The sequence below is a fragment of the Mesoplodon bidens genome, assembly GCF_964165515.1.
Source record: "Mesoplodon bidens genome assembly, chromosome: 18".
NCBI classification, from domain to species: Eukaryota; Metazoa; Chordata; class Mammalia; order Artiodactyla; family Ziphiidae; genus Mesoplodon; species Mesoplodon bidens.
The window spans coordinates 49313480-49381855 of NC_138175.1; the positions used below are offsets into that span (position 1 = coordinate 49313480).

The window sequence follows — 68376 nt, forward strand, 5'->3', positions numbered from 1 at the left end:
CACTCACACACACACACACACACACACACACACACTCACACACGAACTCTTTCCCAGCGCGCTTTGGGGCTACTGTCCTTCCGGGTATGAATGGATAACTGGGGCGATATAATGCGTGCACAAAACCCAAGGCTACTCCTAGCAGCCGGCTTCCTTCTTTTGGGCCTTTCAGGATCCTGTGATTTAGGAAGCGTGAGGATGCAAAAAGCTTAATGGGGGTCCAAGAAAAATTCTGTTTTCGTTACTTTCAAACTTCGGCTCAGCCTGCTGGTGCAACCTACATTGCTAGAAAAAGCTAGACAGTATCCGAAGACTGTATTGTCCTGAGAAACCACCGGAAACTTTGTTTCCTAAATCGTTTGCGGGGAGGGTTTTCCTTCCGGATTTGTGGAAACTTGGAACTTGGAGTGTTTGCACTCCATTTTCCAGCAGCCCCTGATAGACTTCGGCTGTTTCTTGGGACCTGGCGGCGGGGCAGGAGGCGTTGAAACTTTCTTCAGTCTCCCCTAGGCTACTACTGTCGTTCACCTTTCGCCCACGCTCTCCTAAAGGTACCTATTAGACTACACTTCCCGGCAAGACTCTGCAGTCTCGTCTCACAAAGGGTCGGGATCCGGTCTGGACCATTCCCCAGCATGCTTCAGGATCATGGTAGATCCCTCCCCTTCAGTCAGTGGGAAGGCTGCCTTGAACTCCATTTCCCAGAAGACACAAGGGCTCGCTGTAGCAACTGCTCTGAAGCCTCGGTGTTGACTACATTTTCCAGCGGGGACTGCGGCCTAGCGAACAAGGGAGGAGGAATGCTATTCCATTTCCTAGCCTATCTCCGGAACTGCAGTAGCCACTTGGGGCTTAGGGATCACATGGGACTCCATTTCCCGGCGTGCTTTGGGAGTAGCTTCACACCTGCAATGCGGTGAGGGCGTGGCGATGACTCCATTTCCCGGCTTGCCTCACGGTCCGATTGCGGCGGGTCCGCGGCCTCCGACTCAATTTCCCAGAGTGCACCTGGCGCTGGTCGGCATACAGCCAATATACTAAGTGAGCGACTGGACTGCGTTTCCCGGATTGCATCACGTCTACACAGCTCATTGAAGGAGTACTACATTTCTGAGCCACACCTAGGGACGCGCGGTTGCCGCAATGGAGTGAGTGTGCGACTCTGATCCTACTTCCGAAAGTGCCTCAGGGTCCGCTGTGGGCACAGTCGGCCAACTTATTGCCCAGGACTGTGTTCCCCGAGGTGCAGAGCGACCTATCAACCCCGCGGTCCACTCTGAGGTCTTTTCGGACTCCATTTCCCGGCGTGCCGCGCGGCTCTCTGTGAGGGCCGACAGCGGCGACGGCGGCGCGCAGAGCCGGCGGACTGCATCTCCCGGCGTGCCGCGCGGCGGGCGCTGGGCCGGAGCCGGAGCCGGAGCCCGAGCGGCGCGGCCTGGAAGAGGCCGGAGCCCGGGGGAGGCGGCAGCAGCGGCAGCGGCGGGGGCAACCCGGGCAGCCCGAGCCCCGCGGCCTGGGCCTGCGCTCGGCGCCATGAGCGGTGGCGCGCCTTCGGGGGGCGGCCCTGGGGGCTCGGGCCGGGCGCGGACCAGCTCATTCGCGGAGCCAGGCGGCGGCGGCGGCGGCGGCGGTGGCGGCCCCGGGGGTTCGGCCTCTGGCCCAGGCGGCAGCGGCGGCGGGAAGACGACAGTCGGAGCCATGGGCGGGGGCGTGGGGGCCTCGAGCTCCGGGGGTGGTCCCAGCGGCAGCGGCGGAGGAGGCAGCGGCGGCCCCGGTGCGGGCACCAGCTTCCCGCCGCCCGGAGTGAAGCTGGGCCGTGAGTACTAGCGTCGCCCGTGGCGGGTGGAGATCGGATCCCTGAAGTCACTTAGACGTCGACCAGGTTTTTCTTTATGCTTAGAGAGGAACTCGAGGTCACTGTGCCTCCCCAAACTGGGATCTGAGCTCTCCCCCATCCCAAAGAAAGGGGTTTGGGGGGGTTACCATCACTTGGAGTTTAGAATTAGATTTAGTAATCCTCTAAGAGACAGGGGTCACAGGTTCCTGTTCTTCCAGTATCGAAGTCTTGGGTCCGTGAGCCTTAAAAACAGGGATCCGATGTTGCCAATCATTCGAGAACAGGATCAGGGGTCATTGTCGCTTGCAAATGGGGCTTAAGGGTTATTGTTTCCCAAGAGAACAAGAATAAGATCATCACCATCCAGAAGGAGGGATCTGAACGTGCTCCCCTTCAGAGCATGGGGATTTGGAGTGAATATCACTTAGAAGCAGCGATCTGGGTTTGCTGTGTCCCCAAAGAACAGGGGCAGAGCTTTCCAAACCTGGTACATAGTCACCTTCCGTTTTAAAAGACTACGTCTACTGTCATTACCTGTCCGTAATATGTAGAATTGTTACCCCCATGGTAGAAATTAATGATTGCTGCTTCTTGAGGATAGATTGGAAGTCAGCGTAGTTTTCAGACCAAGTCCATAGTCAGTATTATTCAAAAAAGATGGGTCAGTGGGTCTCCTTTCACAGAAATGGAATGAGAGCAGGGGAGGGTCCCAGTTCCACCCCATAGAATAGGGATGTGAAGTTATACCTATTTCATTATTCTGAGGAATGATGTCACTGGCTCTGGAAAAATAGCTATGTAGGATCATCTCCCTCCAAAAGATGGTGTCACTGGCCCCTCAGAATGGATTTGATTCATCACTGACCCCTTTTCTTTGGGGAACCTTTCATCAGTTACCCAAAGAAGAGGGATCACTATCCCCCAAGAATGCCGCCAAATTTTGTTGCCATTTATAGAATGGAGTTGGGAATTACAGCTTTCCTTGAAAGCCCTGAGGCTGGGATAGCCGCCTGATGATAGAGATCAGGTTCACCATGCTCACTATTAAGTGCTTGTCCATTAGGGACCAGTTACACACAGGATGGGGTCTGGGGCTCTGGACCTCACAGATGAGGTCAGGCCAGTGCTTTTTTCTAGCCCCAAAGTATTTGGGTAAGAGCTAATTGTCCCCCCAACGTGAGAGTCAGGGCACTAGCACTTACTGGAGGAGTCATTCATTTCTGTCACCAGAAACCAGTGGTGAAGTTACCAGTTCCACTTAGGGAGGACTTAAGAGATCACTATACCCTGAGCTGTGAGACAGGTTAGTGCTTTCCTACAGTAGAACTAGCTCAGGGTTACCGCTCTCAAGCAGAGGAGGTTAGGTCAGGCTTTCCCCAGTGAGGAGAGACCAGGAGGCAGTTAGCTCGTAGTGGATGAATTCAACATCTGGCAGTGTCGGTGCTTCCTCAGATCAGGAGGGACCAGTGACTTGCTGCTTACTAGAAGCGGAAATTAGGGGTCACCAACCCTTGAACAGCAAGAGGTTTTATGTGTCAGTATCCTCCCCTATGGGAGGAGTCAGGATTTGGGGTTCCATGAAGGGTAGAGGGGCGGAAAGGGCACTGGGAGGCATCCAGTAGCCATCTTTGAAGATTGGGGAAGGGACAAAGAACCCCCGCAATGAGCTTCCTGTAGTGACTCCCCTCCCTCTCACAGCCCCACGATGGGGTGGTGGCCAGAGGGGAAAGGTCAGTAGATCTTGTGTTCCCTTTGCTCCCCAGGTGACAGTGGGAAGGTGACCACAGTGGTAGCCACTCTAGGCCAAGGCCCAGAGCGCTCCCAGGAGGTGGCTTACACAGACATCAAAGTGATTGGCAGTGGCTCGTTTGGGGTCGTGTACCAGGCACGGCTGGCAGACACGAGGGAACTGGTGGCCATCAAGAAGGTTCTCCAGGACAAGAGGTTCAAGGTAGCCTGGGGGGAACGGGGACAGGGAGGTTTGACTGCACGTGACTGGTGAGAGAACTCCAGCAAGAGTGCTGGGCTTGGGCTTCCGCGGGGGGTCTGAGCCTGGGCCAGAGGAGAAGGGAGTGAGGTGTGTGGAAGATGGGAATGTGGATTCCAGGAGAGCCCAGGGCTGACTTTTATTGGGCTTTTGCTGTGAGTGCTTTATAGGTGAGTTTAACTTATGGAAAGATTCTCTGAGGGTAGGTACTGTTGTTATTCCCATTCTAAGTAAGCAGAAACTGGAAACTGAGACTCAGATGAGAGAATTGCCCAAGGTCAAGACTAGAATCTGATTCCCAAGCCCTTCACCGTAACCATTAAGTTACACCCCTGCCCGGAGGAGAAAGGAAGCTGGTGGGGCTAATGAGTATGTTTGCGAAGGTCAAGCTCTGCCCTAAGGGTCTGACAGGTGCAGGGAGACGTCCCGCCTGTGCCGCACGTGCCTTGGTTTGGGGCTCTATCCTGTCTGAGGAAGGAGTACCCTTTCTTCATTCATACAGAGGTGCCCTGTGAGCTAGTAGAGGCCCTTTGGATCCTAGGCTACTCTGGATGTAGGAGAACCGAGACTAGGCTGAAGGGAACCAGGTCAGAGCCTAGGTCCCGGGCAGTGAGGACTCTCAGGGGAGGCTCTAGGGAGCTGCTCAGAATTTGATTGTAGTTGAGTCCCGGAAGTGAGAGGGATCTGAGGATAGGGAGCTCTGAGGCCCTGAGGGGAATAGAGAACAGAGAAGAATGCCGAGACCGGGTCTCCTGGGAAGAGGGTGAGGCTGGATCCCCATTGGGAAGATAAGGATTGGAAGACTGGAGTCTGGGACTCTGGAACCAAGCCGGGGTCCAAGGGCTCAGATGCCTCTAGTGAAAGCAGTGGGGAGGAGTGGGGACCAGGGTGAACTGGATGGCCACTTCCTGTCTGTTGTTGCTTGCGCCAGGCAGGGAGGTGGGCCTCATGTGGCCACATCATCTGATTTTTAAAGAGAAGCTGAAAAACTTAGATTATATGTGAAGTCATTTGACTGGCGAATCTCAGCAAAAAATCAAACATCTTTAAAAAGTAGGCTGCAGAAGGCACATAGAAGTGGTCTGAGTTTAGCCCACAGCTTGTGTGTGAGGGGAGTGGGCTGGGGGTGAGGAATTAGGGGCTGCGCCATGGGGCCTTGGAGCTGGGACACAGGGAGCAGCTGCTTGGCTCTGTTGGCAGGAGTGGGGGGTTAGAGCTGTGGTGAGGGGTGCTAGGGAGGGGAGGCAGGGAGAGCTGGTGGTTTTCTGAGGCTGCCTTCCTTTGCCCCAAGAACCGAGAGCTGCAGATTATGCGCAAGCTGGACCACTGCAACATCGTGAGGCTGAGATACTTCTTCTACTCCAGTGGGGAGAAGGTGAGACCTCAGCGTGTGGAGGGGTCCTCCACCTTGACTCCACCCGTTTGCCTGCCTGCCTTCCTCATGACTGCTGGTCTCTTCCCCCGTTACTCCCCACGAACCTTCCCTCCCCCCGTTCCTTGCTCTTTTCTCACAATGCCCCACACCTCTCCTTTGCTCTCTGCAGAAAGACGAGCTTTATCTAAATCTGGTGCTGGAATATGTGCCCGAGACGGTGTACCGGGTGGCCCGCCATTTTACCAAGGCCAAGTTGACCATCCCTATCATCTATGTCAAGGTAGGCAGGCAGGCAGGCTGCTGGGGCCCAGGCCCACAAAGCCAGGAGCTCCGGATAGACACTCCTGCCTCTGTGGGTTCCCTCATCTCCAAGTTTACGTTGGTCTCTGGAGGCCTCACATTCCCTGCCCTTGTCCCTATACCCCCAGAGATGGAGCGCGCCAAAGGCAGGGCAGCCCAACCCAAGGCCTGACTCGATCAGGGAGGCAGGCTGACCAGGCTGGGGAGGCTGCTTGGGTCCATACTGGGAGCCCATTAGTACCGGTTAGTGTTGGTGGAGTTAGCTCAGAATCGAGGTGGGGACCTAGAATGCAGAGGGGAGATGATGAGCTCAGAGTCTTGGCCTTTGGAGCCTTGGCAGAGGGGTGATGGGAAGGAGGCAGGGTTGCAGGAAGGTTAGTGTCCACAGAGCCAGGAACGCATGAGTCTTCATTCATCACCTGTGCAGGCTTATTCCCCAGTGCTTGGCGCTGTGCCCTGTATGTTACTATCCGCAAGGAGGTGTTTGAACGAATGGATGAGTGAATGGGCCTAGGGACGCTGTGGAGAACAAGGCTGGCGCAGCCAGCTGCATTGGGAGGCGGAGGTTGGGTGCGAGTTTGTCGGAGGTTGCGTGGGGCCCCGTTTTTCCTCCCGCTAGCTTTAAGTACCTCAGGCCTAGGTGAGCCCTGGGGCTCTACCAGTGGTGGGAGCTGTGGGACCTCGCTTCCTGGGAGGCAGCGGTGTGGTTTGTTGAATGGCTGCCTGTGTTCCGGGGCCAGCACTGAGCGGTTCTAGAGGCCCAGCTGACTGAGGCCCAGGCCTTGCTCTCAGTTTAACAGGGTAGACAGGTGTCATCACAAGAGAACTGTAAAACCACTAGCAACTGCCATACTGGAAGGAGCACAGGGGATTCTGGGAACAGAGGAGGCCCTGCCTGCTCAGGGAGTGAGAAGGATCAAGGACGTCTTCTGGGAGGAGCCCAGGCACAGGGCGAGGAAGTGGCATCTCTGGCCGAGGGCACTGGGAACAGAGGAGGAGGGGGCCCGGGAAGCATCCCTGAGCAGATATTATGTGCCAGGCACTGGTCTAGGCCCTGGGGGACGCAGCAGGGATGGAACCACAAAGATCCCTGCTCTTTTGGCACTTACGTCCTAGTCAGTAGGGAAGAGGGTGGCAGGAAAATCCAGCTGGAGAGGGGCTGGCTCGTGGGTGGTTGTGACTGGTGGGCAGAGGAGGCTGAGCCTTTCCTGTAGCCGGTGGTTCTGGTGAGGCTCCCCAGCCTGCTTTGAAAGAAGGCCTTCCTGATGTATCTGTCTTATTCATCAGGCTTCTGCTGAAGTGTGTGCTCGAAGCAATGGTTTCCAAAGTATGGACCAGCACCAGCACTAGGGGGCTTGTTGCAAATGCCTCATCCTGAACTACTGAATCAGAAACTCTGAGAGTGGGGCCCAGCAGTCCGCAGTCCCTGTTTTAACAAGGCCGCCAAGTGATTCTGGTGCTCGCTAAAGTTTGAGAACCAAGGGGCAGCAAACTGTTTTCATGTCAGGGAGAGTGGGTGGAAGGGCTTTTCAGGCCAAGATGGTGGAGCAGGGCTGTGCTCTGCGGGGAGAGCTGGGCTGGAGTTCTGCTGTCCCCTGCCTGCCCCAGGTGTACATGTACCAGCTCTTCCGGAGCTTGGCCTACATCCACTCCCAGGGTGTGTGTCACCGCGACATCAAGCCCCAGAACCTGCTGGTGGACCCCGACACCGCCGTCCTCAAGCTCTGCGATTTTGGCAGGTGGGCCTGACCCGGGCTGTGCTGGGTGGCTGAAGGGGGCGAGGAGGGATCCCGACCCTTGGCTTGTGTTGACTCCTGCCTACGCATATCCTCCCACAGTGCAAAGCAGCTGGTCCGAGGAGAGCCCAACGTCTCCTACATCTGTTCTCGCTACTACCGGGCCCCAGAGCTGATCTTCGGAGCCACCGATTACACCTCATCCATCGGTCAGATTTGAGGGAGGGTGGGGGTGGGAATAGCAGTCATGGCAGTTTTTGAGTTCTTTCTGTGTGTCTGCCGGGCTCGGTGATAAAGCTTAACGTCTGTTCTCTTAGCCAGTCCTCCAAGTTAGGAGGGTGATGCTGTGGTATGTGCAGTTTACAGTTGAGCAGTCTGAAGCTTAGAGTGGTGAGGCCACCTGCCCGCAGCCACACTGCTGGGACTGGGCAGGGCTGGGCTTTGAAAGGTGACCTGACTCCAGAGTCCATACCAGCTCTGGAACCTCCCAGTCAGTCCTCTCTTCTCAGGCAGGGGGAGGGGCTGACGGTGACCTTGGGGGAACCGGGAGGTAAGGCTTTGCCATCGTGAGGGTGTGACCTGCTCACAGGGCCTCCATGTCCTTCCCTGTTGTTGGGGATGACAGCGCCGACTTCCAGGCATCAGGAGAGGGTGTGAAAGTGTTTGGAAGAGAACAGTCATCAGCAGTGTGAGGAAACTTCACGGTCCCTAGATGTGAACTTGTGCTGTGGCGGTCAAGGTTCAGACCAGGGAGGGGTGACTACCGGCCTATAGCTATTCCCAAGGGCAGGATAGAGGCCAGAAGTGAGTAAGGCAGCCCACTTAATGCTTTACCTTCCTGAGGCCCAAAGAACACAGGTACCTGTTCTTGGCCTCTTGATCTGTCCTCTGAAGCTAGAGGCAGAGAAAAGGCTTATTGGGGTCACAGAGTGGAGAGAGGCAATGGAAACATCTAGGTTGGAGAGTACAGTGCAGTCAGGTAGACTTGGAGGTTCGAAGTCAGGCTCCTATGTTCCTAAGCTGTGTGTGACCTTGAGCAAGGCACTTCCTCTCTGAGCCGAGAAAATGGGGCTCCCTGGCATCTCTCGGGATGACCGTGAAGGATAGAAATGTATGCCAGGGGATGGGCATGGTAGCTCTGACCCTGCCCCGTTCCTCTTCAGATGTGTGGTCAGCTGGCTGCGTACTGGCCGAGCTCCTCCTGGGCCAGCCCATCTTCCCTGGGGACAGTGGGGTAGACCAGCTGGTGGAGATCATCAAGGTGAGGGCAGGGCCAGGGTGGGCAGGGTTTGGGCTAAGCACTAAGGGCCTTGGCTCAGACCGCTCCCTTTCCCTACAGGTGCTGGGAACACCAACCCGGGAACAGATTCGAGAGATGAACCCCAACTACACGGAGTTCAAGTTCCCCCAGATTAAAGCTCACCCCTGGACAAAGGTGGGGCAGGGCTAGGGGCTCAGGCAGCGTGGCTGAGGTCCCCATTGGAGGCCAACCGGTCTGGGGACCTGGCTAGAGTCATGGCTCAGTAGTGGGTCAGTAACTTTCATCACATTTCAAAGTTTATGGCATTTCCCATACTCTAAAGTCAAGGACCCACAGTAAAGGCAAGAGCCCCGTTTTTCTGGTGGGAAACACGCTCACAGCAGGGCCCATACAGTCATGGGACCTGAGCGGGTCGCTCATCTGATACAAACTGACCTCCCCTCAGAGGCCGGGCCTCAGTTGCCTCATGTGGAAAGTGGGCTTGTGGGAGGTGGGCAGGAGTATACCAGGGCCCAGGGCGTCTCACCCTTGTCACCTCTGCCCCCTCCACCCCCCAAGGTGTTCAAGTCCCGAACGCCACCCGAGGCCATCGCACTCTGCTCTAGCCTGCTGGAGTACACACCGTCCTCGAGGCTCTCCCCGCTGGAAGCCTGTGCCCACAGCTTCTTTGATGAACTGCGATGTCCTGGAACCCAGCTCCCCAACAACCGCCCGCTTCCCCCTCTCTTCAATTTCAGTCCTGGCGGTGAGGGCACAGCCTGGGATCTGGGTTGTTGGAGGGGCAGCCAAAGATTGTGAAGAGCTTGATGTTGAAGACAGGAGTGGGGAGCTGAGGGTGGGCTGCAAGGCAGCCCCTGGGGCTTAGGAAATGCCCCCGATTCCGGGAGACCCAGACCGACTTCATCTGCGCTCTGCAATCTCCTGTGTTAGGCTCTTGCCAGTTTTTCATTTAAAGTGTTCAGTGGCTACGTGTGTCCCAGGCAACTGGCCTTGCCCAGAGCTGGGTCCCTGTTTGGTGCCCCTTTCTAACCCGGACTGGGTCTCCAGGTGCCCTGTCCCCTGACTAGGCATGTCCATTCCTGTCTCTAGAACTCACCATCCAACCATCTCTCAACGCCATTCTCATCCCTCCTCACTTGAGGTCCCCGGCGGGCACTGCCTCCCTCACCCCATCCTCACAAGGTAAGTTGGGGGCCATCTTCTGAGCATTAAAGCTGCATTTCTCAGCCCAGGGTGGGGATGGGTCTGTTCTCTGTTCTCACAATCCCTGCGTTTCCTGCAAAATAGTAGACATTCTGACAGAAAGCGTATTTTACATGTGAATGGCCACCTTTGTGAGGCATTATTGCCTGTATTTGTGTTTAAATGCAAACTGGAAAACCAAAGACATAAGTTTAGCCTGCACAGACAAACAAAAAGTTAAATTTGTTGCTCATTCAGTAAAAAACAGGGGCCATTTTATGTGCAAATCCAGATTTCCTGTTTCTCTTGGGGAAGAAAATAAGACTGGGCAGCAGTGGGCCTGCCTCTGCTCAGGGCAGTATTACCAGCTGGAGCTGAGTTCCAGCTGCCCCTGTTCTGTGGGGCCTGGCTTTCTGGTGAGTCACTCAATGACCAACCTGGCCCTTTGGCATTTGAGTTTGCAACCCTAGACCTAAAGTGACAGCTTTCCATTTCTAATGTAGCATCTCACACCAGCTTCCTGCTCTTGGGGGTGGGGGGCGGCTAAAAGGCAAAGGCTAACTGTCTGCTCCTTCCTTCCCCCTCAGCTTTAAGTGAGGCTCAGACCGGCCCGGACTGGCAGTCGACCGATGCCACAGCTCCCCTCACTAACTCTTCCTGAGGGCGCCACCAACTACCCTTCCATCTGGGAGCCCCCAGTGGGGCTGGGAAGGGGGGCCATAGCCTGTCAAGCTCCTGCCCTGACCGGGCCCCTAGACTAGAGGGCAGAGGTAAATGAGTCCCTATCCCCACCTCCAGTCCCTCCCTCACCAGCCTCACCCCTGTGGTGGGCTTTTTAAGAGGATTTTAACTGGTTGTGGGGAGGGAAGAGAAGGAAGGACCGGGGGATTGGCGGGGAGGGGGGCGGGCGGCATGAGGACCTCCTACCCCCTCAGCTCCCTCCCCTCCCCCCAGGTCTCCGCCTCCTCCAACCCCCCTCCCCTCCTGTATCCCTTGTAAATAGAACCAGACCAGCCCTTCTCCTCCTCTTCCCTTCCCTGGCCCCCGGGTGTAAATAGATTGTTATAATTTTTTTCTTAAAGAAAATGTCGATTCGCACCGTCCAAACTGGCCCTTTCCCCTCCAACAGCTGTGTCCCCCGCTCCTGTCCTCTGCCCCTAAGGCCTCCTCCCTCCTCTCCCCATCCTGGAGGGCAGGGGCAGTGGGGGAGCTCCTGATGTCTTAGTTTCCACAGTAAGGTTTGCCTGTGTACAGACCTCCGTTCAATAAATTATTGGCATGAAAACCTGCTTGCTGTCTGGACACCTGTTTTCACAGAGGTGAGGGAGGTGCCTGGGGGGCTCTCCTGGGACAGGAGTGGGCTGCATCTCAGGCAGGGGAACAGGGTGGGAAGAACCCAGGCTGGCCCTGGCTCAGGTGCCCAAGCTTCCTGTGCTCCAGCCCTCCTCTGCACATGTGATGAGCTAGCTCTGGCTTATCCACTGCAGCACACATCATCTGCTTCCACTGAGGGAGGGAAGCACTGTCATTCCCAGCGGACTGGTGAGAGAACTGGCCATCAGATAGGTCAAGGCCACAGAGTATAGGTGGCAAAGTCAAGGTTTGAACAAAGGGCTCCCTATCTCATAGCCTGAGCTACCTGCCACTTCAGGGGGACACAGGATGATAGGGGGGTGGGTCACTCAGGCCAAGACAACCTTGGTAGAGACTCTTAGTGGGCATGGACGGGGGCAGCAGAGGAGCTGTCCCCAAACCCTAGCAGTTCCCCAGGCCTTCATTTCCGTCTTAAGCAGGGCCCCACCTGGCCCACCTCTTTAGGGATGCTGGGAAGTGGCAACCCTGGGAAGGCTGTCACAGAGTGTGGCTTTTTCTCTTGCTTTGAAAACATGCTGGGGCCAGGTGGTGGGGCCATGGGCAGAGGAAAATGGCATCTCCTCCACATGGTGCCAACGGTAGGCGAGGGCAGGAGGCCCTAGAAGTAAAAGGGAGCCTGGACAGGAGCAACTGACGTGTCCTCCACTGGACTCCATTTGTGAAGAAAAAGGGAGAACAGAGTTTTGAACATATCCCAGAGGGTGTTCAGGGACTGTTCCTGTAGCATCTGGGCTCCGCTGTCTGCTTAGGCAAGCCCCAGGGGCATCTGCCCAGAGCAAACCCTGGCCCGCCCTGCTCAACACCATCCAGATGTCACCTTGTTTGTACGATGAACACACAGCGCAAGTGGACTGGGTAAAGAGAAGGAGGGCTGGTCTGGACCAAGGGGCTAACCTCGGGCTCCTGGGGACCCCTTCTGGCTGCTCACACCCAGTGGGCCATGAGGTCACTGAGGGTGTCCTACACCCTCCTCCCACCCCCATGGCCTCTGCCCAGGTCTGGCCCCATCCTCTACTTCCTGGACCACCTCCAGTTTCCCCTGCCCCACCCTGATGCCAGGGAGCCCTAACCCCACCTATGACCCTCACCCCATCGCATCCCCCACACTGCCCAACTTCTTAGCCTGGCTTTCAAGGCCTTCCCAGGTCTAGGCCTCCCTCCTTCCCTGCCTTGTCGCCCCTCCTCTGCCCAGCCTCCCTCCCAGACAGCTCAGCCGCAGCCACGTCCTGCTGCACCTGTCTGAACACCCTGGTCTGCAGAGGCCTGAGACAAGCCTTCCCGATGGACCTGCCATACATCATCTACTTTCATCTGGAGAGGGAAGGATTGTCAGCCCAGGTAACCTTTGAAAAGGTTGGGGATTCCTTCCTGTTGCCAAGACTTTTTATCTTTTGAGGCTCCTTAAACCCCAACTGCTCTGTGACAATGGCTCACTTTTCTTTTTGTTTGTTTGTTTTGGGTTTATTTTTTTGCGGTACGCGGGCCCCTCACTGCCGCAGCCTCTCCCGTCGCGGAGCACAGGCTCCGGACGCGCAGGCCCAGCGGCCGTGGCTCACGGGCCCAGCCGCTCCGCGGCACGCGGGATCCTCCCGGACCGGGGCACAAACCCGCGCCCCCTGCATCGGCAGGCGGACTCCCAACCACTGCGCCACCAGGGAAGCCCAATGGCTCACTTTTCCTCCCGTTACCATGACTCCTCCTCTGAGCCCGTGCCCCCTGCGGTGGTTTCAGATCACAATCAGTCCACAGCTGTATCAGTTACAGATATGGGCTAAAAGGACCACATGGATTCAAATCTTGGCCAATACCTCTGCCCAGCTCTGAGATCTTGGGCGAGTCTCTGTCCCTGTTTTCTCACTTGGGATAATACTGAGATCACCTCACAGGCCTGCTGAGATCATTATACACGTATAGTGCTAACTGCAGTGCCTGCCATGGCCGGGCCGTCAAATGTTTGCTGTTATTGTAGCTGTCAATAACTGGACGACCTCCGAGTATACCAAGAACTCACCCTCCTTGCGGTGCTGCCTGCCTGGAGTATTTTCTTCGTCTTCCACTAGCAGATTTCTACTTTTTCTTCAAAGATTAACTCCTCTAGGAAGTCTCTGACTCCTGATCTACCATGGAGGTTTGTTCCATGGAGGTTTGTTCTCTGCTCTGGGATCCTACTGTCCCTGCACATCCCCGCTGCAGCCCTGAGGGTCCTGGGGCTGAGATCCATCTGCCCCCACCTGGGCAGGGCAGAGGCCTGATTTATCTCTGGCCCCCAGCACACGGGAGGGAGGCCTTAGGACACCCAGGCTGAATAAATCAACAAGACATTCAGAGAGCAAGGCCATCTGTATTTGTGGGTGTTCCTCCTACCACACTGCGTGGCTCCTGGGGCAGAGCCCATGTCTGACTCATTCCTGGGTTTCTAACATCACCCACCTGCAGCTGAATACCGGGGTACATATAGATTGCCCTCCACGTTGTCAAAAGTGAGATCAAGGAAGCCCAGAGAAGTCAAGTGCCTTCTTCCACCAGGCAGAGCCAAATCCTGCGAGCCCAGAGTCCAGAGAAGGCTAGGGCCGGGGGGACAAGCAGAGGATGTGATGAGGTATGCGACAGGGCCCAGCACAGAGCTGGCACACGGTTGGGGCTCAGGAAAGGTTACCTGATGTTGCTGGGCACCAGGGTGATGCAAAGAGCCTTGGAGAACCCCGCTTTGCAACGCAGTGGGGTGACCGGGACACATCATATCGTGTCTCAGACCTTCAGCGTCCCCTCAGGCAGAGAAAGGTGACGCCTGGTGGGGCCATTCTGAGGAGTCAGTGGGTAAGAGGCTAGGGTGAATGCTGGCACCCGGTGGATGCCAGAGTGGCTCGCCGGGGCGTGGCCCCCTTTCTCCCCAGAGGTGCCCACACTTGATTCTGCAACCAAACTCTTTTATTGTTGCTCTTCAGCTGTGTCACACAAAGGCCGTGTCCAATTGCAACAGCCCGCTCGCCTCAGTGGCCCCCAGTGCCGCCTGGCACAGCTGCAGCGTGTCCACAAGTGCCAGTGGCTGGGACGTCTCGATGATGGCAATGGTCTCCCCGAGCTCGGTGCACATGATAGTCTGCTGAGGCTCGGGGGGCGGGGGCGGGGCAGGAGGGGGTGATCTGGGAGGCTGCAGTGTCATCGTCCGAGCTTGGGCGTGGACCCGCTGATGCAGTCGCAGGCCCGCCATGGCACGGAACCAGCGGCCGCAGGTCCCGCAGTAGTAGGGGCTCTTGTTGTAGAGACCGGTGATGGGGAGGCGGGGCGCACGGGCAAAGGCGACTGGCCGCAGGTGCAGCCTCCGGTGCTGCTGCAGGTTAGAGCTCTGCGTGAAGCGCTTGCCACAGTCCAGGCACTGGTAGGGACGCACACCCGTGTGGGTCAGCTGGTGGCGGCTGAGGTTGGCCAGAGAAGCAAAAGTCTTGCCACAGGAATGGCACTGGAAGGGCCTCTCGCCCGTGTGCGTCCGCAGATGGTTGCGCACGTGGACCAGCTTCTTGAAGCCCTTGCCGCAGACACCACAGCGGTGTCGCCGCTCAGGGGGCCCGTGGACCGCGCGCCGGTGCCGGGAGAGCCGGGAGGCGGAGGCAAAAGACTTGGAGCACTGCGGGCAGGGCAGCTGGGCGGGTGGGGCAGGGGGCAGCGAGGGGGGCGTGGGCTCGGCAGGAGCCGGGGAGGCGGCCGCCACCGCCGCCGCCGCCGCCGCCGCCGCCACGGGAGGTGCCCCGCTCTTGCCGGCGTGAGTGCGCCGGTGGTAGAGGAACTTGGTCATGTTGCTGAACGTTTTGCCGCAGCGGCAGCGGTGCAGTGGGTTGGCGGTGTGGGCCCGCCGGTGGGCCACCAACGTGAGTTCTGTGCTGAAGCCGCGGCCGCAGTCCACGCAGAGGTAGCGGGCTTCGCCGCGGTGCAGCCGCAGGTGCTGCTCCAGTGAGGCTGCTTTCTTGAAGACCTTGGAGCAGGTCGTACATTCGTGCGTGCCACCAACATGGGCCCGCCCGTGAGCCAGAAGCCGGTTTGCCGAGCTGAAGCTGCGCTGGCACTGGCTGCAGTGGAAGGGGTGAGCCGCTGACGCTGGGCCACGGGACGGCCGCCGGTGTCGCCGGCGTGCCCCTGCTGAGGTGCAGCGCTGAGGACAATCCCCACAGCCCTGGGCCCGGCCGGCTGCGGACTTGTCGGCTCCCTTAGCATCACCACCAACCTCCGCTGCTGCCTCTTCCTCGGCCTCTGTCTCTTCGTCGTCATCTTCTTCATCCTCACCCTCCTCCTCCTCCTCCAGCCCGTTGCGCTCTTCTTTCTCTAGGGAGTCAAAGTGGGTGCCCTGGTGCTCCAAGAACTCCTCGGGGGTGGTACACAGGGCAGTGCACTCAGGACACTCGTAGGGCTCCATCTCGACTTCGGGGGGAGCCGGGGGTGGAGGTGGCGAGGGGAGGGGAGGCAGAGGCGGCGGCACCGGAGGTTTAGCTGCTGCAGCAGCAGAAAGGTGCCGGGCCTTCCGATGAGCCACCCACAGCTCAGGCGAGGGAAACAGCTCCTGGCAGTCTCCACACTGGTACTGGATCTGGCTTGCAGACTCCCGCAGGTGGGCATCCTGGTGGGCCAGGAGCTCGCTGGGGGAGAGGATGAGCTGGCTGCACTCACCGCACTGGAAAGGCCCATCCTCAGTGCCTGGCACCAGCTCCGGCTCCAGGCCAGTGTCCTGGGTGGTGAGCGCCTCCTCCTCTGTGACAGTGGGCACATGCTGCTCCTGGTGTGAGAGGACTTCTTCCAGTGTGTTGTAGAGGCTGCCACATTCAGAGCACATGAACTGGAAGAAGAGGGATGAGGCAAGGGCCTCCCCAGGTGTCATCTCAGTCACCTCTGTTAACATCTCCATTTTCTCCCCTAACGTCGGTGTTGACATCTGCACTGCCCCTGGTGACATCCGTGTTGGCATCTCAGCCACTTCAGCTGCCTCAGCCACCACCTCTGCCATTGTGCGAAAGGCAGTACCTGGAGAAAGAAGGGGGTGCCTAGTGAGACCAGGAACTCAAGGGGAGGGGGGATGTCTCAGGAGTTCCCTTGCCCATCCCATCACTCACCAGCCTCTAACCATCAGCAAGTCTGGATCCAATATTTATATCTCAGTCTTCAGTGAGCCTGTGACCCTGCAGCTGAACTGCACCCCATGGCGGCCAGGTATCTGCAGAAGAGAGACAGCCCTTCTCAGTCTGGCCTCTGATGCCACCCTCCTTACCCAGAGGGCTGGTCACACCCTTTCCAAGAACAGAATGTGTCTTTTGGGGTCTCTTGGCCTTGGCCTGTGCAGTTTCCTCTCTGTGCAGCATCTTTCCTCTACCTACTTGTACACAGAGAGGTGTAGCAAGGTGTTTAAGAGCATGGGTTCTGGACCAGACTGCCCTTGGCTTGAATCTGAGCTCCACCCCTTACTTCATCTCTCAGAGACTGCATTCTCATCTGTGAAATGGACTAAAAGGAGTACTGACCACAAAGTCCCTGGTACTTTGTAAAGCTTAGATTGAACCATTACTTGTAATTCTCCAGAAACGTTGTTTTTGAACCCTAAGTCTTTGATGCCGCTATTCCTTCTGCCAACGAAGTTCTCTCTTCTTTTCTAGCAAACTCTACATCCACAGGGTGGTGGCCACTCCCTCCTCCTTGGGGTTCTTACGGTATCCCGTGCCACCTCCATCGCAGCAGATATCATGAACTTGGCATAGAGTCTGTGCCCCTCACCAGACTGAGCTTGCCGGCAGGGCAGGTCTGATTTATTGTAGGGGTCGCTGTCACCAACAAAGCCACTGACCAAGGACAGGGATTTTAACTTGTGAACTTCCCTCTACGTGCCCCATCTCTCCCTCTACAGGTGTGGGCTCAACCCAGCGCAGGCCCCTTCACACAACAGGGGCTCAGAGTCCCTACAGCAAATGACTGCCGCCCATGCAGGCCTAAGCCGTAATTTTCCAAATATAATCCCCACCATCTCCATTTCTTCTTCAGCTCATCTGTTAGCGCCAGAGGGCAGGTGGAGTTCAGCTTACAGCTCTGCACACAAAAGTTGCTCATGTTTAGCTCCCAGAGGTCTCACCCTAATAAGCACTGAGTAGATTTGGTGAATGAATTACGCTCCCTCCAGGAAGTGTGGCCCCGAGAGTTTAACTGTCCTTGTGCACATTCCACTTTCCCCACCAGACCAGCCCTCCTATTAGACTGTGAATTCCCACAATAACAAGGCCCAGCACAGGGCCCGGCTATCAGCTGCTTTCCAGTAAGTGCTCCTTAAGTAAATGATTCACTAAAAGCCCAAGAGCTAAACTTTCCAACTCCCTCACTAATTTTTGAGTTGCTCGGGCCCTGCCACACAAAAGCCATTCAATAACGGACCTTCCTGGAAACAGTCAACCAGGGGCCTGACAGTTCGGCTTTGCATCGTTTACAGCCCCACTCCCAACAGAGAACTCCCCTCCAGCGAGGCCCAGTGCCTGGTGCAAGGCTTACACAAAGTAAGCACCCAGTAAATGTCTAGAAGTTGGCCCGAAGGACCTGATATTTGGACTTTCCTAGTCTGCATTCCCCATTTCCTAATCCTGGACTGTGAATTAGTGGGGGGAAGGATGGGTTTTTGTTATACAGCAGACCAACAGAAGTCCTTCCAGGAAAGAGCCCACCAGGGGCCTGGAAGTTCAACTTTCCTGAGACACATCCCTTTTCTCTGACCAGACTTATCAACTACGCAACCTGAGAGTTCCCTGCAAACGGTGGGGGCCGGGCGAGCTCAAGCGTAGGGACCTGCACACCTCAGGCGCTCTATCAACGCTCCAGGGCACAGAGGAAACAGCACTCTCTTTCCACTCCGCGTCGCTCCCGCCCTAGCGCAGGCCCCAAGGCTCCTCGACCCCCGGGGTCCCCCTCGTTCTCCCTCCGCCCTCTCCGTAAGCCCAGCTCTCTCTTCCCCGGCCCGCCCCGCGGCGCCCTCACCCGTCTCTCTTGCCTCCTGCAGCCCCCGCCGCTCTTGACACAGACCCTCTGCTCCAGGCGTGTGGGACCCCCTCACTATCCACGCCTCCCATTGGGCGCTGCCCTTACCTGCGGCGGCCAATCAGAGCCGAAAGCGGAGAGCACGCGCTCCTGCGCCTGCGTATGGACGATTAGGCGGGGCTCGGCGAGTTTCTCCACGCACACAACTCTGCCCTGTGGGCGGGGCTCCGGGCTCGGAGAAGCGCCTGCGCAGTTCTCCCGGGCCGCTCCTCCGCCAAGTCTGTAAGTTAAGTGGAGAGAACTGAACATCCCTGGAAAGCAAGGATCATGGAGTGGACTGGGTGGCGGGAGACCTTGACAGAACTGTCACTTCATAGCTAAAGACACAGAGCATCTCTGAGAGCACAGCTTTGGAGTCAAACATACTTGGGGTACTTCCCCTCTCTGGTCCTCACTTTTACTCCTATGTAAAATGGGCTTGAATCACATCCACCTCAAAGGCTGTTGAGGGGATTGGATGAAATCAAACAGGTAAAAGCAGTCAGCACAGGGCCTGATACACCGTGGATGCTCACTTTAACCCATCTAACATGGACATAGATAGTCCTTCCCTGTTTGTAAAATTGCTTTCCCTTCCCTCACCCTCTTTGGTTGATTTAATGATATTCACTTATTGGGCGCCTACTGTGTGTCCGGCCCAGGATTGGGTTTCAATAGGTGACAACTGCCATCAGGGAGAGGGGAAGGGACTCTTCGGAGGTCACTGCTTCAGCCCAAGCAGAGCTAGTGCTGAGCCAGTGCCAGGCAGGACCCAGGCCTTCCGCTTCCCAAGGGGTGATAATTCCGGGGGTGGGAACAGGTCCGGGGAGGGGCCTTGTCTCAAGGCACGAGCGGGCCCTGACCTTGAGTCACGTAAGTGGGGGCAGGGTGGCGGTGCTCAGACATGCAGCCTCGATGCCAAATCTCCTGATAGAGACCTGCTCTTGCCAGAGTGAAACTGGCAGGTGCAGGTTAAAGAGGTGCTATTGGGAGTCCCCGTGACCTTGGAGGGCAGAGATTGGAAGGGGTTATGGGGGGGGGCGTTAGAGTTCCTTGAGGGGGGAGTCTGAGTGTAATGGGGGAGTCCTGATGGACGCCATCAGGAGGTGCACAGTGGAGATGGAGGGGCCTACTGTAATCAGGAAGGAGGTATTGATTCCTAAGATGAGATGAGGGAGTGTTGGTCTTGATCGGGGAAGGAACTTATAGATGGGGGATTTCTGTTGGATGAGGAGGGATTGCAGTCGAGCTCATGAGATGGCACAGATGGGATGTAGGTCGCCAAAAGAAGTAAGGGGCAGTCTAACGGAGGGGAGTCCAAGTCCGGATCATAAGGGACCTGGGTGCTACTCGGAGCCAGTACGGTCGTGATTGTGGTCCTTTGCCATGGGCAGCTGGGAGCAGTGGTAATGTGGGCGTCTAGGTCGTGATAAGGAGGGGGCTGTAGTCCGTGACATAAATAGTTTCAACAGGTCGTGAGGGCACTAAGGACCCTGTAGCTTATGTCACCGGCAGAAGCGATCCGGCAAAATGGTACCAGATCCAACCCAGACGCGGAACCGCTCTCGCTCTGCGCAGGCGCAGTACAGGGCGGCCGGACGTTACGGTTGGGGGCGGGCCCGGAGGGAGGGGCTTGGAAGCCTCTCTCTGCGCTTGCGCCTAAGGGGCGTGGCGGTCGCACCTGCGCGAGTTGGGGGAAGGAGGAGGAGCGAGGTGACGCAGGCGTAATAATAGAGAAGGTGCCAGAAAGATACAAAACAAGTGGCTGCGGCCGTCGCCCAGGAGTCGTGAGGCGCCGGAATTCGGTGAGGATGTGGAGAGGCCTACAAGCTACTGGTGGCGGGTAGACCTGACCAGCTGGGTGCTGGGGAGAGGGCGGTACCACCCTTACAGGGCGAGGGGGTCGGATTTGCACAGCGCCACCTGTGTGGAGCGAAGGGCTGCTTTGGTCGGCCCCATTGTAGGGGGCAGAGGGTCACTTTCGGACTGTACCACTTAGGTAGAGCTGTGGGGCTGATCGGACAGTACCACTGGACGCAGCCAAGGAACATGTCTGGACAGTAGTACCCATAGTCAAAGGGCAATTGGCGGGGTGCCCCGCGTTGGGCCCTCAGGCTTGTTCGGACCGAGTCACTGAGTCGGGTGGGAGGCTTGTTCGGAACATACCACCTGGGGAGGGGCATTCGGGCTGGGCCTGCCCGACTGGTCGGAGGACAAGCGGGGTCTGGCGTCTGGACCTGTTACTAGGGGACCTCGGGCGATACCATTCTCTTGAGGGAGAAGGGGGAGGCTAAAACGGCTGGGACGTGAGGGTGGCCCTGCCCGGCGGCACGCGGAGCGGGAGAGGCACTGGCGGGGGTGAGGTCCGGGTCTCCGCGTCGCTGACCACTGCTCCCTCCCCGCTGTGTGTGTTCTAGGCCCTGGTTCTGAGCTTATTCCGCCCCCCTCCGCCGGGTATGGCGCTGTCCGGGTCGACCCCGGCCCCGAGCTGGGAAGAGGATGAGTGCCTGGACTACTACGGGATGCTGTCGCTTCACCGTATGTTCGAGGTGGTGGGCGGGCAACTGACCGAGTGCGAGTTGGAGCTGCTAGCCTTCCTGCTGGACGAGGTCCCCGGCGCCGCCGGCGGCCTGGCCCGCGCCCGCAGCGGCCTGGAGCTGCTGCTGGAGCTGGAGCGCCGCGGGCAGTGCGACGAGAGCAACTTGCGGCTGCTGGGGCAACTCCTGCGCGTGGTGTCCCGTCACGACTTGCTGCCACACCTGGCGCGCAAGAGGCGCTGGCCAGGTATGGTGGAACGGGAGGGTGACAGACTTCCGGTGGGGAGAGGGCCTTGCTTTCGCTGGGCCTCCACGGTGTCTGATATGGAGAGTGCCATCTCAGTACGTGTCCCATCGCACTCTTTCCTCCTCCCAGGGTATCAATGAGAAGCACAAGAGGGAGGAGGCATGGCATTGGGAGGGGTGAGCTTGTGGAATTTGGCTACATCAACAGTGATGTTTGTAGCGTTTGTTTACAGAGGGCTTACTTCTTGCCGGGCACAGCAGTAAGCCCTTCTTCATATGTACTGTCACCCTATATCCTCCCGGTAATCCTAAGAGGAAGCCCTGTCACCGTCCCCACTGTACGGGGAAAGCAGTAGGTTGGAGAAGTTAGGCAGATTGCCCACATATAACAGCTGAATCCTGTGTGCCTGGGGAATAGGGAACAGGAGATACAGCTTGAGGGGACTGACGAAGTGTTCCATGAGGAACAAACATTTGAGAGGAGTATCAAGACTATAAGACAGATGAACGGTTTACTTTTTTTTATTCTGTATATGAAGATGACTTTATTTGAACGATTTACTTATAGATGTGGTTATGGAAGGACTGAAACAGAGTAATGGAGCAGAGAGAGAAAGTAGGGAGTGGAATGCTTCAGAGTGAAAGGAGGCCCCCTTAAGATTCCATAACCAGTCAAGACCTTTCTGAGAAGGTGGCATTTGAACTCAGGCTGCACTGCCACCCTGGTGCATAGATCTCAGAGTAGGAAATTCCAGGCAGAGGGAAAGACAAGCTTTTAAGTCCTGAGGTAGGACTGAGTTTGGCGTTATCAGAGGCCAGTGTGGCAGGAGCAGAGGTCAGAGTAAGGGCAGAGAGGTAGGTGAGAAACCATGTCGCATAGGAGCTTGCAGATAACACAGCTAGAAAGTGGGAGCTAGGATTTAAACCTTGCTGGTTTGTCTCCAGAGTTGGTGCCCTTAATCCTTGTAAGGGAAGTGCTCCTACAGGACAGCAGTCCTGAGAAGGTGAAGAGCCCCTTGTGTGCATAGGCTTTGAGCTTTTGAGCGCTTGGCGGGATTACTAGAGGTGCTGTGGCTAGTTTAGGGAGGGGTTTTGTGAGCTTCCCTGCCCAGGGTAAGCCCATGGGATTTGGGTAACCAGGCGAAAGGCATCCCTTGTGCAGAACTGACAACATTTTTGGAAAAATATGTCTGGAGGTCAGGCTGTGGAAGAGAAGATCTGGGGACCCTGCAGAGGCCTGCTTACTCTTCGGGGCCTCAGGGAGAGCCGGGGGCAATTGACGGATGGGGGCAGGCAGCATTGCAGGAATCCTGACCATAACTCAGCTTACAGGATAACTGACAGTTGGAGCTGCTGTAGACATGGATTGGGTGGCCCCAGAAGGTGATGAGTCTTTTACCCCAGGAGGCACCGAACAATTACTGGGCTGCAGGTGTTTGAGAGGGAGTGGGTATCTGGGCTTTGAGTTCTGGGGAACTCAGGCACCCTGTGGGGCAGGCTTTCTTCCGGGGTGGGGGTGAGGGGGTGGGAATTGGAGGCTGGGCCTGGGAGAAGTCGCAGGCTTTGAATACTTCTTTCCATTCTTCTCTCCCCACAGTGTCTCCAGAACGCTCCAGCTATGGCACGTCCAGCTCTTCTTCAAAGAGGACGGAGGGCGGCTGCCGTCGCAGTCAGCAGTCAAGGAGTTCTTCAAATGCTGAGCAGGGTCAGTGGGAGACAGGTGAGCCCAGCCCTGTGGGCGTGCCAGCAGTCTCTCTCTCTCCCTTCTGAACCCTGATGAACCTACCCCATCCTGACCCATCAAGGAAGGAGCCCGTGGGGTGATTCTGTCTCATTTTTGCTTTGTGTTTCTGCGTGTGTTTGTTGTTGCAAAAGCACGTGTCCGGAAACAACTTACGGAATTGTTTCTTGTGGTTTTATATGTCATTTAAATGGCACCACATCATGGGTGTCATTCTTCACATGGCTGTCTTTGTTGGACATGTTTCTGAGATGTATTCATGTTGGGTTTCTAATTGGTTTTGTTTAATTGCCATGGCAATTAATTTATCCACTCTCCTCCCCTCCCCCAAGTTTTTAATCATTCAAACGTATTTCAAATATACCGAGAAGTTGAAAGATTAGTACAGTGAATGTGTTTGTATCTTCCACCTAGACTCAGTAATTTTAACATTTTGCCAGTTTTGCTTTATGTGCATGTATATGTAATTCTTTTTTTTTTTTAATATTTATTTGTTCGTTTGTTTTTGGCTGCGTCGGGTCTTAGTTTCGGCACTTGGGATTTTTCATTGCAGTGTGCAGGCTTCTGTCTAGTTGTGGCACTTGCGGGCTCAATTGCCCCGTGGCATGTGAGATTTTAGTTCCCCGGCCAGGGATCGGACCTGCGTCCCCTGCATTGGAGGGTGGATTCTCAACCACTGGACCACCAGGGAAGTCCCTAATTCTGTTTTTTTTTGTTAAACTCTTTGAACACTTTACCCCTAAATGGCAGGCATCTCCTGAGAATCAGAAGATTGTCTGATACCACTTCAAGACTACTGTCTTACCTAAGAAAGGACATAAGTACTGATTCTCTAATATCCTAATGGTCCATTTTCAGACCTTCTCAATATTGTCTGCACTTTCAGGATCCACTCACAGTTGTGTTGCTGTGCATTCAGTTATTAGTCTCCTTCATCTCTTACTATGGAACCCCCACCCCCACCCCCACCCCCATGGGGTGGTACGGACCTTTTTCTTTTTTCCCCCATGACATTGACCAGGCCACTTGTTTTGTACAGTGTCCTGATTGTTTCCAGATATGTCTGATAATTTCCTGATGGTATCATTTAACTTATCCATCTGTCCCCTGTAGTCTGGGAATCGGGTTTGGAGAGTTGGTTAGATTCAGGTTACGTGTTTTTGGCTGGAATGCTTGGTTGATGCCGTGGTCTTCACATTAGAGCACATCAGGAGGCCTGGTTTTCCTGTTGTGAGTGAGCAAGTTTGATCACTTGGTTAAGGTGGTGTCTGCTGTATTTGTCCTTCGTACAGAGATATTTTTTCCCCTTGTGGTTAGTAAATAATCTATGGGATGACACTTTGGCACGTCGTGTTCCCCAACAGCATCCCCAGTGGGTTTAGCAGCCATTGGTGATCTCTGTCTGAACCAGTTATTATACTGGTGTTCATGAAATGGTGGTTTTCTAATTCTTTCCTATGTCTATTAGCTGGCATTTTCTCAAGAGGAGTTTTACTTTTCTCTTTCCCTCCATCCCTCCTTCTCTCTTTTTACTTAGTGAGGGGTGTCACCATAGACTCATGTATTCTTATTTATTTACTGTTATAATCAATTAGTTATTCTTCCTGATGTTCAAATTGGCTAGGTCCTGTGTCCTTTTGATGTGTCTCCATCATTCTTTGGGTGCTTCCTGCTTTGTAGGACTGCAAGATGGACTGCAAGATGTCCTAGATTCACTTGTATTTTCCCTTCCCCAGCCCTGGAATCAGCTGTTTCCAGAAGCCTGGTTTCTCTTAGAGGCAGTGGTATTTGGAGACCAAGATCTGGGTGCTGAGTATGCGCATTGTTTTGAGGCGCTTACAGTGAACAGAACTGGAAACTGCTTTTCATAAAAGTTCACATTAGGGGCTTTTCTGGTGGCGCAGTGGTTGAGAGTCCGCCTGCCGATGCAGGGGACACGGGTTCGTGCCCCGGTCCGGGAAGATCCCACATGCCGCGGAGCGGCTGGGCCCGTGAGCCGTGGCCGCTGAGCCTGCGCGTCCGGAGCCTGTGCTCTGCAACGGGAGAGGCCATAACAGTGAAAGGCCCGCGTACCCGCCCCAAACAAAAAAAAGTTCATGTTAGCATTTTCAATTCAAACATAACATTATAAGGATTTTTTTTTTTGGCTGCGCTGCTTGCGGGGATGTTAGTTCCCTGGCCAGGGATTGAACCTGTGCCCTCAGCAGTGAAATTGTGGGGTCGTAACCACTGTACCACCAGGGAATTCCCTACAAGGACTTTTTTTTTTTTAATTAATTTATTTTTGGCTGCATTGGGTCTTGGTTGCTGCGCGTGGGCTTTCTCTGGTTGTGGCTAGCGGGAGCTATTCTTCGTTGTGGTACGCGGGCTTCTCACTGCGGTGGCTTCTCTTTGTTGCGGAGCCCGTCTCTAGGGTGCGCGGGCTTCAGTAGTTGTGGCACACAGGCTCAGTAGTAGTCCTACGAGGACTTTTTTGTCTTACACTGAAAATCTTGGTTCTTGGTAACATTAAGACATGGACTTATTTTGCTTTATTTTACAACAGTAATGAAATAGCTTCAAATTTATAATGTCAGTACCACTGCTGTGTCTACTGAATGAAACATAAGATATTTTTGTGGTTCTAATTGTTTTCAGAGTATATCTTACTGAGAGTTTACAGTCAGAATGTTCTTCCTAGTTACTTAAGATCCTTCTTTTTTCTGCTTCTTGTTACTGATTTTATATATAGCTAGATCCATTTGTTTCTGTTTGTGTTTAATTTCATGGTTTGTTTCTTTTGTCTCTTGTTAATTTTTTGAGTATGTTGTAAAACAGTGACATGATTCCAAAGTCAAAACTAAAGTATGTAAAAAATGTTCTTAGAAGTATCATTTCCACTGGTGTCTTTCTCCCTCCCAACAGATAATCAATTTCATTCATTTCTAACATAGCCTTACAGTGTTTCATTTTGCAAAAATAGCAAATAATGTAAATATTCTTGTTTCCCCTCCTTTTTTATACAAAACGTAGCAAACTGTAGATATTTGTTTTTCACTTGCTTTATTTCACTAAGCAATCTATTGTGGAAATTACTCTGTGTACTTTTTGTCAGACATTTACATTGTTTTCAGGTTTACGTGGTTAGGAACTATAAACACTGTTTCCTGGTGTGAGTAGTCAGGGTTTCTCTGGGGTCACACCTGAGAGTGGGACTGCCAGGTGGTGCGGTGTGCTCATCTGTCCTTCTAGATGATGCTAACTTGTACTTATTCGCCATCTTATGGCCCAGGAAGCAGAGGGGCTCACCCAGGGCCTGACAGCATGGAGTCCAGCCTTGAGCGCTTCCTTGGGCACCCACCTTGGTGCTCCACCCATCATCTGGTCTTCAACCTACACCATCTTTCTCTCCTCAGGTTCTCCCCCAACTAAACGGCAGCGGCGGAGTCGGGGCCGTCCCAGTGGTGGCGCCAGACGGCGGCAGAGAGGGGGTCCAGCCACCCCCCAGCAGCAGCAGGAGCCAGCCGGGCCTACCTCAGAAGGCAAAGTGACCTGTGGTAGGTGTCTGTGCGTGCCTTGGGAGTGCATGTGCAGTGCCTGTTGCAGCCAGTAGAGCTGAAGGGTGGGAGAAGTGGGCCCTCATCTGGGGTGTGACACCCAGTGGGTGGGCAGCAGCTCCATGCATCTGTACAGCACAGTGGAATCCCTGTCTTTTCTGTTTGCCTACTCGCTTGTCTACATCCTGCCCATAGTTGAAGGATTGTGTTGTGTGCCGCCTCCTCCAGGAAGCCTTTCCTGACAGTCCCCTGACCTCAATGTCATTTTTTGTTGGAGGAGCCAGGCAGGGGCTGAGCAGCTGGGCCTGGCAGGCCTCAGAGCAGATGGGAGTTAGATTTTATTCTATGAGTCAAGTGCTTTCCAAGGGTTTTTAGCCGGGGAGTGAAGTGATCTGATGCCAGTTTTTAAAGGAACTCCGATTTCATCTGGGAAATCAGTTAATAAATGAGTTACAATTTGCAAAGCGCTTAGAACAGTGCTGGACATGTAGCACGTGCTCTGTAGGTGCACATGAAATAAATCCAACAAAGTGGAAGCAGGGAAATGAGTGGAGGGGCTTCACAGTCCAACAAGGATGAGGCAGAGGTCTGGCGTGGGGTAGTGGCGTTGGAGAGGGTGAGAAGGAGGTGGACTTAAGGAAATAAACATTTTGGATATAGGGTTGACTGTACCTGCAGACAGGTGGGTTGGATGGGTTAGGGGACTCCGCTGTGCAGACTCATGCAGACCTTGCCCTTGAGAAATTCTCACTAGTCCTGAGGGGAGGACACAGGCACTCTCACACACTCCCGCACGCCCCTCTGGTACCCACTCCTCTGAGTTGGGCAAGGCTCTGGTCACAGAGGGTATCAGCTGGTGAGAGGCTCAGGCTGGGTGGGTGGGGGTGGAATTATAGGAGGGAAGGTTGAGGGGTAGGTGGCGGCAGCTCTGCATCCCCCAGGAGACTGCGGCCTCCGGGCGCTTCCTCCTGCCACCTGCAGAGCCTCCAGCCCCCGGAGCGCATGAGCCTGCCTCCTCCCGGTGCCCACTGCGGCCCCCCAGGCCCTGGTGGTCCTAGCCGCTCCCTAGATGCGGCTGCAGACACCTGTGCTGGCTGCTTTCAGGAGGAACAGGCCAGTGGAGCCAGCCTAAGTCCTCAGACAGCCCGCACTTGAGGGGGTGGCTGTTTGGTCGTGACTCTCCCCAGAGTCAGGAGTTAATTACCAGAGCCACCCACTGGCTGGGTGGCCTAGAGAGTCACTGCCTCCCTAGGGAGCAGGCCAGGCTGAGGCCTGCGAGGGGTCTTGCTGCTGGAGGCCTCGGTCTCTTCTCTGAGGGTGGGGAGGTTGTGAACCTGGGTGTGGCTGTCTCTTGCTGTGGGGCATGGCTGCGCAGGTCTGACTGCTGACTCACCAGGCTGGGTGGGGCTGGAGTGAGGCTTTCCCCAGTAGGGCCCTGGTTTTCTGCCCTGAAAATGGAGGTGGCCTAGTCCCAGGGGTGGAAGGAGGTCCCTCCAGACCTGAGTGAGGGACGGGTCTGCCATTCTTGCCTCCTCCTCACCTGTGATAGCTGTGGGGGTTGAGCCCCAGGCAGCTGCCTTCCGCTGAGGGATAGAACCAGACTGAACTCCGGAGGTCCCAAGAGTGTGAGGAAGGGGCCATGGGGGATCCTGGGCTCAGACGCAGGACCTCTGAGTTTGCACAGCCCTCTCAGGGCCGTCCACTGCGCTCTGTGCTGAGCGCACTCCTTCCCTGACCTGGAATTCTCAGGACGGCCCTTGAGGTAGGGATGCCGTCCCCCATTGTGCGGAGTGGCAGGGCTGGGCTGAAGCTCAGGTTTGCTCGCTTGGTGGTTCCACGTGTGTTTATAGAGCATTGACTACCTGCTTACATCCCACAGAAGGGACTGGAGGCCCCTGCCCTCATGGAGCTTGTGTTCTGGTGGGAGGAGAAGGCTAAGGGGAGGAAGGGAAACTTCAGATGTCAGCTGTGAAGAGAAACAAGCATGGGGAGGGGGTAGAGAATGATGGAAAATGCAGCTCTAGGTGGATTTTCAAGGTAGGGTGGTCGAGGAAGGCCTCTCAGAAGACAGGAAGAGAGGTAGGAGCGTGTGGATGGCTGAGGCAGGGTGTTTCAGATTGAGGGGACAGCAGGAGCAGAGGCCTGTGTGGGGACATGGCAGTGGTGGTGCTGGGACCGAGAGGAAGCTGGCAGGGCTGGAGCAGAGGGAGTGCGGGGAGGCTGCCAGGAGGTGAGGGCAGGAGAGGTGACCAGGGGCCCATCCTGCAGAGCCTGGGAGCCACGGGCCAGGCTTTGCATTTTTTTAAATGATGGAAAGCAGTTGGAGGACTTGAATGACAGGCTGAGCTTTGCTTTTTTTTCCTTCAGTGTTTCCTATGGAGAAGAAATAGAAGCAGACAGATTAGCATAACGAATCCTGGCTCCCCGGCACCCAACCTCAGCAGTTGTCAGGTCGTGACTGATCTTGTTTCATTAGCCACGTTGTTTTGGAGTCAGTTCCAGGAGTCCTTTTATTTCACTGGTAGATTTTTCACTGTGTATTTCTAGAAGATAAGAATTGGGGAGTTCCCTGATGGTCCAGTGGTTAGGACTTGGACTTGGTGCTTTCACTGCCGTGGCCCGGGTTCAGTCCCTGGTCGGGAAACTAAGATCCTGCAACCTGCGCAGCCAAAAAAACAAAGAATAAGAATTCTTTTTTTTTTTTCTTTTTGCGGTACGCGGGCCTCTCACTGTTGTGGCCTCTCCCGTTGCGGAGCACAGGCTCCGGATGCGCAGGCCCAGCGGCCATGGCTCACGGGCCCAGCCGCTCCGCGGCATATGGGATCCTCCCAGACCGGGGCACGAACCCGTATCCCCTGCATCGGCAGGCGGACTCTCAACCACTGCGCCACCAGGGAGGCCCAAGAATTCTTAAAAAAAAAAAAAAATCACACCAAAAAACAGTAACTTCTTACTCTCATGTGTCTGCTCAGTGCTTAAATTTCTAATTCTTATAACTGTTGGTTTTCTTAAGTCTCTCCTAGTTTACAGGATTCCCCCATCACCTCTGATTTCTCCCCCACCACCCTTGTCTTTGTTGAAAGTAGTTGTCCCGTAGTATCTCCCAAAGACTGGATTTTGCGGATTGCATTCTGTGGTAGGATTGACTGAACATGTACCCCTGTCGTACCTCCTGAAAATTGGTAGTTGGGCCTGGAGAGGCTTGATCAGATTCTGGTTTGATGGTTTTGTTTTCTTGTTTTCTTATTTTGGCCACGCTGTGCGGCTTGCAGGATCTTAGTTTCCTGACCAGGGATCGAACCCCCGCCCTTGGCAACGAAAGTGCAGCGTCCTAACCCCTGGACCACCAGGAAAGCCCCCCCCCCTTTTTTTTTAAATAATTTTAATTAATTAATTTGGGGGGCTGCATTGGCTCTTCGTTGCTGCGCGTGGGCTTCTCATTGCGGTGGCTTCTGTTGTTGCAGAGCATGGGTGCTAGGCGCACAGGCTTCAGTAGTTGTGGCACGCGGGCTCAGTAGTTGTAGCTCAAGGGCTCTAGAGCGCAGGCTCAGTAGTTGTGGCACACGGGCTTAGTTGCTCCGCACCATGTGGGATCTTCCCGGACCAGGGATCGAACCTGTGTCCCCTGCATTGACAGGTGGATTCTTAACCACTGCACCACCAGGGAAGCCTCCCTTCTGTTTTTTTTCAAGCTCACCTCTTAGGTGGTATTGTGCTCTTCTTTTAGGAAGCCGGCAGAGGCTGCTTGTCTCTTACTGCCCTTAGTGGCAGCAGCTGCTCACTGCCTCCATCCATTAGTTCAGGAAAGGTTGAAGAACTTTACAGTGACACCGTGACTCTGGCTGTGCCTTGGGGAAAAGACTGGAGCAGGAGAGGGGGCCGGCTTTTGTCCAGAGGAGGTGCTGGTATTGGTGTGGCATTGGGGGGCAGAGTCTGTCCCTTTTAGCTTACTGGCTGATTCTCTCTGCTGGGCACAGGTCCTCTGTGTCCCCAGCCTTTCCCGGAGGGAAAGGTAACTGGAGGGAAAGGTAACTCCCGGAGGGGAGACCTGAGTGAGAGTCATCCCTGGCCTCCAGCCACACCCAGCACAGGGTCTGGCACGAACGCTGCTCACCTGCTCACCTGGGCCTGTCCCTCATACCTTTCCTCATCCCCCACTGGAAAGCCCCTCCCATTTCCCTCTGCGGCCCATTCTGTCCCAGAAGAGAGACTGATGAGATGTCGGGTAGAGGGACAAGAGAGTGTTGGGGGGCTTCCCTGGTGGCGCAGTGGTTAGGAATCCGCCTGCCAATGCAGGGGCCACGGGTTCGAGCCCTGGTCCAGGAAGATTCCACATGCTGCGAGTAACTAAGCCTGGGCACCACAACTACTGAGCCTGTGCTCTGGAGCCCATGAGCCACAGCTGCTGAGCCTGCGTGCCACAACTACTGAAGCCCGCGCATGCCTAGAGCCTGTGCTCTGCAAGAAGAGAAGCCATCGCAATGAGAAGCCCGTGCACCACAACGAAGAGTATCCCCCGCTCTCCGCATCTAGTGAAAGCCCGTGCGCCGCAACGAGGACCTAACGCAGCCAAAAATAAATAAATAAATTTAGTATTTTTAAAAAAAAGTGTTGGGGCCCACCTGAGTGCTGGAAGGGGGAGCAGCTCTCCTTTCGAGGAAGACGGGGCCCCACCCTCCGCCCTGGGGGCAGGGAGCATCTCCCTACCATTGGAGAGGGACTGTTGACAAATGCTTGGTGTGTTCCTGGCCGGAGGAAACTATTCAGCCACCTTCAGCCTTCCCTGAGTGCTGCCCTGGCTCTTTTTCTGACCGCCCTGCTGCTTCTGCAGAGCAGCTGGAGTTGTCTTGGTATCCAGAGGCCACTTCCTTCCTGCTGCACTCAGAGGAGCGCCAGACACTGGCCTCAGCCCTTTATCTGCATTCAGCCTTGTAATCCTCACAGTGGCCCCATGAGAACAGGTACTGGGGTGAGGTTGTTTTATGGAGGAGGCCCCCGAGGTGCAGAAAGGTGTGCAGGCCCCAGACTCCCTGCCCCAGCCTGCCAGGGCATGGTCAGCCCTGTGCCTCCAGTTGTCCCCTTGTACCCTTTTTCCACCATGCTGGCCCCCAGCCTGTGAATGCCCCAAGTTCATTTTTTGCCTCTGGACTTTAACACACACCGAGCTCTTCTGGGAAAGTCGCTCTTTTCACTGCTTTCCTGTCTCGACTTACTTGTCCTCTTTCACATTTTACTTCCAATGTCATTTCCTGGAGAGGTCCTCTCTGATTGTTTTGATCTAAATCGTTCTCTATAATTTCCTCTCCTGACCCTTGGAATGTCTTTTAATTATGGACTTCTGTGTATGGTTGTATGAGAGGCACCAAACAGGATAGGGATAGTTAAAAGAGCTTGGGCTCTGGAGCCAGGCATCTCGGTTGGAATTCCAGCTCTGCCATTTCCTGCCTGTGTGGCCTTGGGCAGGTGACTCATCCTCTGTGCCTCATCTACAAAAAGGGGACAATAGCACTGCATCATAAGGTTGCAGGCATAATCAAGAAGGTCAATAGGGCTTCCCTGGTGGCGCAGTGGTTGAGAGTCCGCCTGCCGATGCAGGGGACACAGGTTCGTGCCCCAGTCCAGGAAGATCCCACATGCTGCGGAGCGGCTGGGCCCGTGAGCCATGGCCGCTGAGCCTGCGTGTCCGGAGCCTGTGCTCCGCAACGGGCGAGGCCACAACAGTGAGAGGCCCGCGTACCGCAAAAAAAAAAGGTCAATAGATGTGAAATGTGTGAAGGTAGCGCAGTAAGTACTGTATAAGTGTCACCTACGGTTAAGTTAGTTTGGCGAGGAATAAAGAGAGATTGTGCGTGATGCCTGTGATTCAGGGCCGGGGTGGAGCGGTGGCTCACATAACGTGCGTCTCTCCTTTTCTCCAGTGGAGTTTCCCTGTCCTCCCCTTCTGTGTACTGTCCTCTTGTGTTTCAGACCAGAGGTTGGGCCATGTCTTCAGCTGTATTTAGGATAATGAAAGTGCTGTGAGGACTCAGGGGTTAAGACAGGGAAAGCACCTGGGTAGAGTCTGGCCTATACAAAGTGCTCCTTGACTGGGGCTTACATGTCTTCCAGTCCCACTTGTGGCGGGGCGCTTGTGTCTCCCCACCGTCCCTGGCACTTAGTAAATGTCTGTTGAATGGAAGGAGGAATGGGACACATGAGGGTCCCCCCGATCCTGTCCCCCTTCCACCCCCACCATGCCTGGTGGGCTCTGGGTGAATAGACAGTTTCTGCTGTAGGTCTAGTAGCAGTCTGTGCTGAGGAGAAAGGCCATCTGGGAGGGGATTCATCTGGGCAGGCCACAGGTCCCGTGAGCCAGGCCTTGGTGGGTGATGGGCATTCTGGGCAGAAGAGGTGGACAGGTCATTTTGTGAGTAAGGCTTGTACTGGGACCACTTCCCTTGTGACTGGAGGGCAGGGTATGGGAAGATGTAGCTGGGATTGAAGGAGGAGGGGAGGGGAGGTGGTTGGCTCAGGGGCCCAGGTGAGAGAGGGCGAGGCCTAGGCAGGTGCTGTGGCGGTAGAGGTGAGTGTTGAAATCACAGTTCCTGTTTTGGGGTGCCTTCGGCGTCTAGGCCCTGGGTCACATGCTTCATGAGTTGGCTAATTTAATCCTCATGACCCCATCGTGCAGCAGGGACCTCTTGTTTGTCTGTTTGTTTTTCAGATGGGGAAACTGAGGCTCAGAGAGGTGAGGTCACATGCCCAAGGCCCCACAGCTAGAGAGTGGCGGAGCCGGGACTCGCCTCAAGGTCTGTCATTCTCCGCCACCAGGCTCTGTGCCTCTGCCACTGAGCAGCCCGTGTGGCCTTGGACAGGTGCTGCTCCTCCCAGCCCCCTGCCTCCCAGCCCATGCTACGGAGGGCGTGGTTAGACACTCAGGAGTCCAGGATGTGGGCCCAGAGGTCTTATCTCATCCTTAGCATGGAGGGAGCCAGGTCTGAGTGTTGTGGGAAGTCCTGGGGGCTAAGGCCGGGTAGGTTTTCCTGGGCCTCAAGCAGAGAGGGTGAGCTTCCCCTCAAGGCAGAAAAAGGAAGCATTTGGGGTTTGGGGTGGGAGGAGGAAGTGGGTGGTGCTGAGAAGTCGCCTGGGGAAGCAGGGACCTGCCTTCATCTTTCTGCTCTGTGGTGACACAGTCTTTGAAAGGTGAAAGGAGTCAGGGGTATGACACTTCCCCTCCCAGAGCTTCAGTTACCTCATCTGTCAAATGGGTTCATTGTGGCCCCTGCCCCACAGGGCTGATCAGGCTGAATCTCCAAGGGCAAAGCGTTTGGCATATCAGAGCTGCTGGTGGCTGCCATTTTTTAGCACCCATTGGTGGACCATCATCTGAACAGGCTTTCCAGTAGGGACTGTCCCCTGGTTTAGGCAGGAGCCTGGGCTCAGAGAGGTGGTGACTTGTCCCAGGTCACATAGCTAGCGCCTGAAGGCTCCTGGATTAGAATCAGCTCCACTGACCTGAAGCTGCTCTGTGGGGTGTGGGAGGGTCAGTGCCCTCTGTCATGCCTTGCTGCTCCCTGGCCGTGCGACCTTGGGCAGATCATTCCTCCTTGCCTCCATTTCCTCATCTGTAAGTTGGGGTGATGACAGGGCCTGCCTCACGGGGTCGTTTGTGAATTGAATGAGTTCGTGTGATTCTGCTGCTTGTCATTTCCAGCTTATGGCAGATCCTCAGGATAGCCTGTGTCTGAGTGGAGAGGAAGTTCTGTTAGTAGCCCGGTTCACAGGTGGGAATTCAGTAATCCCACAGCGGGGTGATATGCCTGAGATCACATTTACAGGGGTAGCCTTGGAAGCTCCATGTCCTATCCCCTGCACAGAACTGCCACCACATTTGGGTGGATGTAGGCAGGCTTAAGCAAAAAGGAACTTGATTATCACTGAAGATCCAGGTGCTCCAGGCACATGTGATGAACCTCAGGAGTCTTTTCCTCTCTATCCTTGGCCTTGTGTAGGTTTCATTCTCTCCCCTCCTGGTGGCAAAACGGCCCCCAGCAGCTATGGGCTTAGCAGCCCACCTTCTTGGCAGCCTCTGTGAAAAGAGAGCTACTGCTTGCAGTAGAGCCAGCCCAGTTCCAGCCTTGAGTCTCCTGGGCCTGGTGCTTGCTTGGTGGTTGGGGGGCTGAGGATATGACTGGCCCCACATGAATCTCCCTGTTCGAGGTTGCAAGAGGGGTAAAGCTGCTTACCTAAAAGCAAGTCCATTCATTCGTGCATTGGTCCTTTCACAAATGTGTATTGAGTACCTACTGTATGTCAGGGGGCTACACTAATGAACAAGACAGACAAAAATCCCTTCCTTCAGGGAGCTCACATTGGGGGGAGACAGGTGATAAGCCTGACGGTAAGGGAGAGCTTAGAGTAGGTTAGAAGGTGATAAGTGCCTTGGGAAGAAATGGAGCAAGGAAAGGGGAGCTGGGAATCCTGGGGCTAGGTGGTGGTGGTAAACAGGGTGGTCGAGGTAGGCTCACTGGGGAGGTGGCCTCTGAGCAAAGGCCTGTAGGAAGTGAGGGAGTAAGTCCCGTGGGCGCTGGGGAGAGAACACCCCGGGCTGAAGGAGAGGCAGGGCCTGGCGGAAACTGCCTGCTGGTGGGGGAGGCAGTGAGGAGGTGGTGAGGCTGGAGTGGGGCACGTGAGGGGAAGAGCAAGGCCACCAGGTCAGGAGGGAACAGGTCAGACCACAGGAGAGAAGCCGAGGGAGGGTGTCACCCGTACTTGGGTGTGGTTACCAGAAGGGAAGGATGTGGGGCTGGTGCAGTGCAGCCCACACTGAGGGGCGGCAGGAGGAGGCTGGAGGGAGCGGGGGAGGGTGGCAGTCCCCCTCTTCCCCTGGCCCCCCTGCGCCGTGTATCGCGTGTCGGCCCCTCCCTGACCAGTCCCTCCTTCTCCGCAGACATCCGGCTCAGGGTGCGAGCAGAGTACTGCGAGCATGGGCCGGCCTTGGAGCAGGGCGTGGCATCCCGGCGGCCCCAGGCCCTGGCACGGCAGCTGGACGTGTTTGGGCAGGCCACGGCGGTGCTGCGCTCACGGGACCTGGGCTCTGTGGTCTGTGACATCAAGTTCTCAGAGCTCTCCTATCTGGACGCCTTCTGGGGTGACTACCTGAGTGGTGCCCTGCTGCAGGCCCTGCGGGGCGTGTTCCTGACTGAGGCTCTGCGTGAAGCCGTGGGCCGGGAGGCTGTCCGCCTGCTGGTCAGTGTGGACGAGGCCGATTACGAGGCTGGCCGGCGCCGCCTGCTGCTGATGGAGGAGGAGGGGGGAAGGCCCGCCTGAGGCCTCCTGATCCTGGATCTGGCAGGACTGACCCCACCTCCTAGCCTCTGGGCCACCTTCTCCCCTGGAGGATGTCGACCATCTCTACTCCTAGAGGACTGTCACTCTACTAGCTCTGAGGACTGTGACAGCCAGGCCCCTTGATAGACCCTCCCACAGGATGTGGGCTTTGAGGCCTAAACCACTTCCAACTGAGTTTCCTTTCCAACCCCCCGCTCCCCCCCCGCCCCCCTCCCTCCCCCCCGCCCATTAGGTGCGTTCCCTCAGCTTCAGGAGGCCAGGGGCTCAGGCCTGCAGATCCGAAAGGAAGGGAGGCATAGCCACACACCAAAGGCCCCTTGCACATCGTATTCCTGACCCTGGGCTGTGTGCGTGCACACGCGCTGTCCCCTCTGAAATCTCTCCTGGGCTCCTGCCCTGGCCTGTTCCACTTACTGCTTTGGCCTAAGGGCTTCTCTCTCAGGATCTCTGATTATACCGCCCCCCAACCCTGAGCTTCAGCCACACCAGTGGGCACTGGAGCTGGGGTGCATCTGGGGCCTGCTCACCTTGCCCGCACATCTCTACCGCCAGCCGGGCTCCGCCCAGCTTCCACACACAGACCTGACTCTTCCCCATCTCCTGCTCCCCGAAGCTGGACACAGATTTGCACATGGATCTGCACCGAGTGTCACACATGTGTTGCAGCGGCATCAGACCAAGTGTGCTGTTTCCCAGGAGGCCTGGACCAGGAACCAGCTTCTTTCTCAGAAAGGGAAGGCAATGGCTTGGGGCTGATGGGAAAGGCCTTTTACGAGTGTCACCAATAAAACTGCCCTGGATAGGGCATAGGTGGGCATCAAGGCTGTACTGTTTCTTTATGGGCTGGAGGAAGGAGCTGATGAGAGCCTGGGCCCAGTACCAATCCTGGAGTTCCTCACGTGGTATCTGGCTGGAGGGTGGGCAGGATGCTGGACCATTATGTGCCGGCTGCTGCCATGGGCTTGGAGGAAATACTGCCTTGGAGTCATAGACTCTCCCAACCTCATTCACACATGCTTCGCTCTTGTATGTCCTTGGGAGTGCTGGGTTTTTTTGTTTTTTGTTTTTTTTGGCGGTATGCAGCCCTCTCACTGTTGTGGCCTCTCCCGTTGCAGAGCACAGGCTCCGGACGCGCAGGCCCAGCGGCCATGGCTCACGGGCCCAGCCGCTCCGCGGCATGTGGGATCTTCCCAGACTGGGGCACAAACCCGTGTCCCCTGCATCGGCAGGCGGACTCTCAACCACTGCGCCACCAGGGAAGCCCCTGGAGTGCTGGTATTTTTTAACTAGTTCGGTGAGGTGGGCCAGCTGTCTATCTCCAAGGCCGACAGAGCCCAAGGGTTTGGAAACCAAATGGATCAGCAGCCAGTGCTCTCTGCCTAGAACCCCTCTCCAGGTGGCTCTTCACCCCTCATGGCTTCTGGACAGTTACTTACCTTAAATCTGGATCTCTGTTGTTTCTCCTCCTGAGGCCAAACGCTACTTCCTGCTGCCCAGTGGCTACAGCTGAGGTTGTGGCCTCTTGCTCTTTCCCTACTCCTTGTTTTAAGAGTGTAGGAACTCAAGTTTCCTACACAATACTGGGGGCTTTCCTTCCTGGGTGAGAAGGGGACCTGGGCTGGGAGTTGGGGAGGGGGAGGGCAGGGATTCCTAACTGCTGGCTTTTCTTGGGGGAAAGGATGCAGCTATCCATGCCCGGGAACCTGTCCTGGACCCCTGACCTGTGTTGATATATGGGGATACAGTGGCAAGTCTAGGAGTTGAATCCTGTCCAGGAGTCAAGACCTGATCCACCTAGTTGCTGTGTGATCCCAGACTGTCTCCATTTACCTTCTCTGGGAGGGAGGTAATGTCTGCTGGGCACCTCGATAAGATCTGTTTAATACTTAGCCAGCTGTGTGAAGTAGGGATTTTGGAAGTGACTTGCCTCAGGAGTAGAGAAGCACTGAGATGGAAAACGGCTCTCCGCTGGTGGATGCCGTCAGGTTGGGAAGGCAGTGGGGGGGCTTCCACGTGCTTTCTCCTTCCCTCAACTAGGGGAGTCTCCTTGGCTGGTATGGGACATAGGCTTTCTTTTCACGACCTGTCAACATTTGGGGCCTTCCTCTACCTGGGGCTTCCCGTGCTTGTGGGGTGGGGGTTGCTGCTTGTCCTCACCTACCCTGAGCTAAACTTCAGCGTCCGCCTCTCCCTCAGGCCCTGGGGCGTCTCCCCACCAACCTCCAGGTTGCGAACGGTGGGCCCAGCCTCTTTAGCAGACAAGATTCAGGCCCTGGCCCTTCCCCCACCTCCACTCCCATCCCCGCTTCAGTTCCTTGCTGAAGCCCCGCCCCCTACCTCAGCCCCGCCCTATTCCTTAGGCCCTCCCCCTACAGGCCCCGCCCCATGCCTTAGGCCCCGCCCGCTCCACCCTTTTCAGCCGGGGTCGGAGGTGGGGAGGGGGGTGCGTCTTTCGTGGCAAATGCATGCCGGAAGTAAGGGAGCCCAACCTTGAGGCCGCGGGAGCCTTCGCGGGCGCAGTGTGTGCCAAGAGTCCGCGGTGGCGGGAACCTCGAGGCAGTATCTTGCGCTTCCAGAACCTGCCTGCGCGCATACGCTACGGAGCTCGCCTGGGCTTGCCAGAGCCCGTGTTGGGGTGTTCGACAGAGTCAGGAAGCCTATTAAGTGGGTTAGACCCAGGCTAAGAGGACAACCCAGGGAGATCAGAGAGCTTCAGAAGTCGAGAAAGATTCAATGGGGCAGGACATGGACAGGCTGCAGCCAAGGGAAATAGGGGCCTGTGGGAGCTCAGAGGAAGGCGAGCCATGGTTTCACAGAGGAGAGGAACCTGGAGCTGGCTCTTGAAGGATGAGTAGGAGTTCAGCAGAATGACAGAGAGGGGCCATTCCAGGCAGAGAACATTCCTCGAGGAGGCCTTAGGGAACATTCCTGAATGGGATATAGAGAGACAGATGGACTGAGTCAAAGGTAAGTGGCAATGCAGAGTCAGCCACGCCCTCATTCGGTCAGCAGTCATCTCCTACCACATTGCTAGCAGACACACAGGGGCCCTGCCAATGACAACGTGAGGTGGTAAGTGACGCAGGCCCAATGTGCCTGCACGGCAGCACATGTTCCGAGAGGCCTCCCGGTTGCCCGGCCCTGGGCTGGCTGGCCTCTGCTGGGGATCCTGAGAGGACTCTAGCCTGGGCACTGGCTCTGGACAGCTCTTGTTCTGGTGGGTGAGCCAGACTGGGACACCGCGGGTCACAGCCCAGAGTGGTCAGTGACTGAACAAGCAGTAGAGGCTGGGGGTGCTCAGATGACTCTGGATGGAGGGACCCAGGAAAGCTTCATGGATTGGGAAGCTCCCTGTTCATTTTATTAAAAATCATCACCACCACCGCCGCCACCAAGATACTTTTTTTTTTTTGGCCATGCGGCATGAGGGATCTTAGTTCCCCAACCAGGGATCAAACCCGCGCCCCCTGCAGTGGAAGCAGGGAGTCATAACCACTGGACCGCCAGGGAAGTCGCACCAAGATACTTTTGTGAAATATAACAAATATCACAATATAACATATAATTGTGAAATATAACATTCAGAAGAGTGCATAAAACATAAACGTAAAGTTAATAACCTGTTGTGAAACACCCATGCCTCCAATGATAAGACATACATTAGCAGCACCCCAGAATTCCCCCCACCCCCTTTCTGTCATGTGCGCCCTCCTGATCACAATTCCTCTTCCCCTAGCTAGGAACACTATTCTTTCTTTTACAGTAATAATTCCTTGCTTTTCTTTAACTTTCTAGTTTTATGTCACTCAATGAAATAGTTAATTTTATCTCTTTTTGAATTTGATATAAATGGAATCATACAATATGTTTTCTGTTGTGTCTGGTTTCTTTTGTTCAACCTTGTGTCTGTGAGATTCTTCCATGTTCTGTTTATTTGTAGTTGACTCATTTTTATTGCTGTGTAGTATTCATTGTATGACCATACCACAGGTAGTTCATGCATCGCACTGTTGATGGACATTGGGTTGTTAGCAGTTTGGAGCTGTACTGTATAATGCTGCTGTGAACATTCTTACGTTTGTGTGTGTGTGTGTGTGTGTGTGTGTGAACAAATGCTTTTTTTTTTAAATTTATTTTTGGTTGCGTTGGGTCTTTGTTGCTGCGCGTGGGCTTTCTCTAGTTGCGGCGAGCGGGGGCTTCTCTTCATTGCGGTGCGTGGGCTTCTCATCGCGGTGGCTTCTCTTGTTGCGGAGCACGGGCTCTAGGCACGCGGGCTTCAGTAGTTGTGGCTCGTGGGCTCTGGAGCGTAGGCTCAGTAGTTGTGGTGCACGGGCTTAGTTGCTCCGTGGCATGTGGGATCTTCCCGGACCGGGGATCGAACCTGTGTCCCCTGCATTGGCAGGCAGATTCTTGTCCACTGCACCACCAGGGAAGCCCAGTGCTTACATTTCTGTTGGGATATACCTGGAAGGAGAATTGGAGAATTCCTGGACATGGGCAAGAGTATGTTCAGGTTTGGTCAGTACTGCCTAATTAGTTTCCTATGAGTGCTGTAACAAATTACCACAAACCTAGTGGATTAACACAGCATAAATGTATTCTCTCACAGTTCTGGAGGCCAGAAGTCTAAAATTAGTTTCACTGGGCCGAAGTCAAGGTGTTGGCAGGCCCATACTCCCCTTGGAGGCTCTACATGAGAATTTGTTCCTTGCCTACTCTGGCTTCTGGTGGCTGCCAGTATCCCTTGGTCTGTGGCTGCATTACTCCAATTTCTGCCTCTGTAGTTACATTGCCTCCTCTCTGTCAGTGTCAAATCTCCCTTTGCCTCTCTCTTATAAGGATACTTGTGATTGCACTTAGGGCTCACTCGAATAATCCAGAATAGTCTCCTCATCTCAAAATCTTTAATCACATCTGCAAAGTTCTTTTTGCCACATAAAATAACATTCACAGGTTCCAGACATTAAGCCACGGACTTTTTTTTGGCTGTGCTGCATGGCTTGCGGGATCTAAGTTCCCTGACCAGGGATCGAACCCGTGCCCCCTGCAGTGAAAGGGCAAAGTCCTAACCACTGCCGGGGAGTTTCCTTGGGGGACGTTTTTCAGCCTACTACACTGACAGATTTCTTTTCTAAATTGTTTATACCGATTTCCTGTCCCACCAGCACTGAGTGAGAGCTCTCTTTGCCTCATCCTTGCCAATACCTGGTATTGTCAGACACTTTTAATTTTGTGGTAGGATTCCATTGTGGTTTATCTTTCTTCTCCCTCATGATTAATTTCTGCTCATTCTTGAATGAGGAGTAGGAGATCTTTGGGTGGATAGAATGGGCAAGGGTATTCCAGACAGGTGGAACACCATGTATGAAAGGTCTCAGGAAACATTTGTTTAAACTGAGTAAGAGATTGCTTTTTTTTTTTTTAAGCATTAAGTTATTAAAAGTAAAGAGTATGCAGAGAGATAAATGGAACAAAGTCAAGGGTAAATAAGATGGTCCAATATGAGGCTCTGGCTGGGCAGGGAAGGGAGAGGAGCCAGGAAGGGGTCTGGCCAACTGGCAGAAAACAGAAGGATCAAGGGAGTGGAGCTCTCTCTATGAGTTGATGCTACAGGTGTGATGGCAGCGGAGGCCTGCCAGCCCTAGAAGTCAGGTTCCGGGGTCAGAGCGCAGGATACTGGATTTTTTTTTTTTTTTTTTTTGCGGTACGCGGACCTCTCACTGTTGTGGCCTCTTCCGTTGTGGAGCACAGGCTCCGGATGCGCAGGCTCAGTGGCCATGGCTCCCGGGCCCAGCCGCTCCGCGGCATGTGGGATCTTCCCGGACCGGGGCACGAACCTGTGTCCCCTGCATCGGCAGGCGGATTCTCAACCACTGCACCACCAGGGAAGCCCAGGATACTGGATTTTGAACATGGAAGACAGTACTGGGTTGTGGTTTAAATCAGGGATTTTAAAATTTTATTTATTTTTTTAATTGAAGTACAGTTGATTTACAATGTTGTGTTAATTTCTGCTGTACAGCAAAGTGATTCAGTTATACATATACATTCTTTTTTATATTCTTTCCCATTATAGTTTATCACAGGATATTGAATGTAGTTCCGTATTCCATACAGTAGGGCCTTGTTGTTTATCCATTCTATATATAATAATTTGTATCTGCTAACCCAAAACTCCCAATCCTCCCCTCTCCCACCAACCCCCCCTTGGCAACCACAGGTCTGTGCTCTATGTCTGTGAGTCTGTGTCTGTAAACCCAGGGGTTTTTAATTTGGGACCAGAGAGTCCTGTGTTACAGTCCTGGCTCTGCCACTTTACTGAATGTTACCCATGACTTTTCTCCTTCCCTCACCCCCAAATCATTCAACAATCATTTACCAATGTATACTTCTAGCTACTATAGGATGGGTCAGATCCAATCCCTCTCTTGACATGCTCTGGCTTTGTGGGGGATGTGATCACTGAGGGCATCTCAAAGGGACGTACGAGGGGCTGTGGGAACTCGGATGAGGCAGACACCAACTCTAATCTGGCTTCACAGAACCCAGGCTTCCTTGAGCCTTAGGTCCTCGGGTTCTATCACCCTCTGTTCCACTTCCTCATTGACATCTGTTGACGCCTTGCTTACTCTCCCTCATTCCTGAAGACCCTAGCACATCCTCACAGACTTCCTCTCCGCCCCGGCCCCCCCCGCCCCGTTCTGCTGGGATACTTAACCTCCGTGTGGTGGCCCATCCTTCTAGTTATCTAGCCTCTTGGTCTCTTTCCACCTCATCCTTGGTGACCTTCCTCCCACACCAGCCATCCACTCCCATGACCACACCTTGGACTTAGTCATGACCCGGAAGGGCAGTGCACATAGTGAACATTTACTGGGCACTTAACACCACATGCCAGGCACCGTGCCAAACGGTTTACATGTTTACCCGTCCCCCAAAACCTGTAGGGTTGGTATTTTAAAGAGGAGGATACACACTCAGGAAGGTGAACTCACTTAGTAAAGTGGCAGAGCCAGGATTGTAACAGAGCAACCTCTGGGTCCCCAATTAAAAACCCCTGGTTTGGGCTTCCCTGGTGGCGCAGTGGTTGAGAGTCCGCCTGCCAATGCAGGGGACACGGGTTCGTGCCCCGGTCCGGGAAGATCCCACATGCTGCGGAGCGGCTTGGCCCGTGAGCCATGGCCGCTGAGCCCGCGCGTCCGGAGCCTGTGCTCCGCAACGGGAGAGGCCACAGCAGTGAGAGGCCCGCCTACCGCAAAAAAAAAAAAAAACCTGGTTTTAACAGCAACCCAGTACTATCTTCCACGTTCAAAATCCAGTATCCTCTGCTCTGATCCCAGCACCTTCCTTCCAGGCCTGGCAGGCCTCCGCTGCCATCACACCTGTAGCATCAACTCAGAGAGAGAGCTCCACTCCCTTGACCCCTCTGTTTTCTGCCAGTTGGCCAGACCCCTCCTGGCTCCTCTCCCTTCCCTGCCCAGCCAGAGCCTCGCATTGGACCATCTGATCTCTCTGGCTAGCTCTCTAATAGTCAGGGTCCCAGCGGGAAGCAGAGGGCACCACAGCTGGGATTTCAAAGATCATTTAGTGAAGGGACTTTTTGCAGAGCGTGTGGGTCAGGTCGAGAGAACCAACAAGGGAGGTGAAGGCAGTGGGAAGTTGGGACCACTCTGAGACCTGCAGGGGTCAGGAGAGGAAATGATATTACTGGAGCCCGGTGAGACCGTGGAACATACCTGAGCAGCGTCAGCGTTGTGGAGGGTGCAGCCACTCTCAGAACTACGGTACTCTGACTTCCCTGGTGGTCCAGTGGTTAAGACTCCGCGTGACCAATGCAGGGAGCGCAGGTTTTGTCCCTGGTCAGGGAACTAAGATCCACGTGCCACGTGGATCCCCCCCCCCAAAAAAAGAAAAGGGGCAAAAAAACATGGTCGTGGGAATTCCTTGGGGGTCCAGTGGTTAGGATTCCGTGCTTCCACTGCCAGGGGCCCAGGTTCGATCCCTAGTTGGGGAACTAAGATCCTGCAAGCCACATGGCGTGGCCGAGAAACAAACAAACCACGGTACTGATCCAGAGCTGGGAGTAGGAGATGAAATATCCAGAATGACCCAGTTAGAAGTCAGAGGGCAGGGGAGCCTGGATGATGCTGTTCATACGGGCAGAGAAGGGTGGAGGTGGACCTGGAGGGGCAAATGGAAAATGAGCAGCACGCTCTGGATTCCTGTACACCCTGGCCTCTGCCTCATCTATCAGCGCATTCCTAACCCTGGTCCAGTGGTTGAGACTGGCTCAGAGAATGGTGGCAAAGTGGTACATATAGGTGCCTCTCCGACTTCTCGGTCAACCCCCTCTCTCAGTCACCACGCTCCCATGAACATCCCCCAACCCTACCCTTTCAGTCTCAACAAATAAGACTAAGGCTAATCAGTCATTCATTTCTTTCAGCTTCCTATCCACACCTATAGGAATTCACACCCACCTTTATTTCCATTCTCCAGGCTCTCTTCTAGTCCAGCCTCTCCACCCGTGCACCGCCTGTCGTTATGACTCCCAGAACATTACTCCAGCATTCTTCCCTTCTCTGTTTCAACAGTGCTTCCTTCTCGCTCCTTCTTCTTAGCCTATAAATATATGCAAATTTCTACCCCTTTAACAACTAACAAGGACTTCGCTGGTGGTCCAGTGGGTAAGGCTCTGGGCTCCCAATACAGGAGCCCTGGGTTCCATCCCTGGTCGGGGAACTAGATCCCACACGCTGCAACTAAAGATCCCGCGTGCTGCAGCTAAGACCCGGCGCAGCCTAAATAAAAAAACAAAAACAAAAAACTATCAAAAAACCTCTACCTCCCTTTACTCTGTGCCCCCTCTAGTGCCTGCCCTTTGTCTTTCTCCTCATCCCACCCAAAATTCTTGAAAATAAGTATGAGTTAGGGTTCTTTGGCTGCAAGCAACAGAGACTGACTTGCTAACTTAAGCAAGCAAGGGATTTATTAGAAGGAAATAAAGGCGGCACACACAGTGGAAGGAAAGACCGAAGAACCCGGCTTCAGAAAAGGCTGGAGCCAGGGCAGGGGCGGGAATCGAGAGAGCAGGAAGGAGTGGGGGCTTCCTCAGGGCCCTGGCTGCTGCACGAATCAGCTCCAACCAGGTTCAGGCGTCCTGTCACGTAAGCTCACAATTCAAATTCCAGGGAGAGCTTCTCATTGGTGCACTTTGAGTCATGTGACCTCCCTTTGGCCTGTGGACAGCTGGACACCCTGGCGGACACAGTCTCATGGAATCGTACGTATCCGGTAGGCCATGGGTGGTTACTCAGAAAAATCAGGGAGCTGTCATAGACGGTGGGGAAATGGATTCTGGGCAGGCAGAAACAATAGATGTCCGTGCACTCCTGCTCGTCCGTCAGCCCCAGCCTTCATCTCGCATCTGAGTCCTCAATTCACCGAAACCATTTGCACCGAGCTTGTTAATGACCTTCTCTTGCCAAATCCAAGGACATTTTTCAGTCTTTATCTGCAGTTTTTAACTCCATTGACCAGTGCCTCTCTTTTGAAAATCTTTCCTCCCTTGGCTTCTGCATAACAAATCAACCCAAGACTTAACATCTTAAAATAACAAACATTTATTATCTCATAGTTTCTGCAGGTCAGAAATCCATGAGCAGCCTAGCTGAGGGGTTGTGGTCTCTTCTGAAGGCTTGGGTTGTGTGTCTGTGGATGGATAGCATGACCTAGTTTCCCCCAGGGTGAGTGATCCAGTAGAGGGGGAGAGAGAGAGAGAGAGAGAGAGAGAGAGAGAGAGGGAGGGAGAGAGAGAGGGAGGAAGGAGAGAGACAGGAGAGATGGGGAAAAAGAAGGACATGCACTACACAGGCAAGGAAGCTGTGGTGTTTTTGCTTTGTTTTGTTTTGGGGTTTTTTTGGCTTGCAGGATCTTAGTTCCCCAACCAGGGATTGAACCCTGGGCCCTCGGCAGTGAGAGCGTGGAGTCCTAACCACTGGATTGCCAGGGAATTCCCAGTGTGGTCCTTTTTATAACCTAATCTTGGAAGTGACATCGCATCACTTCTACCATATTCTATTTATTAGAAGTGAGTCACTAGGTCCAGCCCACATTCATGGGGAAGGGATCACACAAGCACATGAGTATCAGGAGGCAGGGTCACCGGGGGCCTCTTAGGGGCTGCCTACCTCGGCTTCCATAACATAGCACGTTCATGGTTCTCCTTCCTCCCTGACAGCTTCTCTGGTCCTTGTAGGGGCTCCTCTTACTCTGCCCTGCCTTTGAAATATGGCTCTTCCCCTGTGCTCCTTCTTGGCCCATAGCTCTCTCATTCTTCATATTCTTCCTGAGAGATGTCATCCACCCTCATGATTTTAGCTATCGCCTGTATGCTGATGATGCCCAAATCTTCAGTGCACACCTGTCTCCATGATACTGCACGAAAATATGTCCAAATATTGACTGCAGAGCCAATATAAACTCTTGGACCCAGGGCATGTCCCATGAGCACTGCAGACATAAGAAGTTCCATAAAGGGACTTGCCTCGTGGTGCAGTGGTTAAGAATCCGCCTGCCAAAGCAGGTGACACGGGTTTGAGCCCTGGTCTGGGAAGATCCCACACACCGTGGAGCAACTAAGCCCGCGTGCCACAACTACTGAGCCTGCGCTCTAGAGCCCGTGAGCCACAACTACTGAGACCGCGTGCCACAACTACTGAGCCCGCGTGCCACAACTACTGAAGCCCGCGCGCATAGAGCCCGTGCTCTGCAACGAGAAGCCACTGCAATGAGAAGCGTGCGCTCTGCAATGAAGAATAGCCCCTGCTCGCTGCAACTAGAGAAAGCCCACATGCAGCAACAAAGATCCAACGCAGCCAAAAATAAATAAATAAATAAATTTATATTAAAAAGAAAAGTTCTGTAAAAACTTCACTGGGGAATTCCCTGGCAGTCCAGTGATTAGGACTCTTCGCTTTCACTGCTGAGGGCCCAGGTTCAGTCCCTGGTTGGGGAGCTAAGATCCCGCAAGCCTCATAGCGCAGCCAAAACCAAACAAACAAACACAACAACAAAAAACTTCACTGAATAAGTTCTGTGCTACCTCCTATTTTCTCCCAGCTCAGCAAATGGGACCTCCACCTACCCTGGCATCCAACTGAGGAGCGTGCCCTTGACACCACTCTCTCCCTTACCCTCATATCCAAATGTAAAGCCTTGCTGACTGGATTTACCTCAAGGTTTTTCCAGCCTGTGCCCTCCTCTGTGTCCCTGATACCAACGTCGTAATACTATAGCTTTTAGTACCTCTTGCCTAGGCTAGTGCAACAGCTTCCTGATTTTTCTGGCCCCCGCTCAAATATGCAAAACTGCCCTTGATGAAACTCCCATGGCCTCTGAGATCAAAAGATGCTTGATGACTGGGCCCCATCCAGCCTCTCCAGCAGCATCTTTCTCTCACAGCTTGTGCTCTAGCAACACCCCCGCCTGTCTGCACACACCCTGCTCTTCCTCATGTGTCCGTTGTTTTCTGTTCATACTGTCCTGTCTGAGTTAAATGCCCCCTGCAATTTCGGGAGAATGATTTCCCCTTGAAAACTCAAGAGAATTTGAGCTCTTGACAGCAGGAATTATATCCTCTCCTGCTTTGCATCCCTAGCACCTTCCATGGAAGTCACACTTACATAGGTACCTCAGCTTGTGTATGGAATGGATGAATGTATAAACTGGAGATTTACAGTAGCATAGGGTATGGGAGCTGGTTCTTTTTTTCTTTTTTTTTTTCCACTCAGTCAAGTTTATTGAGAATCTACCACGTGCTCAGCACTGTTCTTGGCAGTAACGTGAGAAAAGTTACAAAACAAGATATCAAGAAGGGAAAAATACACTTTGCACTCTGTTAATTTGCAATCTTTTCCACATTGCTTTTCAAAAGTGTTCTTGGGTTGTTTTGGGATATGTGATCTCCCTGCTTTTTCCAGGTCCCCCTAAGGTTTCCAGCACTGTCAAGTTATGTGCCACTGTGGCCATCCCCTAAAGAACAGAGGATGGGACAGGAAGAACAGCTTCCTGCTGATGGGGCAGTCAGGGCTGGGGTCCCATAGCGGGGTAGATACTTTCAGTGGGAACCCGTCAACCCCGAGGGCTCAGGGCACTCACAGTGAATCATGAAAAGGCCAGACTTGGGGAAGCCCCAGACAGGGCCCTGGGGCCCTTGCTCACCCCCTCCCCGGAAGACGTGCTTAAAGTGCTAACACTGTAAGAAAACAAGGCATAGCTACATGCAGGCCTGGACGCACCAGACTTCTCACCTCCCATTCTTCCCCTTTCCTGTGCTAACACCAAGTGCTGGCACCACCAGGGCCCAGGCCAGTGGAGAAGTCTAATGCCAAGTGAAGAAGTGGAGAAGGTCCAATGTATAACCTATGATGCCCAAGAGGGGGCTGGGGCAGAGAGGTGTGCAGCAAAGGGTACTGGTCTGTGCTTGGCCAGCGCTGCTGGGCCAGAGGTGAGTTCCTATGCAAAGGACAGGTTGGTTCTCTATAGCTAGCAAGGTCCTAAATTTTCCCTGAGCGAACAAAGCTGCATAGCATGGGAAGGAGATCCAGGACGTGCAGGGCCCTCCCAACCAGGCGTGCCCCATGCCTGCTGTACACGGTGCTGAGGAGTACCAGTGTGGGGCACAGAGCTGCCCCAAGCCGACAGGCCATGCCACGCTTAGATGCTGGATGACCTCCAGGCACTCCTGGACAGAGAGCCCCACCTGCCTGGGCACAGGCAATCATGCAGGCCCTCAACCAGAGTTGGAACAAGGGCTTAGGTCCAGCTGGCAGCCTTGCCAAGGATACCAGTGACCCAGAGGACAAGCAGAAGTGGCAGTGGCATGGCCTCTTCCCGTTGGCAATGTGGCCAGGCAGAGGATGCCTTGGAGGAGGACCGGGAGGGTGCCCAGGGGCCAAGAAGGCACCCTCTGTCTTAGCCTCAGGTCAGAGCCAGATCTCATCACTGCTCACACTGGACACCCGATAAATGTAGCCCAGCACTGGGAGACGGATGAAACCTCGGCTGGTGAGGAGGCCGCCGGGCTCCGGATCCAGAAGCTCTGTCTGGCTGTTGTCCTGAGCCACCTGCTGGTCCGCTGGTTTCCCTCTGGAGTCTGGAGTGAGGTCATTGAGCTGTAGGTGGGACGGGAGGGACGTGTTCTCCCGCCGCAGGCGCACATTGTTGAATTTCAGGTTGTTGGAGTCACTAGGGATCAGGGATGGGCGCCGGGAGGCGCCTGCGGCCGGAAGCGAGGTGCTGGTGACCCCCACGTCGTTGGTGGCCACCACGGAGAGGTTGTGTGGCAGGCAGCGGAGCTGCATGGTGTGTTTGGTGAGCCAGGGGTAGTTCCGGGCATCCAGCACCAGGAAGTCAGAGGCACTGACAGTCACCGGCCCATCCTGGTCGATCCAGGTCACGTTGGCAGGCGGGTTTGCACGCACCAGGGCAAAAAGGACGACCAGGAGGCCTGGACCTTGAGCTTCCTGGTACTTGGCCCCAACCTGGGCAATCTCCAGCTTAACTGTATACCTTGCAGGCACAGAACTGAGCGCTGGCTCCACGGGACGAACAGGCACACGCTCGCAGGTACACAGAGACAACCAGCAAACGTGCAGCCTGCACCAGGCCCAGACACACACACACACACACACACACACGCGTTAACACTCGGGTACACGTGCCCCTCCCCCAAAGGGACCATCCTTCTCCCGACCCAGGCTCTCTCCTGCCCGCTTCCCTCACCCATCTACGCCCCTTCTCCCCTCCTCTGGATTTGGGCTGAAGAGGAGGGGATCCGGGAGGCGAGGGTCACGAAGCATGCCCGCCCCTGCCTCTGGTAGCTGGTTCTTGAAGTCTAATAGGTTAGCCAGGGGGAGAAGAGTGGGGAGGACATTCTAGTTATAGGGAACTGCATGTACCAAGGCCAGGAGGTAAGAGGAGGCAGATTCAAGGAAGCAGTGGTCGTCCGGTGTGGTCGGAGGATCAGATGCATGGTGGGCAGGGACTGGAGGGGGAGGGGAGCCAGATATTGCAAAGGGCCTGAAAAGCTGGCTAAGGGGGTTGACTTTTGTCCTGTTGGCAACAGGGAGCCCTGAAAGAGTTTGAAGCAGGGAGTGACTTCATCAGAGGCATGTTGTGGAATGATCACTCCAGTGGCCAGACTGGAAACTGGGAGGCCAGGTAGGAAGCAGGTGCCTCGGGCCAAGCAGGAGGTGTGGAGGCCTGAACCAGGACACTGGGGGCAGGGAAGAGAAGAGGAGATGAATTTGAGAAATATTAGGTTGAATTCTTTGAAACTGCTCTTTTGTAAAAAAAAAAAAAAAAAAAAAAAGGTGATTGACGATTGGTAATTTTCATATATCTTTTAAAAATTTTTTTATTGTTTTTTTTCAGTTGGTTTCTACATTTTATTTATTTATTTTTAAATTTTTATTTTATTTATTTATTTTATTTTTATTTTATTTAAAATTTTTATTTTATATTGAAGTATAGTTGATTAACAATGTTGTGTTAGTTTCAGCACAGTGATTCAGCTATACATATGCATGTATCTATTCTTTTCCAAATTCTTTTCCCATTCAGGTTATTACAAAATACTGAGCAGAGTTCCCTGTGCTCTACAGTAGGTCCTTGTTGGTTATCTATTTTAAATATAGCAGTGTGTACGTGTCAGTCTCAAACTCCCAATCTGTGCCTCCCCACCGTTTCATCTTAATATTAAGGTGGGAAATGAACTGAATTAGATTTCAAGCTCGATTTGGATATGAATGTGAGGAAGAGGCTGTCAGGCTGGGGGCCATTTTTCTTGACTTGATTGCTAGATCGGATGGAGGTGCTACTATGGGGGGAGGGATCTCAAGTGTGTGTGTGTGTTGGGGGGGCACGATGGGGAAGAGGCATTTCAGGTTAGACTTGTTGATTCTGAGGTGCCTTTGGCACCTCCAGGGGGTGGCTGGATATCTGGTCTGAAGCTTAGGAGAGAGGGCTAAGCTGGAGACAAATTTGGGGTCACCAGCAGAGAGAAGACAGTTTGGGGCAGGGATGATTCACTCTGGGAGAGCAGCCGAGAGCAGGAGAACCAAAGGAGTGAACTTCCTTAGATGTAAAGAGGATTTTTAAAAGATGGTGTGGGACTTCCCTGGTGGCGAAGTGGTTGAGAGTCCACCTGCTGGTGCAGGGGACGCGGGTTCGTGCCCTGGTCCGGGAAGATCCCACATGCCATGGAGCGGCTAGGCCTACGTGTCACAATTACTGAGCCTGCGCAGTCTGGAGCCTGTGCTCCGCAACAGGAGAGGCCGCGATAGTGAGAGGCCCGCGCACCGCGATGAAGAGTGGCCCCCGCTTGCCACAACTAGAGAAAGCCCTAGCACAAAAAGGAAGACCCAACACAGCAAAAATAAATAAAATGAATTAATAAACTCCTACCCCCAACATCTTCTTAAAAAAAATAAAAATCATACATTGGAATATCAAACAAACAAACAAACAAAAGGTGGTTGTGACCGTGTGCTGCAGAGAAGGCAAGTCCCATAGGACTGCAAAGCGCCTGTTGGATTTAGCAAGGAGGAGGCCATCTGCAAGGGGGAACATTGATGGGGGTGGTCTGGACTGGGCTCTGGTGGGGCAGAGACTAGTCCCTTCATCCTCAGTAATGCATGGCTCCAGCCACCAGGGGGCAGTGGCCACATGGAATCCAGGCCGGAGGGATCCACGGGGGCCGGCAAGCTTGCAGATAGATGTGGGCTGTGGGCAGGGACTGGGGGGACGGCGGGATGGCCCACTTCAGAGGCTGTTGCCTGGTGGGGAGGGACGTTCCCACGTGAAGGGAGCAGGAAAGAAGTTCCGGAAGGACAGGGGAAGGAACCCCTGTCTGTGGGGCGGCCGAGGGCAGATGAGCAATTCCCAGTCCTGTCTTGCTTGCAGTTTCCCTCCTGTGGGCCTTTGGGGGTGCAGGTGGGGTTCATTCAACCCAGTACTCCCGATGGTCATGAGGTTTGTATCTTGGACCTTGATTTTCTCTACTCTCATTACTTGATAGCCCTACTTTTTAAAAATTTTTTTATTTTTTTATTTTTTTATTTTTGCGCTACGTGGGCTTCTCACTGCCGTGGCCTCTCCCATCGCGGAGCACAGGCTCCGGACGCGCAGGCCCAGCAGCCACGGCTCACGGGCCCAGCCTCTCCGCGGCATGTGGGATCCTCCCGGACCGGGGCACAAACCCGCGTCCCCTGCATCGGCAGGTGGACTCCCAACCACTGTGCCACCAGGGAAGCCCGATAGCCCTACTTTGCATTATGTGTTTGAGGCATACTGAACTTTTTTCAGTCCTCACCTGCTACCATGTGAAAGTCCTTCTTCCATGGAAACGCCTTACCCTCCACCTCCATCCTTAAGGTCTTGTCTCAGGCGTCACCTCCTCCTGGAAGCCCTCCCTCACTGCCCCCTCCACCTCCTCTTGGTTCCTACTGCGCACAGTTTTCCCTATCTTGAGCCTTAACGTTCTGGCGCATAATTTTTTTGTTTATTTATGTATTTTTGCTCAGTTTTATTGCGGTATAATTTAAATGCAATCATTCACCAACTGTAAGTGTACAGTGTGATGGGTCTTCACACACACAGGGTCGTGTAACTGCCACCAGTCATGATGCAAAACATCTCCGTTACCCCCCAAAGTTCCCTCCTGTCCCTTTGCTCCAGTCCCTCCTCCCAATCCCAGCTCCTTTTCACCACTGAGCTCCTTTTCTGTCACTAGAGTTTCGCTCTGTCTAGAATTTCGTGTAAATGGAATCCTATCGCATATAGTCTCCTGTGACAAGCCTTGTTCACTTTGCTTTTCGGGTTCATCTGCGTTGCCGAGTGTATCAGTAACTGCGTATTTATTGTCTTTTTCCACCCACAACAGGGTCTCTGGGAGGGTCACCTTTGTGTTTTCAGCTCATAGCACGGTCCTAGCGCATACTAGCACTCAGTGAATGTTTCTTAAATGGGACTGAATCATGTGCTCTGGGAGAGACAACCTAGAAGAGCTTCTTGATCCTTGGAAGTGTATAACGCTAGGCCCATCTGCACGAGGCCCGGTGGCCTTCACGTCGCCCTGCAGCCGCTCTTGCATTTGCCCCGGACATTCCTCGCCAGCAGGCGCTCGCCCCTCTCCTCCTTTCTAAGCTTCTTCCTCTGCCTGGTCCTTGGTTCTCCACTCCTGCCCGCCCTTCTGGCCTTCGGAAACCTCTGTACCACAGAGCCCTCACCTCCTTGAGTCTGCCAGCTCCTCCTACCATCGCCTCCTGGACCCTCCGCCTGCAGCTGCCTCCACACCTCGGGCTGGCTCTGGGTACCATTCTCTGTGCCCCAGGAGCCCTTCTCTCTGAGCTCCTTTTGGGATGCTGGAGGCAGCTCTCTGCCCCATCCCGGGATGCTGCGTTATGATTTCTCTTCCCTCCTCTCTTCTGCTTCCTGCCATCCCCCTTCAGGCCCCACTCAAACGCCTTCCCGTGGGAGGACCTTGGGGGAATCTCTAAATTTTGTACTGGCCAGAAAAACCTCTATCTCTCTGATTTCTTTCCCTCTCCTCCTTCCCTCCATCTCTCACCTCTTTTCTCCTCTCCCCAGTCTGGGTCCCTCTTTTTTTTTTTTTTTTTTTTGCGGTGCGCGGGCGTCTCACTGTTGTGGCCTCTCCCGCTGCGGAGCATAGGCTCCGGACGCGCAGGCTCAGCGGCCATGGCTCACGGGCATAGCCACTCCGCGGCATGTGGGATCTTCCTGGACCAGGGAACGAACCCGTGTCCCCTGCATCGGCAGGCGGACTCTCAACTACTGCGCCACCAGGGAAGCCCTGGATCCCTCTTCGTGACACCCTTAGCCCACTCTCTTCTCGCTGGTCTCCTGTCCGTCCCACTTACCTCCTTTCTCCTCCAGTCTCCCCTCCATTCTCTCCATCCATTTACCTGCTGTCCCTGTGCTCCCCCCTTTCTCATCCACTGTCTCCTGTCTGCCTCTGTCCCCACAGCCTCCTTCCTTCCTTCCCGAGGTCCCATTCCACTTCTACTTCTCTTTCTCCCCCCCTTCTTTTGTACCACTTCTCTCCTCCTTCTCTCAGTTTCCTTCCCGCACCCCGTGTGCCTCCATTTCCCATATCTTACCCCCTTTGCCCTCAGGGGTGTAAGGGAGACCCCAAGACTTGTGAGCCAGACACAAAGACACACACACACACACACACGTGGCCACAGATGCGTGAACAGACACATTGCATTAGCGAGATGTGCCTCTATCCAGAGGTGCGTTCAGATATGCAGACACAATTATAAGTATCCATAGCTTACAACATATTGCATTTATAACACCAGGTACCATTATTTTTACACAAGTTTCTGAAATGTGAATGGGCCGAACGAGGAAGGGTGAGAGCTAAGCACACACTCACAGGGGAAGAACTGCGTGCACGCATATCTGTACCCAGACATAGCCCTCACTCAGACCCACACACACACACACACACTCTTCAGAGGAATCCACACTTCTGGACTCAGGGCTCTTTCAGAAGCAGGGAGAGCAGGCACATTTTCCCAGCGTTGTGTGCCATGTCCCGCATACATCTTCAGATGTGCCTGGTGGCTGCCTCAACCTTCCCAGGGTTATGACTCAGGGCTGGGTGGAGCATTTAGGACAACCTGCCCCCAGGGCTGTCCTCCTGCATCTGCTTCTGGTATGTATATACATGAGGAATGTCAGCTTCTGCTTGATATGGATATTCTGGATAATTAGGGGATACCTATCACACGTGGGCCACTCAACATCCTGTCAAGTGAGCATCTGAAATGGACTTCCCACGTAGCAAATCAATATTTTTGGACCCTTAACACTGGTACTCGTGTCCTTAGTGCGTATTCATCATACACATAATTATTGTACACTTGGTCATTCTTAGAAGGGATGAGCCCTCCCCACATGCCGTCCTTTTAGGTGCTGGGGGGCGGGGCAGAGCACAGCCCATCCTTGTCCTTGGCCCCAGCCCTGGCCTGGAACCTCCCTTCTGGCAGTCATCCTCTGTCTGTTGTGCACACACACACCGGGGTCGGTTGGGTAGTTCATTGCAGGGTCCGTGTTGCTTCTTGCTCCTTCTAGGGTGGGCCATTCCTGTGTTGTCATTACACACACACCTTTTTGGGGGGGTTTCCTTCTTACTAGCGGGACCCATGTGCCTTTGTCTGCGAACGAAGTGGGAGTGAGTTTCTTATAGTAACTTGTGTTATACTCATGTTGTGGGTCTCCAGAATCTGCTCATGGGCCTCTCTCACATGGACACTAGGGAGGCCCATTAGGTCATGCGCCTGCTTTATAGGTACAGGCCATACAGTACTCCCTGTGTTCATTTGCGCTGTGCATACACAGTGTGGATTCTGGCAAGCTGCTTGGTATGTGGTTCCTACGTCCGTGCCCTGTAGGTCTTGTGTGCCTAGTTTGTGTGCAGGTGGGGCAGGCATTTCCTATATTTATTTGTGTCCTGCACAGTCAGTGTGGGTGGGGCCTGAGGGCCTGAGGGCCTGTGATGTGTAGGATGTATTAAGTGGTTCCATGTCTCTTATGCACGGGCTGCGAAAGTCCCTGTACCTACTTTGTATGCACATGGGGTGAGTATTTCTTGCATTTATTTGTTTTGTGCACGCACTGTGGGTCCCAAGAGGCTGCTGCGTACACGGGGTAGTAGGTACTTCCGTGTCTGTTAAGCACACTGCACGGTGCCGTGTACTTACTTTGTACGCCCGCGGGGTAGGTGTTTCCTGTATTTATTTCTGTTACGCACTTGCACTGTAGGTCCCGGGAGCCCTCTCGGTTCACGTGGGCAGTTGGCGATTCTCATGTTTCTCTCACGCACCCAACGCGACGATCCTGTGTGCCCATTCAGTCGGCACGGGGCAGCCGGATGACGGGTAACAAAGCGACAGGCTGTTGCTGAGCCCAGACCGCGCGGCGCGCCCGCGCCCTCCTCCCCCAAACCCCTTCCCGGTCTGGGTACCACTCGCAGCCCCATCCTCCTCCCCGCACCGCAGCGCCCCCGCCGGCCGGGGCCGGCGGCCACTTGTCCACCTCAGACTCGGAGCCGACTTTGCCCGGGGCCCAGGGTCCCTTCCCCTTCAGCCTCCCTTTCCTTCCTCTCCCTCCCCAGCCTCACTGTGTCGGGTACAGGGGAGGTGTTCAGTGACCGTGTCCTGCCCTCCTTGCTTCCCTCCCCTGCCTGCTATTTTTGTCTCCCCAAGCCTGCTCTCCTGTTCTCTCCCCCTCCGCTCCCCTAGACACCCTTGTCCCTCTCCTGGTCTCTGCTCTCACCCCAGCCTGCACCTTTCTGCTTTCCCTAGGCTCTGCCTTTTTGTCCCCCACCCTGCCACACACACCTTTTACAGTCTCATTCTGTATTTCGGACTCTCCATTTATCTCTTGGTGTCTCTGTCTTGTACCTCCCTAAGGATTTCTGTCCACCAGGGTGCCTCTTCCAGTGTCTGTCTGTCTCCATCAACCATATCTCTCTCTCTGTCTCTTTAGATGTCTCCTCTGTCTCTTGCAGTCTCTGTATCTCTGTGTTTCTCTGCGTCATCACTTTGTCTCTGTAAATCTCTGTCTTTGCTTTCTGTCTCTCACTGTCTGTATTTCTTCTTGTCTCTTTTTCCATCTTGGCCTCTGTGTCTCTCTTTGCACATTTCTTTCTTTCTGTCTCTTAGGTTCCCTCTCAGAATCCCTATGTTTCTCTATGTTTCTGTCTACATCTCACTAGTCATCTATCTCCTTGCCTCTGCCCCTCTCTCTCTGTGCCTCTTTCTCTTTCTCTATCTCAGTCTCTGTATCTTTTGGTCTCTGTCAGTGTCTTTCTGGCTTTGCCTCTCTCTGGCTATTTCTTCATATCTCTCTGACTCTGCATGTCTCTCTTATCTCCGTGTCTATCTCTCTGTGCCTGTCTCTGTCTCTGTGTCTTCCTATCTCTCTATCTCTCCAGCTCTGTCTTGCCTCTTCCTCCCTCTTTCTCTGAGTGTGGCTCTTTCTTCTATCTCTGATTCTTGCACGTCTCTCTCTCTTATCTGTGTCTCTGTCTCTCTCTATGACTATTCACATCTGCTGTCTGTCTGCTTCTTTGTGGCTGTTTTTCTGGCTCTTCATCTCTCTCTCTCTCTGCAGGCATCTCTTCTCCTTATCTCTTTGTCTCTGAGTGTCTCTGGTTCTTAGTGCCTCTCTCTGCTTTCATGTCCCCATCTGCTCTCCCCACCTCTCTCCTCACCACCCGCCCATGCCTGTGTCTACATGTTTCTGTGTGTCTCTGGCATCTCTCTGCCTCTGTTAGTCTCTCCCTGCCTCCGTATCCCCTGTACTCCCACCCTCTCCCCTCTCCCTTTCCTTCCTGTATTCTGTGTCTCTGGTGTCTCTTTGAGTCTCTGGGTCTTAGGACATCTCCCTGCCTTTGAGTCCCCCTCTGTTCCCCACCCCTCTCGCTCTGTCTCTGTGTTCATATGTTTCTGTGTGTCTCTGTGTCTCTCTGACTCTATGTCTCTGTCTCTGGGCATCTCTTTGTCTCTATGAGTCTTTCCCTGCCTCTGAGTCCTCTGTGCTCCCTGCCTATTCCCTCTCCCTTTTCCCCCTTGTCTCTGTCTCTGGATGTCTCTGTGTCTCTGGGTGTTTCTGTGAGTCTCCCGGGCCTCAGGGCACCTCCCTGCTTTTGAGTCCCCCTCTGCTCCCTGCCCCTCCCTTTCCCCTCTGTCTCCTTCTGTGTGTCTCTGTGTATCTCTGTGTGTCTCTGTAGGTCTCTGTGCTTTTCCTTGTCTCTGTGTCCCCCTCTATTCCCCACCCCTCTCCCCTCTCTGTGTTACTGCATCGCTATCTGTTTCAGCCTATCTCTGCGTGTCTCTGCGTGTCTCTGTCTCTGTGAATCTCTGTGTCTCTGTGAGTCTGGGGCCTCTCCCTGCCTCCGTGTCCCCTGCGCTCCCCGCCCTCTCCCTCTCCCTCTCTCCCCCCTCGCTCTCTCGCTCGCGCTCTCTCTCTGAGCATCCTTGGGCCCGGGGTTGCCATGGGGACAAGGTGGGAGCCGGGGATGGCGCGCGCCTGGGCTCGCGCCGGCAGCTCAGGCGAGGAGCAGCGGCCAGAGCAGCGCCAGCAGCAGGCAGCGAGCGGGCGCGGGAGCGGGAGCGGGAGCGGGGGTAGCGTTGGCGGCGGCGGCTCCTCCTCGGCCATCCCCTCGGAGCTGTGCAGCTGACGCGCATGGCGAAGACAGCGGCGCCTACCGATGGGAGCAGCGGTAAGGCAAGGCGGCGCGGCGCAGCCGGGCGGGCGGGCGGGCGGGCGGCGGGCAGCCTCCTCCTCTCCCCAGCTCGCCTGCGCGCCGCCCGCCCGCCCTCCCTTCCTCCCTCTCCCCTCGCAGCCCCTGCCTGCCCGCCCGCGCCGCGCTCGCCCTTCCATTTAAAAATCTTTAAAACTTTGCATATTAATATCTGCGCTTTGCATAATCTGACCCGCGCTTTATTGATTGCAAGAAGCTTATTGCAGCCGGCTCGGCCTATTGCAGAGAGCTCTCCGGGCGGGAGCCGGGCGGGCGCCGCTCCCTCCGCACCGCGCTCGGGCTGCCCGCCGCCGCTGCGGCCCCGGCCCTCTCGCCTCCCTCCCGGCGCCCGGCGTCGGGGCTTTGCCCCCTGGCTGGGTATTTTTATCATTTGGGGGCGAGGTGTGTGTGTGGGGTCGGCTTACTGTTGGTGGCAGCGAGGGAACCAAAGGAGAGATGTGCGTGGTTGGGGGGGGAGGGATGGGAAGAAATGGGGACGCAGAGGAGGTGAAGAGGGAGAGAAAAAGGGGAGAAGGGGCAAGAAGGAAGGGGAAAGGAGAGGCGTGGAGGAGGAGGCAGTAGAGAGAGGAGAGAGCAGTCGACTGGGGACGGAGCTGAAAGGACGGAGGAGCAGAGCGGAGACAGAGAAGAGGAAGGAGGGAGGCCCAGGAGCGCAGACTAGAGAAAGAGCGGCCGGCCGGGAGCTGGCGAAGGAGGCGGGCGGTGGGCGCTTTCATCGCTGCCGCCCCCAGGCCAAAAAAATAAAGGAAAAGAGGAAAAAAATAACACCAATAAAAAGATGAAAATAAACCACATCGCGGCTGGGGCCATCATATACAAAAAGGAGCGAGCGCAGAGAGGAGAGACAAGGTGGCATCTGCGCCCGACTGGCTTCGTTCGGCGCTTTGGAGAGGCTCCCCGGGCTGGGCGGGATCCCCATTTTGGACCCTGCATTTGGGGAGCGGGCGACTGTGGAGAAAATGAGGCGAGAGGGGGTCAGGGCTGGTAGCGGTGCCGCCTGTTTGTTTGTTTGTTTTTTTCCTCCCTTTCCTGGGGGTGTGGGGGCCGGTGTAGTGTGATGATGGTGAGGATATTGGTTGGTGATGCTGTCTGAAGCTCGGAAGCAAGCAGGGTGCGTGGGGGGGGGAGAGGTAAGAGGGCACGGGGAACGAGAAAGGGCTGGGGGTGGGCATGAGGGGCAAGAGAAAGAAACGGGGTGCCTCGGACTGCCAGAAGGGTGGAAGCCGGGATCGGGGCTCCAAGAGGCATTGGCATCTCTGGCCGGAGAGGTGGGCAGCGGAGCTCCAGGGCCCCGGAGCAATGATGGGGAGCCAGGGTGCGCCCCTCAGTTCTCTGGGCAAAGTCTGTAACTTGGGGAACCCCCTTGCCCGCCTCCTCCTGCCTCTTTTCTCCCTTCTCTTTTCTTCCTCTCATGTCCTGCCTCGGGCCCCTTTTTCTCCGTCTCCTTTGCTGGTGTCTCTTCCTCCCTGTTTTCCAGTTTCTCTGTCTCTTCCTCTCTCCACAAAAACCACCCCCCACCCCCTCAGGCTTTCCTTTTTTGCCATCTTCCTTTTCCCCACCCTCCCTTTCTTTTTCTCTCTTTTCCCCCGTCCCCCTGTCTCCCTCCCTGCCACTCATTTTCCCTGTTGCCCGGTCCTTTCTACCCCCTCCCTCAGTTTCATTTATTCATCACTTTTGTAGCATTCGGCTGGAACAGCGTGCCAGGGAGAGGGGCTCTGTGCAAAGACAGGACTCCCCCAAGTTCCCACCAGAGCCTAAGCCTTATTCCGCAGACCCATGTATTTCTACCCTCTTTTATCCCTGCTGGGGGCTTGGGTCTGCCCCGGGTTGGGGGGTGGGCTCTAGCGCCATACCCCTATTTCCTCTGGCCTCCTGGAGAAGTCCTGCTGGATGCTCACTGGGACCATGGCAGGGGGAGGGGAAGACTTTAAGTGAGGGCTCATGGTTCTGGACTCAGCCCCGCTGAGAGAGATGGGTGTGGACGGAGAAGAAAATGACACGGATGGCTAGTGGGAAGTGAAAAGGGGAGGCAGTTTGTGCGGGGGTCCATCGGAGAGGGTCCTCAGAGCTTTTGCGCCCCAGGTAAAAGATCCAAAGAGAAAGCCTCTGGCCTGCTGACCACTCCCCGCTCTCTCCCTCCATCCTGAGGCCTGCAGAGTTAGGGAGCAGGTGCTGGATTTAGGGAAAGACCCAATGAGATGCTTAACTCAGTAGCTTTTAGCCTCTTACCCTCCTGCCAGGTGAATTTGCCCCCTCCCCCAGGGCAGGAAGGGAGAGTGTGGCGTCAGTGCGCAGTGACGGGCTGGACTGTACAGTCAGACCGTGGCGGCCATGTGCATGTGTACACGGCCTGCGGGCATGGACAGAGGCGAGCAGGACAGACTGACTGTGTGCAGGGCTTGGGCGCCTCGACGGAGTGCAGAGCCAGAGGTGTAGAATCATGACATGTGTGTCCAGCGGGGGTGGGGCGGGTACTGGGGGTTCCCATTGTGGGTGACGCGTGTGCAGGAGGGAGTTGGCGCTCCTGGAAGGTCCTTTCCTTGTCTCGATGTCCGTGGAGCCCTCGCTGCGTGTGCACTCGGGAGGCACTCTGGCTCTGTGCGTGGCGGCCGTTGGCGCGTGTGCAGGTCTGTGTGCCAAGGCTGGCGTCGGCGGTGAGTACGTCAGTCCGTACATGCAGCGTGGTTGGCCTACAGGCTCTGCGTGCAAGTACTAGGTCTGACTGTGGTGTGTGCCCCGAGAGGACACGTGAACTAAAGTCACCCGTGTGAACGTATAATACCGTTTCGACATAGAGCTATTATTACTGTTGCTGTTGTTGTTGTTGTTATTCTTGTTAGGCGTCTCTGGGTCTCTGTGTGTCCTGGGTCAGAGGGAGGGTGGGCTTGTGAAGTAGGGTCCCGGTGTAGTGATGAGAAATGTGTGCAGAGGTCGTGAGCCTAGGGGTGGGCTTGACAGCATGCTTGCACAGCAACCTGGAAGCTGGGTTCAGGAAAACAAAACAAGAAAAGATCCCCCCTCCCCGAAGTCTGCCAGCCCACAGAAACCTTCCCAGGCTCTTCCGTAGCAACAAAGCGTCCCGTGGCAGGGGGTGGCAGGCGGGCCAGGAGGGAATCGCATCAAGGCCACCGGCAGCATCTCCAGTTGCTGGTAATGGGATTCCGCATCTACCTCCTGATTTCTGGATAAGGCTGGACAGAGGCCCATCCACGTCCATTGGAAAGGTCCAGATCCCCATTTCCCTTAGGCTGCTGGCCAACCCTCCGGCCGGTTGCAGTGCCGTCCTTGGGGGCCTTGGTTACCCTCACTTCCCTCTGTCAGTCTTTGCAGGGAAAATGGAGGGTGTCTGTTTCACGGACCGTGGTGTGGAAAGAACTCAGCCACAGTGTGTGTGTTTGTGTGTGTGTGCGCCCACACCCATGCTGTGTGTGTGATGGAGGTTAGCCCGTACATCCTAAACAGCATGCTAGCCAGATTTTTTTCCAGCAGACCCATCAGTGGTCACCCCAGGCCCCCTGCATTCTGGTTCATACACATTCGCTCCTTGCCTGCAGGGGCCATAGGCCAGAATCCTTTCCCCCACCAATGTGACAGCCAAGCTAGGGCCCCCAACCTCAGCACCCCCCTGGGTAGAGCTTGTCAGAGCTCTGGTGCATATTCGTAGTGTGTTGGAGCATGACCCTGGATGGAGGGACAGATGGCTATGCCAGTGGGTACTTGGACTTAGATGGGGGCAAGGAAGCAGTTTCCCTGTCTGGCATGTGGTGGTTAATTTCCAGTATTTTTTTCAGGATTGAAATGGTTGAGAAACCTGAGTGTGGGGAATTGTTGGATGAGAGAGTGGACGTGGGGGTCTCCTCAGACCGGGGTCTGTTCTTTCTTCTAAATATATATCACTCATTGTTTTTCCCTTGGGCCTAACAACTCCTAATCTAACAATAATAATAATAATAATGATGACAACGCCCCTTACAACCGCCTACCTCTTACGGCAGCCCTGATGGTGCCCCTTTCACAGATGAGGGCTTGATTCTCTCAGCCTATGAGCACCCAAGCGGTGCTAGGACTGAGGTCTTGGACTCCTGGTATCAAGCCTGGCCTATCTTTGGAGGTCTGCCCCTCTCCTCTTATCTGTCCCAGCACCATTTCCTTTCCCTGGCTTGGCGCCTTCCCCCACTTCCTCCCTGCCCCCGAGACGTCCATCCACAGGCCCTCTCCCAGGACCTGTCAGGTGGATGGATGCCTTACGTGGCTCAACAAGGGCTTTGAGGACCTGGGTTTCGCTTTGTATCTTGAAGGGAAAGCCAGCAAAGGAGTGAGGTTGAGAGCCCACTCTGTGGGTGGCAGTTTGGGGCTGGCCCTCTTCATGACGGGGTTACTGATAAGCTTATGTTCCCCCCCCCCACCGCCCCAGCCCCTGCTGGTGAGCCCCATGCTGCACAGCCACCTTCCCAGGTGCAGGTGGTGGCCTTAAGAGGCAGGTGCCCCTTTCCTCACTCATCCACAGCCCCACCTTCTTTAGATCCTCGGGGCAGGCAGCTTTCCCAGCTCTGACACACTCAGAAGGAGGCTGGAGGTGGTGACCCCACCTCCTAGGTCCCCGAATTCAATAGGTATTTACTGAGTGGTGTGAGTCACCCAGCTAATGAAGTACAGTTAGTTCCCTGAGGTAGTCAGGCCATGGCAGCATGATCACTCCTTACCTGAAAACGATTGTTAGGGACCAACCATGGGCTCTGAAGTGGACCCAGCCTTAGACAAGATTCTGAGTGCCTGGAGCACAGAGGGAGCTTCTGGGTCATCGGGAATCTGGAGGAGGGAGGTGTGTGTTTAAACAGGGAAGTGGGTCTTTGAGGAGGCTCAGGCACTGAGGAAGGGGGCAAGGGGGGAGGGCGGAAAGATGACTGAGGGAAGCGGGGAGCAGGGAGGAAGCGGCCCAGGTTGGGGGCATGGCCCTGAGAGCTGAGGTTGGCACGGTGTCGCAGGGCCTATCTCTGGAGGTTCTGAGAAGTTTGGACTTGATCTCTCTGGCCCTGGGGAGCTATCACGTGTGTGATCTTGAGCACACATGTGCATCTTACGGCAGCGTGCCTTGGACAACACGGACTAGTGTGTGAGCGTGAGTGAGCGCCTGTGCACACACACACACAGCCCTTCACCCCGGCGTCCATTCGGACGCGTGCTCCTTCAGAGAAACTGGCAAGGGGGTACTCTAGCCGTCATCCCCAAGACCCTATACCGTTCAGGGCTGTGGCCCGCACACGTGAGTGTAAGAGCAGGCTGGGGACCCTCCCCCACCGGGGTGCGGACTCACGTGGCATTCACAGACTTAATCCCCGCAGTGAGGCCAGGGAGGCAGCATCTGTCACCTTCACAAACACAGGCAGAGAGTCTGGGAGAGACACACTCCGCTTGCTCACAACTGCTTGAAAAGCAGACGCCTGTACCGCGCTGATCCCCATGCCCGAGACAGAAACAGCCCCTCACAGCCCCCTGCACCAAGGCCAGACCTGTACACCTAGTCACTCCCTGCATTCCAGCACGCACACATGTGCACATGCACTCACACACGTGTGAAGCACACCCCTGACATCCTAACTCCCCATATGCACAACCACACGCTCAGCTGCTGGTACCCTAAGCCCTCGTTCACACACACACACAGACACGCTCACGCACGCACATACACACACTCAAACACACAGCCTCGAGATCCACCAGAACCACCGTGGGCAGCGGTCATTGAAGAATGACCGCCTGAGCGGTGCGCCGAGGGGAGGGGGTCGCCCTGAGGCCTGGGCTGAGGGTCATACGACAGGGGACCTCAGAATCCCTTGGGGAAGGGGTCAGGCAGACCCTGAAAGGGCTCCGTCGGTCTGGACGGTTCTGCCAGGTAAGGGGGACTCAACAAACACAGGCCAGAGGCGGGAGCCGACTAATGGCCGAGGCCGCTGATGGCCGAGATGGCCGGTCAGCGAGGAGGGAGGCTCGACAACTGATGTGACTCGGGGCCGAACAAATGATGGCGCGTTTGGCTGGAGCCGGCTGGGGGGCCACAGGCCAGAGAACCGGTGGCCCTTCTCGCCTCAGTGGGGAGAGGGCCAGAGCCGGCTGTGTTGCGACAGGGTGGGTTTCCCATCCTGGCCCTGCCGGCATCCTGCCTGGTGTGCGTGTCTTGGGGTCTTTGTATGGGTGAGTGTGCATGTGTGCGTATGTGTGTGTACATACATCAGCGTGCACCTGCCTCCGTAGAACTTTGTGTCCTGGGCACTCTTGTGGTGCATCTGTGTGCATCTTTGTGTGGGCATTTGTGTGTGTGTGTGTGTACATACCCACCCACAAAGTGTTCAGGGACCCTTCTTGATGCACCTCGTGTACCTTTGTGCTCATACGTGCATGTGTGTATTGAGTGTGCAAGGACCTTTCTTTTCATGAGATGCTGTGCACTCTTGTGTGCTTGTATTTTTTTTCGGTGTTGGGTGAAGGTTGGGGTGAGGGAGAAGGAATGGCCTGGACTCCAGCTGTCCATGCACCTGGTGGCCCACAAGGCCGCCTTTGTGCATCCGTCATAGCCTCTGTCTGGGCATCAGTGGGTGTGGGCTTGTGTGCTTGCCTGCTCCAGCGTCTGAATATCTGTGTGTCCACACAGCATCTCCCTCTGAGCATAGCTGTGGGTGTGGTGGGCCAGACCAGATGAGGGGGACATCTCCCTGAATCTATGCATCATCCCTCTGGAGGGGGTCACACAACCCAGGCTGGGCCTGGCTGGGACCCAGCAGCACCGCACAGTGCAGACCACCCCTCCTCCTTCTTCTCCCCGCGTGACCTTTGAGCACAGCAGCCCCAAATACATATTTATCAGAGGGGCTGTGGGGACCAGCCCCTCCCCACCCCTCCCCTCAGGGCCCAGCCTGCCTGGCTGCGGAGAAATTAACCTTGTGACACAGGAGCTCGCTGACACCCTGGCCCCCTCCCCATCCGCGCAGCACATATGAGCATGGGTGGGTGTGCGTGAGAGAGAGGCAGAGAAGAGGTACTCATCCAGGCTGGAAAGGGGAAGAGGGACACACAAGTGTACCCACATCCATGTCATTCTTGACACACACACATACACACACACAGAGACACACGCGCACACACCCTCCAAACTACAAAGTATAGTCAGAGACTTTGAAATTTTGAAATAGATATACATGCAGACACATGCAGTGGTTCTAAAATAGACACACACACGCACATTCTCAAGTACATAACAGATCTGTGCACCCGTGGGGCCTGAGACCCAGGTACCTGTACCCTTGGTCAGAGATTTCCTTTAGAAAACACGTAGATATAAAAGCCTACAAATCCACACAGATGCTTGTGCACACGTCTCCAGAGATGTTGAAATGGACATACTGGATATAAAAACAAGGATAAGCACGCACTCACACACAGGTATGAAAGCCCAGACATCCATGTGTGCTCGTAGGTACCGAGACATCACACGGCAAGACAAACACTAAAACACCAGGGTGCTCTTCACGTGGAGAGTCTTCTCAGCAGGAAAGGTACAAACACAGATACTAAATATGGCGGCATCTCAGCCCACATGCCCATGGGTGCACACAGGCCACGTTCAGAGGTCCCACAGGGAAGCCACTGACAGTGACCTGAAGGGATGTGTTCTGAGTTATAGCACACAGACATTCCCCACTTTAGACTTGCTCCCTTAGAGCAAAATGAAAATGGGTAGATGCTCAGGTCTAAAAACGTTCACGGAATGAATTCATTCATCACACATTCACAGAATGGATTCATTCATCACACAGGAACTGGGCCGTACGTGAGCCAGGCCCTATCTTAGAAGCTGGGAAACAGTGATTTACAAGACAGACCTGGGCCTTGCTTTCCAAGGGCTTGGAGCCACCAGGATGGGCACGGATTGGGCCTCAGTGTGTACTTAGTTATGAACAGTGATAACATCTGGGAAGGAAAGGAACAAGGGGCCAGGGGAAGGGATCGTGGGAGAACTTGGTTGAGATTGGTGGGTCAGGTGTAACACCTCTGTGGACATGACATTTAAGCTGAGCGTTAGACACAACATACTGATTCTAAATGTGCACACGCATCCCTCCCAAAACTTACTGAGGCCGCACAGGCATAAATAATGCAGGACACAGGTGCCCCCACCCCCAGTCCTCTGTACCTCAGTGACCCTTTAGAAAACTCCTCTGGTGGAAAATGGGGTCCACCTGGCTGGGGTCCAGATGTCTGGGCTCTGACAGAGATGCACAGAGTGTACCAGGGCTGTGCTGCCTGGGAGGGTCCAGGGGGCTTCACTGAGGAGGTGACATGGAGAATTGTGGGCAGGGTCCAGAGGAAAAGGGGAGGCAGAGGGCTGTCCACATAGAGGCGCTCGCGGGAATTCCCTGGCGGTCCAGTGGTTAGGACATCGCGATTCCACTGCAGGGGTTGTGGGTTCGATCCCTGGTCGGGAACTAAGATCCCGCAAGCCTCGCCGTGCGGCCAAAAATAAAAAATAATAAAAAAATAAAGAAATAGAGGCACTCCCTGTGCACAGGCACGGAGGTGTGAGCAGATGTGCACATCACTGGACTTGCAGGTGTGTTCAGGTAGGGGCGAGAAATGAAGCTTGACATCACTGGGAAGGGCCGTGAGGCTCGGATTTATTTCAGGCGCACCGCGTAGACAGAAGGGTTTTGAGGAGGGGCTTGACAGGATGTGAGCCACGTACTAAGTCAGGGATCTCAGAGTCTGGTGAGGAGGAGGGACGGGAGGAGGGCAGGGAGACCCCCCAGAGGGAGGGGCCTCCTGCCCTGCCCATCCACTCTGGGAACCCTGGACAAGGCCTGGCCAGGGCGGTGACACAGCTGCCTTCCCCCTGCTCCAGCCCCTTCTGTCTGCCACTGGGCAGAGTTGAACAAGCTACAACTTGCTCCCACAGGGAGATTTGCTGGGAGGTGGAGGTCAAGGGTTACAATCCCTTTTAGTGACCATTGACACTCTGCTGTTTTCTGAGGCCTCCTGTGGCCAGGCCTTAGCTGGGTGCCAAGGTGCACGGATGAGCCAGTCCCTTCCCTGCCCCAGAGGAGTCCCCAGGATGGGAGGGTCGACCCTGAAGGAGCCTTGTCTGGGACTCCAAGGGTTTATTGAAGGCGTCTGGAGCTTGTTCTTAGAGAATGAATGGGTCAGAAAGCCCCACGTGGTATATGGGGAAGCAGTGAGGGTGGAGCTTGGGTTTTGAAGGTGAGACCAACTTTCACCTGCCATAGTGAGTCCCCCAGCACACTTAGAACATCTCCTTTAGCCTGGAAGCCCTGCAGGAACCAGTACCCGCTTGCTTGTTCAACTTCCGCACCTTTCCTCCTGCCTCCAGAAGCTCAGGCCACTCTGGCCTTCTTGCTCTTCTTCAAACACATCAGCCTTGTTCCTGCTTCAGGGCCTTTGCACCTGCTGTTCCTTTTGCCAGGAAAGCTCTCAACACTACTCAAAGCCCACCTTCCCCAACAGGCCTTTCCTGACCTCTCAGTCTAAAGTAACATCATCTTGTAACCTACCCCTCCACCTGCTTTATTTTCCTTCTTAGCTCCGAGGTATATATTCTTATCTATTGTATCTCCCCCTCCACTAGAAAGGCAACACTGTGAGGGCAGGGACTTCATCTTGGTCACGGCTGTATCCCCACTGCCTAGAACGATGCTCAGCACACAGTAAGTGCACAGTGGATGTTTGTCAGATGAACAGGAGCTGGGTCCCTTGTCATTCAAGTTGTCCAGTGTAATAGTAGAGCTGGACATTGGCGGTGCTGAGTGGAGGGAGCTCATCTTCCGGGGCAGAAGGGGGCCTGCACCTCCCAGTGTGATAGGGGCATCGGCAAGTCAGGCCACCTCCTGCCTGAGGAAGGAAGCCAGCTGGCTGAAGCAGCCAGGCTTTACACCCATCATCCTGGGCCTGTGCGATCCCCTCCGTCTTTCTGACAATGCTCCCCTCACCCCAGCCAAAGCATCCCTGCCCCCCCATCATCACGTCTGCTTACCCCCCAACTGTGGCCCTTCCCCCACTCCCTGACCCTGACAACCCACCCCATGACAGGAAAAGGCAGACCCCAGACTGTAGGGTCGCACACACCCTGCTTTGAGTCCCAGCCACGGCTGTGGGCAAATCACATCACTCCTTTTAAAACCTCAATTTTTCTCGTCGGCAAAATAAGGTTTTTGTGGGGATCAAGAGTGATCTGGTGTGTGATGATGATGCTAATAATAGCTGCTATTTATTGAGGACCTGCCAGGTGTTAGGCATTGTGCTAGGCGCTTTGAACATTTTTTTTTCATTAAAAAAAAAAAAAAACACAGAGAAAAAAAAAATCGAGCACGGCGTGTCCCCAGAGTGTCAGGCCTGGTGTGCGGGGCTGTGAATCACAAAGGTGAACACAGCCCGTCTGCACAGACCTTACTATTCCTACGTGTGCTCGCACACCCACCTGAAGTACCGCACCGGGCAGGCGGTGGGGGCTTGCGCTCCTGCTCGGCCCCTTTC

At 54.8% G+C, this 68376-nt stretch overlaps 4 protein-coding genes across 5 annotated transcripts; 2 read left to right on the plus strand and 2 right to left on the minus strand.

The window, feature by feature from the left end:
- The first annotated feature begins 894 nt into the window (after positions 1–894).
- Positions 895–10967, plus strand: GSK3A (glycogen synthase kinase 3 alpha). The gene is made up of 11 exons (XM_081215532.1): positions 895–1816; positions 3601–3788; positions 5116–5199; positions 5369–5479; positions 7108–7238; positions 7338–7444; positions 8399–8496; positions 8575–8670; positions 9055–9241; positions 9586–9678; positions 10266–10967. Exons 1-11 carry the CDS (start codon positions 1534–1536, stop codon positions 10337–10339), a joined length of 1452 nt encoding a protein of 483 aa, XP_081071658.1. The 5' UTR covers positions 895–1533; the 3' UTR covers positions 10340–10967.
- Positions 10968–13373: 2406 nt separating this feature from the next.
- Positions 13374–18132, minus strand: ZNF526 (zinc finger protein 526). 2 transcript variants are annotated; one of them, XM_081215681.1, is made up of 3 exons: positions 18049–18132; positions 16152–16252; positions 13374–16062 (listed from the first exon to the last, which is right to left on the minus strand). In XM_081215681.1, the coding sequence occupies exon 3, from the start codon at positions 16043–16045 to the stop codon at positions 14003–14005; it is 2043 nt and encodes a 680-aa protein (XP_081071807.1). In that variant the 5' UTR covers positions 16046–16062; positions 16152–16252; positions 18049–18132; the 3' UTR covers positions 13374–14002. The 2 variants fall into 2 exon arrangements, with proteins under 2 accessions (XP_081071807.1, XP_081071808.1); XM_081215682.1 differs by lacking the exon at positions 18049–18132 and adding an exon at positions 16807–17694.
- A 1654-nt stretch (positions 18133–19786) lies between these two features.
- Positions 19787–36294, plus strand: DEDD2 (death effector domain containing 2). The gene is made up of 5 exons (XM_081217412.1): positions 19787–19892; positions 20505–20871; positions 22468–22590; positions 26007–26147; positions 35077–36294. The coding sequence occupies exons 2-5, from the start codon at positions 20544–20546 to the stop codon at positions 35454–35456; spliced, it is 972 nt and encodes a 323-aa protein (XP_081073538.1). The 5' UTR covers positions 19787–19892; positions 20505–20543; the 3' UTR covers positions 35457–36294.
- Positions 36295–47366: 11072 nt separating this feature from the next.
- On the minus strand, positions 47367–49339 carry LOC308605765 (transmembrane protein 25-like; the record flags this gene model as incomplete). Its single annotated transcript, XM_081216043.1, has 2 exons — positions 47367–49049; positions 49263–49339. 2 exons carry the CDS (start codon positions 49337–49339, stop codon positions 48464–48466), a joined length of 663 nt encoding a protein of 220 aa, XP_081072169.1. The 3' UTR covers positions 47367–48463.
- Between the last annotated feature and the right edge of the window lie 19037 nt (positions 49340–68376).

What these genes read in the sequence shown, in the direction of transcription:
- GSK3A (XM_081215532.1), top strand. Translation starts at nt 1,534, where the DNA reads ATGAGCGGTGGCGCGCCTTCGGGGGGCGGCCCTGGGGGCTCGGGCCGG. An exon ending in TCTACTCCAGTGGGGAGAAG is followed by an intron (nt 5,200 to 5,368) that starts GTGAGACCTCAG and finishes TGCTCTCTGCAG; the next exon opens with AAAGACGAGCTTTATCTAAA. An exon ending in AGCTGGTGGAGATCATCAAG is followed by an intron (nt 8,497 to 8,574) that starts GTGAGGGCAGGG and finishes CTTTCCCTACAG; the next exon opens with GTGCTGGGAACACCAACCCG.
- ZNF526 (XM_081215681.1), bottom strand. Translation starts at nt 16,045, where the DNA reads ATGGCAGAGGTGGTGGCTGAGGCAGCTGAAGTGGCTGAGATGCCAACA.
- DEDD2 (XM_081217412.1), top strand. Translation starts at nt 20,544, where the DNA reads ATGGCGCTGTCCGGGTCGACCCCGGCCCCGAGCTGGGAAGAGGATGAG. An exon ending in GCGCAAGAGGCGCTGGCCAG is followed by an intron (nt 20,872 to 22,467) that starts GTATGGTGGAAC and finishes CTCTCCCCACAG; the next exon opens with TGTCTCCAGAACGCTCCAGC. An exon ending in GCAGGGTCAGTGGGAGACAG is followed by an intron (nt 22,591 to 26,006) that starts GTGAGCCCAGCC and finishes TTCTCTCCTCAG; the next exon opens with GTTCTCCCCCAACTAAACGG.